General features: G+C 47.2%; 2 protein-coding genes and 1 non-coding gene across 3 annotated transcripts; 1 reads left to right on the forward strand and 2 right to left on the reverse strand.

The window, feature by feature from the left end:
* Window positions 1-1110: 1110 nt before the first annotated feature.
* On the forward strand, window positions 1111-1212 carry LOC138381042 (U6 spliceosomal RNA). Its single transcript, XR_011232993.1, has one exon. It is a non-coding gene; the product is annotated as a U6 spliceosomal RNA (small nuclear RNA).
* A 3057-nt stretch (window positions 1213-4269) lies between these two features.
* Window positions 4270-41345, reverse strand: TEP1 (telomerase associated protein 1). Its single transcript, XM_069484865.1, has 55 exons — window positions 41276-41345; window positions 37031-37561; window positions 35716-35895; window positions 35322-35456; window positions 34472-34633; window positions 33848-34046; window positions 33531-33574; window positions 32000-32124; window positions 31627-31784; window positions 30875-30984; window positions 29885-29975; window positions 29478-29664; window positions 26053-26221; window positions 25396-25554; window positions 25142-25219; window positions 23880-24010; window positions 23507-23566; window positions 22486-22644; window positions 21651-21827; window positions 21270-21390; window positions 20262-20386; window positions 19890-20003; window positions 19680-19797; window positions 19341-19535; window positions 19049-19224; window positions 18798-18954; window positions 18492-18671; window positions 17947-18039; window positions 17566-17698; window positions 17268-17418; window positions 16513-16646; window positions 16230-16318; window positions 15858-15972; window positions 15183-15426; window positions 14873-14996; window positions 13934-14058; window positions 13706-13805; window positions 13252-13407; window positions 12893-13105; window positions 12472-12625; window positions 12154-12366; window positions 10954-11114; window positions 10614-10727; window positions 9552-9659; window positions 9057-9189; window positions 8887-8963; window positions 8651-8783; window positions 8375-8511; window positions 8092-8216; window positions 6898-7041; window positions 6638-6734; window positions 5278-5383; window positions 4954-5171; window positions 4719-4823; window positions 4270-4450 (listed from the first exon to the last, which is right to left on the reverse strand). The coding sequence occupies exons 2-55, from the start codon at window positions 37535-37537 to the stop codon at window positions 4328-4330; spliced, it is 7842 nt and encodes a 2613-aa protein (XP_069340966.1). The 5' UTR covers window positions 37538-37561; window positions 41276-41345; the 3' UTR covers window positions 4270-4327.
* Window positions 41346-56791: 15446 nt separating this feature from the next.
* KLHL33 (kelch like family member 33) lies at window positions 56792-64168 on the reverse strand. The gene is made up of 4 exons (XM_069462775.1): window positions 63418-64168; window positions 58052-58976; window positions 57758-57925; window positions 56792-57344 (listed from the first exon to the last, which is right to left on the reverse strand). The coding sequence occupies exons 1-4, from the start codon at window positions 64166-64168 to the stop codon at window positions 56792-56794; spliced, it is 2397 nt and encodes a 798-aa protein (XP_069318876.1).
* Between the last annotated feature and the right edge of the window lie 6066 nt (window positions 64169-70234).

Below are 70234 nucleotides of genomic sequence, written 5' to 3' on the forward strand. Positions count from 1 at the left end.
AGGACAACTTGGATATCCACATGCAAAGTAATGAATCTGGACCACTAACACAGTATATGCAAAAATTAAATGTATCAAAGACCTAAATGTAAGAGTTAAAACCATAAAACTCTTAGAAAACATAGGGGAGGCTGGGCATGGTGGCTCAGCCCTGTAACCCTAGCACTTTGGGAGGCCAAGGTTGGAGGAACACTTGAGACCAGGATTTCGAGACCAGCCTGAGTACAAGCGAGTCCCTGTCTCTATAAAAACTAGAAAAATTAGCCAGGCATGGGGGTGTGCACCTATAGTCCCAGCTACTTGGGAGGCTGAGGCAGGAGGATTGCTTGAGCCCAGGAGTTTGAAGTTGCAGTGAGCTATGATGATGTCACTACACTCCAGCCCAGGCAACCAAGTGAGACCCTGTCTCAAAAAATTAAATAAATAAATAAATAAATAAATAAAAATAAAAAGACAACCCAATAAAAACAAGCAAAGGATTTGAATAGACATTTACCCAAAGAAGAAATACAAATGGCCAATAAGCACATGAAAAGATGCTCCACATCATTGGACATCAAGGAAACACAAATCAAAACTACAGTGAGATACCACTTCATACCCACTAGCATGACTAGAAGCAAAAAGACCAACAAGTGTTGGCAAACGTGGACAAATTAGAACATTCACACATTGCTGGTGATAATGTAAAGTGGTGCAGGTGCTTTGGAGAACAGTTTGGCAGTTCCTCAAATAGTTAAACAGTTATGAACTTAGCAATTCTCCTAAGAGAACGGAAAAAAAAGTTCACACAAAAGCTTGTAACATGAATGTTAACAGCAACAATATTTATAATAGCCAAGAATTAGAAACAACCCAAGTATCCATCAACTGATAAATGGATAAACAAAATGTGGTATATATGCATGATGGACATGTTCACTATCTTGATTATGGTGATAATTTTATTGGTGTATACATAGGTCAAACTTTATCAAATTGTGTATTTTAAATAAGTACAGTTTACTGCATGTCAATTATACCTCAAGCTGTAAAAACAACAAGAAACAAAAAAATGTGATATATGCATACAATGGAACATTATTCAGCCATAAAATGGAATGAAGGTCCTTGCTTCAGCAGCACAAATACTAAAATTAGAACAAAACAGAAAAGATTAGCATGGCCCCTGCACAAGGATGACGTGCAATTTGTGAAGCGTTTCACTTTTTTTACAAAGAAAACAGATCAAAAAGAGCATAAAAATGAAGTACTGATACATGCTATAACATGGATGAACCTTGAAAATGTTATTGTAAGTGAAAGAAGCCACACAAAAAGTCACATATTATATAATTCCATTTATTTGAAATGTCCAGAATAGGCAAATCCGTAGAGAGAGAAAGTAGATTAGTGGTTGACAGTGGCTGGAGGGAGAGGAGAGACAGGTGTCATTGCTAATGGGTTCCAGGTTTCCTGCCGGGGTGATGAAAATGTTCTCGAATTAGTGTTAATGGTTGCACAACCTTGTGACTATACTAAAACCACTGAACTATACACTTTAAAAGGGTAAAAATGAACTGTATCTCAATAAAATTACCAAGTTTTGTGATGTAAGTATATATTTTTCCTATATAAATATTGGCTAAAAAAGGTTGCATTGAAGTATACATACTATGAGGTTTGAGTACTAAAAGTCAAGAGGCTCCCTAAGAGTAAATAAACGAGTCTATACTGATAAACGTAAATGATTTAATAAATAAGAAGGAATAAAATTTATTTCAGAAGAATTTCTATTAATAAATGTTGAAGGGCTGAGGGAAATAGAAAATCACGACTAGAAAACCAGCCATCATTGCTGCAGTTAAGGTCATGGACAAATGCTAAAATTAGTTAGTAAAACAGGATACTTGCATAGCCTCAAAAAACATACCTTAAAATGTATTAATTACTGTGGTGATTTTAACATGTGATCACAAATTCTTTGATGCCTCTCTCTTCTGGAGGTTTAATTCCCTTCCCCTGAGTATGGGCTGGACTTAGTGACTTGGCTTCTAACAGAGTATGGAAAAGGTACAATAAAAAGTAAAACCTGGCAAATATCACATTACTCTTAAAAGTAATCAAGTAACATTAATTAACATCACCAGTAATAAGTCATGTTGATGACGACACATTCCCCCAATAGGATGCAACAAGAAGAGCACATCATCTCTTGCATTCTTCCCTTAAATCCACAGTTTTAGTCTATTCATGAAAAAACAGCAGACAAAACCAAATTGAGGAACATTCTATAAAACACCTGACCAGTACTCTTTAAAAGTGTCAAGGTTATAGAAAGATGGGAAAACTGTCACAGTTGGAAAAGACTGAGGACACTGAAGAGGTGGCAGTATTAGACCGGGCAGCAGGAGGGGACTGGGCTACTTTTCCCTGTTCACACAGGGATGGCCCCAGGCCACCCCTATGGTTTCCCTTCCACCCCACTTTCTCGAAGAACTGACTGGGTAGTGTGACCAGAGAAAGGTGGATGTTAAATAAATGGAGCAATTTCTTCATTGGCTGTGGGCTCGACATATGATGACTAAATGCAATATGGGATCCTGAACTGGATCCTGGAACAAAATAAGGACATTAGTGGGAAAACTGGGAAAATCAAAATCATGTCTGTACTTTCGTTAATAATATTGTACAAACGTTAATTTCCTAGTTTTGATAAATGTAGCATGGTTATGTAAGGTGTTAACGTTATAGGAAGCTGGGTGAAGCGTATCTAGGAAAACTCTGTACTATCTTTGCAACTCTTCTGTAAATCTCAAAGGATTTTTTTTTTAAAAAGGACTAAGAGGCATTCTAGTGAAAAAGCACTAACACAGGTAAGTTTTCTGAGGATATATCTGCGTATTTGGTTCCTGGTTCTCCTTCCAGATACATAGTAAGATTATCTTTCCCTCTCCTCTCCCTTGACATTAGGTGTGGCCATATGACTTGCTTTGCTCATATTTATGAAATAGGAGTGGAAGCAATGTGTTTTACTTCTAGGTGGAAGATTTAAGAGCCAGCAGTTACTTACCCCACAAAGCACAGATCTTTAAGTGTGTGTAAAGTAGAACAAAGCCTCCTCACTGACCCTCACTGGGCAGGTGGCATGAGTAAGAAATAAATCTTTGCTATTTTAAGATGTTGAGATTTTGAGGTTGTTGCCATAGCATAACTTCAATATCCTAACCAATAAAGAAACACACCAATTGTCTTGGATTGAAAGATTAGGTATTTGAAAGAATATCAGTTTCACATGTATTTTTTTTTTTTGAAAACTGAAAAATTGAGTCCAGATTTTATCTGACTAATGAAATATATACTAATAAAGAGAAAAAGTAATGAAGTGATACTTGTACTGTTGGAAAACAAAAATAATCAAGTTAGCACTTATTGAACACTTACCATGTGTCAACTACTCTTCTAAGTGAACCCCTGGCTACTGAAGACATTTCCTTCTTCCTTAATCCTTACAAAGAAAGGGCCCGAGGGAATTTTTCTCCCATAGAATTCTAGAAAAATAAGAAAGTTCTAGAACTTTTAAGAGGATCAGAGTCCATGGATACGGTATGATTGTTCCACCTTTCAACTACTGTTAGTCTTTGTAAATTTCAATCTGAGAGCGATACACTTTTGTGATCTCTTCCACGAATGCCAATTATGATATTGACTAATGCTGACAAGTCGAGTGGCTGCTGCCGCCCTGTCAGAGGTTGGGAGAACCAGAAGACCCATTTCGCTTTCAGGGCCTTGGCCTCTCACCTCCCATCTGGGCAGGTCCTTCTGAGAAGGTGGCTGTTTCTGTGAGAGGAAGCTAGGATTGTCCTAGTTCTCTCCCAGTTCCTTCTAAATGCCCTGATGCATGATTGACTCATTCTTCCTTCCCTTATTCTTTCTTGGCCAATTGAAAAGTCTTTAGCTCTCTATTCAAACAAGTGCTGGCCAACATCACTCTCGTTCCTCCTCCTGTCTGGAATGGTATCCAAGGGTCCGAGGGCCAGCAAGTAACACAAGAATTTGAAAGCCTAGTTTCAAAGACTAGCTACTAAAGATCTGGTTCACTTTCTCGCAGTTCTAGTAAGGAATAATGTTAAATTAGAAAAGAGACATATTAGAATATTCATATTCTTCCCTCTTGGTCCAAATCTACATGAGAACACAGGCAAGCCTGCACTTGAGATTTTCTGACACTTTATTTTTATAATTATTAGGAAAGTAAAAAAAAAAAAAAAAAAAAGTAGCTACTTGTATCTTTGGGCTTTGCATCTCTAGAGCAAGTGGTATCACCTTTCCCCTGAGTAGTGTATCTTCATTCCCAGGACAGAAAGTATACATTGCCCTGCACGTCTCCCACGGCGAGCTGCAGGGCAGAGTTAGGAGCCAGCCAAGGTTCCAGGCAGCTCACTGCCCCTTCGCATCGGAACAGGCCCAGCTACAATGGGAACAAAAATGGGGGAGGTGAGGGTTACAAGCCTCAAGCCTCCTTAATAACTTATTTTTCTCTCACATTAATGCCTTTTACTTAAAAACAGTTAGTCATAGGTTATTGCCAAGAGGGATTAAAGAAAACAGAATTTTGATCCTTTATCCTCTCTTACTGTAAATTTGCTCTCTTGTCACATCCGTTTGGTCCCTCTTGTGCACACATGTGCATGTAAACACACATACACACACACACACACACACACACACACACTTACCAGCTGCATGTTAGGTCTCTCCCACAGTTTAACATCTCTGTCCTTTGAAGCTGTCACCAGCAACTCAGGCAGCACATGGAGGGCTGTGACAGAGCCCGAGTGAATCTCAAAGAGGAAGGGGAGAGAAGTATGGTGAGTTCCCGGAGGACCCTCCTCAATTAAGGAATCATCAAAGTCTGCTGTGTCTGACCTAGAACCTCTTCCCCTGTATTTGTGACCCTTCCCTCAAACTCACCTTCCTACGCTGCCGTGTCTTTAGTTGTGGGGTTGGTATGCAGCTATCCATGCTGGAATCTGACTCCAAGCATTTTGATGGGTCTTTCTCTGGAGACTGGGTTTTAGGAATTTTTACTTTTTCCTGCCAGATGTTACCTGTGGTCCATTCTCCTTCCAGGTTGCATTCGGCCAGTTTCCATAGCATCCCATCAGAACTGGCACACAAAAATGAGGACTCTGCCATTTTAAGGACAGAATTAGAGCCAAGTTTCAGGACTCAAAGGATCCACCACCCTCCCCTAGGCCATTTCCAGGCTCCTCGGGTCTTCCCATTACCACTCACCAGATTCAGGTTTGGCCTGAGTTATCGATATTAGGGTCCCACTAGGATTCTCTAAATTCAGATCAAACTCCAGGCTCTCTTCAAACTCTCCTGATTGTTTTTGCCTCTGCGAAAGGATAGGTAATTTTGTTTAGCCTACCCATATTACTCAATCCTGCCAGATAAAGCAATAGTTTTCTGCTCTGGGCTGGGCAGGACTTTTTTTAAAAACAAAACAAAACTATAACTTAGATACAGCAAAGTGCACAAATCTTAAATGTATACCTTGATGAATTTTACACATGCATACACCCACACAATCACCTCCAGATCAAGATGTAGACTATTTTTATCACCCCAGAAAGCTGCTCTCCAGACCCTTTCCAGTCAATACCAGACCGCCACTCCCAGAGTTAACCACATTTTGACTTCTATCACCATAAATTAGTTTTGTTTGTTCTTAAACTTCATTTAAGTGAAATCATATCATATGTACTCCTTTGTGTCTGGCTTCTTTTGCTGAGCATATTATCTATGAGATATGTCTGTATTGTTCCATTCATCAGCATTCAGTATCATGTTTGGTGGTTTTTTTTTTTTTTTTTTTTTTTTGGCCACGTAGCATTCCCTTTATAAATATACCACAAATTATTAATCCCAAACAATATTTGGGTTGTTTTAGATATGATGAATAAAGCTGCTATGAACATTCTTTTTTTTTTTTTCTTAAAAGCCAGTCAAATTTAGCAGTGTGGGGTTGTGTACCAACTTTAGAGACACTAATGTAAATAAGTTCTGATAAAACACTACCATCAGACCAGTCGAACATTCTTGTACCTGTCTCTTGGAGAACATATGCACTCATTTCTCTTGGGAATGGAATAGTCATGAAAAGGCATTAGTAGGTAGCAGGTCAGGATTTAATAACCTTTCCAGAGACAAGGGGCTCCCAGGAACTTATATTTGAAGTGAACAGCTAGCTCTGGCATACCTAACCCAGTACTTGTCGCCTGTCTGTTAGGTAATTGCTAAGTATGATGACAGAGACAAGATACAGTCCTTGCCTTTAAGATGCTAATCTCACAGTGACAAGACAAGAGGGACTTGGAAAAAGTACAATTGAGAAAACTCCTAGGTTTATGGTTTCCTGTGACTTTTTAAAATAATAGAATCCTTTTTTTGTACCAAGGAAATCTTACCTGGGAACCTAATATATAATGCCCTAAAGTAGAGCTGTTCCAGCTGAAGGAGGATGAGAGAATTTGGAGCCAACTGCCTTTCTCTTCCCCCTATCCTCCATCATGGGCCCCAAGGACAAAAAAAAAACACTGATCCTAGACAAATGTTTGTTTTGTTTAACACACACCCAAACAGGACTTACCAAGAAAAAAAGAACTTCAGGAGCCCTAGGCTGCAGGACAAATACACCATACTCCTTGTGAGTAGACATCATCACATGATGTTCTGCATAGCTCTTCCTGGTTTATAAGAAAGGAGGAGTCTGAGCCCAGGACTTAAAGAAAGGAACACCTCTCTTTAAGACTCCAATGTTTTCTTCTAAGTTAGAGTCAACCTCAGGGTAGCCACTAACCCACATTTCCGCTTTCTCCGGCTCAGGAGGAAACAGCAATTTGATCTTACCAGATTATGGATGGAGCATCCCCTGGCTTCATGTGCAGTAATTCCAAGTCCGCTTTGGCTAAGATGAGAGCGTGACCATCAGGGGCCAGGCCCAGACCTGTCAGCACCCCTAAGTCCTCCTGCAGGATTCGGTTCAGGTGGAGACTGTAGCTCAAAAAAGTACATGAACAGAGAAAGATCCGACTTTAGTCAACCTCTCTCAGGCTCCTCAGTCCCCCTTGAATTCCTCAGGAGTGAAGTATAAAGCAAAATGTGTCACCTTCCCTGCAAATCCTGTTCCTCTTTCTGTTTTTCTTTCATTAGTATTCATCGTCACCATCCAGTTACTTGCTCAAACTAGAAATCTCTAACATTCTTATCTTTTCCTTCCCTCTCTACCTCCAACTGATCAATAAGCCCTGTGGATTCAACCTGCAACACAGACCCAAGTCTGTGTCTCTCCTTCTCATCTCTACCTCCCAGGTCAGGGCCCCCCTTACACATTTCCTGGGCTACAACAGCAGCTATGAAAGTAGTCTCCTTCCTTTTAGTACCTCTTGACTACTATTCATCCTCCATACTGCCACCAGAGTTCTCTCTCTAAAATTCAGATCATTATTCCACTCAAAATTCTTAGCACTGTGTCCTCTACAGCCTGGCCCCAATTTACCTTTTCAATCCAATCCCCTCTCCTACCAGGAATCCAACATCTGGCCTATGAATACACCACACACTTTCATGCCTCCATGCCTTCTGTAAACGCTCCTTCCTCTTCCTGAAACACCTCCCTTCTCTTACTGGTCCACAAATCTACTCACTCCTTAAGCCCAACCTCACATATCAACTCTTTCCTACAATTTCTCAAATTTTGAAGCTCTACGAATATGTATGTGTGTCTTCATTATAGCACTAATCATTCCGAATACTGTTGATAGTTTAATTAAATGCACATTCCTCTAACTGTGAACTTCCTTAATTAAAGAATAAATTTCATTTATATCTGGTTCACACTGCCTGGCCCAGAGCTTGCCATCAAGTAGGCATTTGAGTATTCATTGAAATTGACATGGCCAGAAGCAGAAAGTATAATAATTTCCTACTCAATAACCAGCAACCTATTGACTCAGTTCAGAAGCAGAAGTGGAGTGATTTGAGTAAAATCCCAGGGATAGGAGACTACCATTCCTATCACATTAACCAGATGCCTTGCTTCACCTGAAATTTCTGGGTGATGAACACCTCTGCAGTTCCACTTGCCACTCGCTGATTTTTTCATCAGCGCTGAGAGCAAAGAAGGTGCGTGCCGAGTACCAGATCAGAGCACTGATGCGGCCTGGAGCCTGGTGTATGCAACAGGTTCAGTTTAGCATTTCTGAATAGCCAGGATTAACCTTCTCTCCCCTCTCAGGCATATATGCAACCTCCAACCCAGGCATGTACCAGTAAATACCTAGCCAGGGCAGAATTCACCTGAAGAACTGAGGTTGCCCTGACTCACCTGTGCTGTGGCCACGGCCTTAGCTTCCTGCCACAAGACTAGTTCCCCAGCTTGATTTCCAGATACCACCATGGAACCATCCGGTGCCCAGGCCACAGCAGTGATGGCTGCAGAACTCCTCGGTTTATATGTGTCATCTGGAGAAGAAAGAAAGTGATTCACTGGGAGCTGGGCTACCACTGAGATATAAGAAGAGATATCAGGCTTCCCTCGACACTCTTTGTTGCAGTAACACAACCCTCTTTCATACCTGGCCTCTCTCCATGCCTCACTCACCTGCTTCCTTAGGGACCTGCCAGAGCCGTACAGAGCCATCCTCTGAGGTGGTCAGCAGGAGACCTGAGGTTTCTGAAACAGCAGCTGCGTTGACTGAGCCACTGTGCCCCAGGAGGGTGTGTGTTTGGTACACCTAGGAGGAAGGGATAAGGATGGCCTGTGGGGGTGGACACGGCAGAAGGTTGTCCCACATGCCTTCCCCTTCCCCTGCATCCCAGTCCTCACAGGGAACTCACCAAGAGTGGATGCCACAACCGTGTGGCCCCATCCAGTCCAGCAGTCACCACCAGAAGCTCTGACCCAGCCTGTCCAGCTGATAAGACACAGAGACTGAGTTGGAAAAAGGGAAGAAGCCAGGGAGAAGGGGAGAGGCAGTGGGGAAGGGGAGGTGGCCAATATTCACTACCTGCACGGGGCTCCAGGGCCGCTGCACAGTGGCTGACCGGTCCTGAGTGAGCAGGGATGCTGGTCAGCTCCACACCCTGATGGTCCCACACTTTCAAGGTCCCATCACGGCCCACAGACACTACGTGCTCCTCCTGTCCCCAGAGCACAGGATGAGAGCAGGGTCATACCCATTAGGACACAGGAAGTAGGACTCCCTCCACAGAGGTGTGGGCTGGGTGTCAGAGGCTTGGAAGGTGTCAAAGAGTGACAAGAACTCAGGAACAGTGGGGCTGGGTGGCTCAGGACTGCAGTCTTGCCTTGGAGTCCTGATACTGTTTTCATGTTCCCCTCTTTCTCCCTACACCAACCCTCAGCCTTAAAACCATAATCCAAGCCCAAATGTTTCATTCTTTATACTCCTTTTGCCTTTGGGGTTAGATACCCAGTGCATCTGGTCTCCCAAAGGCCCCTCGCTCTCCCAGAGAGCCCGGTGAGCTCTCCATTGCCTTCTCACCACGGCCGCCACAGCGCTCACAGCACTCTGATGACCCAGGAACTGACCAAGCCGCTGTCCTGACTGTGGGTCCCAGAGCCCCAGAGAACCATCACTGGAGCAGGAGATCTGCAGAGCCAGAAGTTAGAGGAGTGGGATTATCAGCATCCCTCCAGCATTTTTGTACGTTCACAATGTGGGGTAGAGGGCAGTAAGCCTTGTGAATAACAGCATGGGCTCTGCTAGGCTCAAATCCTAGCTGCACCATTCCTTACTTTGTGATCTGGAGCAAGTATCTCCCCCTGAGCCTTAGGTTTGTCAACTATTTAATGAAGATAATGACAGTGTACCTATCTGATATTGTTGCGGTGGGGCTCACTGCATCTATATGAAGGACTTACCATGCTGCCTGGCACACAGTGAGCATGTAACAAATAGTAGCTCTTATCCTTGTTATTAACATAATATCAGTCAACAAATCCAGATAAAGGTAAAAATTCTGCAGTGCCAAGGAAAGATCTGGCTGCCTAGAAGGCAGGGGTAGCATAGACTATGACAAATCTATTCAACTGATATTCACTCCTTTCTCCTCTCTTTCTGAAAATGTGGGGACTCTGCATTGGGAAACTAGGCTCCATCAACCCTGAGTGCATAACTTGAGACTCACTGTGTGCCTTAGGACCAAAGATATCACAGCAATATTTTCTACCTGCAGGGCCAGGGCACCTCAAGCCCTAGCGAGGCAGTACTGTGTTCTTGTAAAGAGCATCGGCTTTCTTATCAGAAAGTCCACTTGCTCAGCTTTATCACTGACATGACCTTGGAAATGTCCTTGTTCTATCTGAGCTCAATTGCCTTGTCTGTGAAATAGAAATAAAAGTAGTATCTACTTTACAGGGTGTTGTAAAGATTGAGAGGCAATTTATGCAAAGAGCTCAGTTCAATGCCTGGCACATATTAAGTGCTCAATAAATGTTAGCTATTACTATTACTAATGGGTGCCAGAAAAAGGATGAGATGGGGAGTGTTGTCTTCCTCCAGGAACCCTGCTGGGCTCTGTGCCACCCCTACCTCTTCACTCACCAGAAGGTTGTCTTTGGTCCAGGCACAGCCAGTGACCCAGTCACGATGACAGGAAGGGAAGGAGCGAATCAAAACAGGGGCTTTGGGTGTCCTCACGTCCCAGCAGAGGAGACTCTGGATGGGCCAAGGAGAGGGAGCAGTCAGGACCATGGGAAGGAGAAGGGAACACCAGGGCCATTTCAGGCAAGAAGTTTCAAGGAAAGAGGGAGTGTAAGGAAGCACAGGTAGACAGAGCCACAGGAGATGTGGCAAAGCAAAAAGCAGGAAGAAGCAATGGGAAATGGGAGTCTAGGAACCAGCGGGGCTGTGGGCCCCGGCGTTGCACCCTTCTGCAGCTCACCCGATCCCTGCCCCCAGTGGCCAGCCTTTCTCCATCAGGGCTGAAGCTGCAGCAGCTCACAGGGCCCTCATGGCCCCGGAGCTCAGTACCACGGGGAAAGTCTTCGGCCTTGTGTGACAGCATCAGCAACTGCTTCGGCCACAGCTGTACCGTGAAGTCCTCTGCATTGCAAAGAAAGGGAAAGGAAGGAAAGCTTCCCGAAAGAGGAATCCAGACAGGCTGGGTAGGATGCCAAAGACAAAGGCAATCCTGGGGGCTGAGGGTGACATCTGAGGGCACAGCCCCAAGGGAAGGAGGGAGGGATGAGATGAGTCACAGGCCATGGAGAGGCCCGGGACAAGGGTCAGTCATCATGTGAGCACACAGGACAGGAGCACCCAGCACTCCCAGCTCCGGCCCCACAGCTGTCTCTGTCTGTCTACTGCACTTCCCATGGTGGCTGCTCCAGATCCCTCCTCTTCTCAAGTGCCCAGTGTCACTTTGACCTCACTTCCTGCAAGGACCAAGCCTCCTCCCTAAGGAGAGCCAAGGCTATTCTGCATTTTCAACTCAACATCTCTCTCTCTCTCCTTCTAAGGGAAACCCATCCCTTTACACAGGAAATCTCCCACTGGGCAGAAACTCAAAGGTTACTGGGATGTCTAGAAAGAGGGTTAGGGGATGACAAGAAACAGTCTGGACTGATGACGTAAGACAAATACATTCAGAAGCACTTTGAGGCCGGGCGCGGTGGCTCACGCCTGTAATCCTAGCACTCTGGGAGGCCAAGGCGGGTGGATCGCTCAAGGTCAGGAGTTCGAGACCAGCCTGAGCAAGAGCGAGACCCCGTCTCTACTAAAAAAAATAGAAAGAAATTATCTGGCCAACTAAAATATATATATAGAAAAAATTAGCCGGGCATGGTGGCGCATGCCTGTAGTCCCAGCTACTCGGGAGGCTGAGGCGGTAGGATCGCTTAAGCCCAGGAGTTTGAGGTTGCTGTGAGCTAGGCTGACGCCATGGCACTCACTCTAGCCCGGGCAACAAAGCGAGACTCTGTCTCAAAAAAAAAAAAAAAAAAAAAAAAAAGAAGCACTTTGAAAGCTATAAGACAAAACCGCACCTGTGTATATTTTCATATACACATATCCATATAAATTTAAGGAAGGTATATTTAAAAGGAACGATAATGCAGTAATCATGCCCACTGCTAAGCAGTACCTGAGACAGACGCCAAGAGCTCCTGGGAGGTGGCCAGTCCCAGGACAGGCTTCTGGTTCCTGGACAGGAGCCAGAGAGACTGAAGGGAGCGTTGCTTGAGCGCCCAGCCCTGCAGGGACCCATCTTCTGCACCACTCACTAACACCCTGGGGCTTAGCCAGGCCAGGGCAGACACTGCCACATCCAGCGCTTGACAATGAGCCTCTTGGGGACCTAGAGAATGAGAGAGAACAAGGAAGTAAGAGACTTGGAAAGGGGGTGATGGGTAAGGGGTACCCTCCTTCCAAAGGGTCAAAAACCCATCCATTCCCCCGGTACCTGAAGAGATTTTGTAGATTCTAATGCCATCTGCTCGGTACCCAATGGCCACCTGATCACCATCTGGGCTAAGAGCCACAGAGAGGGCAGGAGAGAAAGAAGGGGAACCCAGGCACCCACGGGGCCGACCCAGAGATCCTGACCACACCTGAACCTGGGGGCCAAGAAAAGGTCTTAGAGATCCCTCACCTCCACCACCTGGTCCTCTCCCAACCCCAGAACTACGGCTACCCCATTAAAGTCCTTCTGTGGACTCTTCTCATGGGAGCTGTCCCTCACACACCCGCACCCCTCTCCCTGTGGCTCCCACCACCCAAGCTCCTGCATGGTCTTCTCAACAGAAGCCCCCACCTTTGCCCAAACACCCCCTGCCTTTGCCACTCCCTCCTCTAACCCACTGCTAGCCCTCAGGTAAGCTGACCTTGCCGTCCTCTCCAGCCGTCAGTAACTGGCCCCCCTCATGCTGGAAAAGTGCAGCAGTGACAAAGCCATGGTGGGCAGGGAAGGCAGCCAGTCGTGCCCCCTCTTGCCAGGCCCACAGCTCCACCATCCCGTCCAGCCGGCCTACAGCCACAACCCGCCCAGGCACACTGAAGGCCAAGGTACGGACAGAGGCTCCTGTGGCCCCGAGTTCCTACACAGGGAGGTAGAATTGGAGATGTCAGGCCCTGCTCTCAGCACAGGCCCGAAGTTAGCCAGAATGCTGACGTCCGTCACTCCCCACCTCCCACTCCTGTCCTCCTGTGCTTCCTCCCCCAGAGCTACACAGGACCTTCTTACCTTGGTGACTTTGAGCCCATCCACCTGGAAGAAGCTGAAGCTGCCATTCCAGCTGCCTGTAGCTACTACCTGCCCTTCTGGGTGGAAGGCAACACAGTTCAGGGACTTGGGACAGGTGTACTGGAAGGCCAGCTGCCCACGGACTGTGTCCCACAGCTGGAGGGGAGAGAGGAAGAATTGGGGTGCTGAACACAGATGCCTGAAGTTCTCCAGAGGCCACCTTGTCCAGTCCCCTGCCCTCAGCAGGGAGGGCCTCCCCTGGGCAAGCAGTCAGCAGCCTCTGCCATGCTGAGAGAACAACCTCACGGGGCTGACTCATAGTTTAGGGCCACTTTTACCACTGCAGCCACCTCCAGGGGTGGGGAACCTGCAGCCTTGGGGCCACATGGATCCCTGAGTGTGGCCTTTTGACTGAAACCAAATTTTACAGAACAAACCCTTTTAATAGTCTTACCTTTAGGCATCCACCCAGGCACACAGTGGCCAGCAGCCGGTGGTCTGGGCTGAGGCAGCAGCCAGTGATTTGGTACTGGTGAGCCTTGGTCTGGAGCACCCTAACCCAGGAAGACGACGTCAGGCCGTAGGGCCCCTGGCCACAGGCTCCCTCCTCGTTCCCTTCCTCCCCAGGCTTCCAAGAAACAGGGAAGCCTTCACTCTGAGACGTGGGGGAGGGACGCCTTACCGACAACCGTGCTGCAGGTCCCAGAGCTCTAGGAGCCCATCAAAGGCAGCAAGAAAGAGCGAGTTGTCTGAGAGGAATGAACAGGCGGAGATTCCATCACAGCCACTCACCACAGACTTCTCCTCCTGTAAAAGCAAGTAGGGAAGCACGGCTCAGGCCACTCCTTTGCCCCTCCATGTGTCACCTTCCCAGGCCCCAACCAAAAAGGAGGCCAAGGCAAAGGGGCATTGGGCCCTTGGCTCTCTGCATGCTCAGCCTGGCACAGGTTCAAGTGGGGCCTTCTGACCCAAGTAGGGCCACATCTGCTACCGCCCTCCAAACCCCACACCTATTCCCCAAGTCACCGAAGATTTTGATGGGTCTAAGAAAATGGATGCACACATATGGGGTGGGGGATATGGGTGGGAAGGGGAGAGAGAGGGGCTGTGGCTCTAGAACTCACCTCTCAAGCGTCATCTGCTGTTACCCGCCCATCAGCACCTCTGCTGCGATACTTCCCAGCAATTTACAGGGAGCATTCTCCCCCTGTGTCTTTGGTCAGGCTCCTTGCTCAACCCACAATGCCTGCCCTTCTCCATCCCATGTCCTTCCATAACTACACAACTCACTCAGCTCTTAACTGTGACACATGGCTATGTTTAGGTTCTTTTTTTTACCTTGCATGTCTTATCTCCCAACAAAATTAACCACTTGGGGGACAATGACAATGACCTAAGCCCTGTTCCTTGCAGTACTCAGCACAGTGCCTTAAATGGAAGGTGTGCAGCAAACATCTGCTGTGTCACTGATTTTTTGACCAATCCCTTTGATCTGATGTGAGGGGAGCAAAGTGGCTGAATCATTTGGGGCAATAATGGGTGGGTTTGGGTTGTGCAGGGCTCCAGGGCAGTCTTTAAGGGTTATCTGAAGATAAATTCGGCCCTACTTTGGTTGTCATACCTGCCAAGTTCTTAGGTCCAACAAGTAAACTGTCCCACTGGCAGTGCCCACAGCTGCTCTTTGCCCATTGCGGGAGAAGGCCACGGCGGTGGGGAGTGAGGAAATTGCCAGAGACAGGCTGGAGCTAGAGAAAGAGTAGGAAGAAAGGGAGGAAATTAGGGGGAGAAAGGAAACAGGAATCTATTTCTGCATTACTATGCCAGAATCCCCTCTCCATGGTGACTTTGGTCTGTCCTTATTCTCTAGTTTCAGACAGGGCTACAGCTTGCTCTCTGGTGGGTTTACCAGGGTTTGGGGTCAAGGGTCTTACCTTTGCTGATCCCCCATGGTCTGGGGTTTATTAACCCATCGTAGTGTGCGCTGGAGGTGCCACTGCTGGGAGAGCAGGGGGGCCTGGCAGCAGAGAGGCAAGTCCAGGGGCTGGTTGGCTGCCTGCTGAAGCAGGAGGAGGGGGTACTGGCTGAGGATTGAAGCCTGCTGCCTCAGGAAGGTACGAAACACAGCGACATCAGCCCCAGGGAGCTCTTGTTCTTTTTCTTTGGGTACTGAAGAAGCTATAAAAGAGAGGCAGAGTGTTACTGCGGAGCAGGCCTGGACCCCATTAACCCTGGCACCAAATAAAACCATATGGTGCATCTAAAATAGTAAGTCTCAAAGTGTGGCCCTCTGGCCCCAAATCAGGAACACCTGTTAAAAGTACAAAGCTTTGGGCCCCTCTCTAGATCTAGGGAACCAGAATCTGGGGACCCAAGGACCTGCAATATGAACAAATTTCCCAGATAATTTTATGCTTACTAAATAAAGTTTCAGACCCTCCAGTTAAAGAGATCTAGGCAAAAGGTCTCCTGAGAATCACTTGCTCACCCTCTTAGCATGTTCAACTTGAAATGGAAATGTGACTGTTTTTGTCCATTACACCTCCGCCCATGAGCACACCTCAGAGTCCTGCATCTCAGGGAAGAAACCACCCAGTGACCCATCTCACCATAGAGGGCATGGGCCTCCAAGAGCCGAGAGACCAGACCCAATTCCAGGTGCGCGGCCACCACGTGGAGATTGGTGAGGAACTTCGAAAGAAGGCCAAAGTTCCCACTCTGGAGCTGGGAAGGTCAGATTGGGTTCGTTAAGGATGTGAAGAGGCTGGTGAGGACAGATACTCTGCCTGTGCAGCCAGGACGTTGACCCAGGGGACAAAGGACCTCAAGAAGGAGGGCAGGAAAACAGAAGGGAGAGAGGGAGAGGGAGTTTGGGAGGGGGGTAATGGCAGTGGTTGGCGGGGGTGGTAAAGGGGAGAGGAGTCTCAGAATAGCCAAAGCAATTGCTTGGGAAAAGGTGTCCATGGGGTCTAGGGACGAACCAGGTGGTAAGGCAGGTCTCCCAGAGCCTCAGGAGGGCAACTTCGGAAGGTGCCTGAGGCATCAGGGTCACATGTCTTCCAGAGCTGAGCTGTAAGAACAGATATTAACAAGGGCTCAGCCTAGCAGCATCCCCAAGATCCTACCACTGAAGCCATGGGAAGAGTCATCACACACTGGGGTGGCAGGTGAGGCAGCCAGCAGATGGGGAGCCCCAGTGGGGGGTCCTGGCCTCCAGGCCCAGCCCCCACACTCAGTGCCCAGGCTGACTTGGGCTGCAATCACCTGCGATAAGGATGTGTGCTGTGTCCTCCAACCCCAGCCTCTTCCCATAGCGACGTTTAGCTGCTGTTCTCAAGGGCCCATCAGGAAGGCAGAGCCGGGAACCAGGGCGCTCCAGAGGGCCCTCCCCTAGCAAACTGTCCACACATGAGGAAGGAAGAGGAAAGAGGGAAGAGAGAGAGGAAGCCTGTCAGTGAGCATCCTGGCCAACGGTGGGCTCCCATTCCCACCTTCATAGTGGTAATTGGAGTAGCGGCCCATTCGGGGTCTGGAAGACAGGCATTGGGGCTATACATGGGGTTTGGAAGACAGGTGTTGGAGCTATACATGGGGTCTGGAAGACAGGCGTTGGGGCTATACATGGGGTCTGGAAGACAGGCGTTGGGGCTATACATGGGGTCTGGAAGAGAGGCGTTGGGGCTATACATGGGGTCTGGAAGAGAGGCGTTGGGGCTATACATGGGGTCTGGAAGACAGGCGTTGGGGCTATACATGGGGTCTGGAAGAGAGGCGTTGGGGCTATACATGGGGTCTGGAAGACAGGCGTTGGGGCTATACATGGGGTCTGGAAGACAGGCCTTGGGGCTATACATGGGGTCTGGAAGACAGGCGTTGGGGCTATACATGGGGTCTGGAAGACAGGCGTTGGGGCTATACATGGGGTCTGGAAGACAGCGTTGGGGCTATACATGGGGCCCTGGCTCAAAGAAGGGAAGGCACAGTGAGGTTGGTGGAAGCTCAGCCAGGGGCACCTGTACCTGCGCAGACTCTGGACGAGGTAGGCAAACGGGCCCATGGGGTAGGGGTCCCCACTGTTACCAGCAGCCACTGCTTCTTCCCAGACCTTAGTTCCCCTGGGCAGTGTCCGCCATGCACTCAGCACTCCATGCAGCTGGTCCACAGTCAGACCTGAAAACCAAGCTCTCTGAGGCCCTTACCTAGCCACACAGTTCACCCCTCCCCACAGCACCGGTCCCCCTTTGCACTGCTTGCTGAGACTCCAGTGGAACCACAGTCATCCGACCCTCAGGCTCCCAACCCGGCCCAACCACTGACCACTGCGTGTGACCTCAAGGGCGGCCAGGGCATGGGGAAGGACGTCGGTCCCATGCTCTTGCTCCAGGGTGCTCAGGATGTGCTGCAGCAGCAGGGGCACCGTGGCAGGCAGGGTCCGGAGTCTCTCAGACACCTTGGGGGGACGGGGCTTCAGTCAGCGGTGGGAGGAGCAGCTTTGGTTGCAGAGTAGGAAGGGGCAGCAGGAAGCACAGTGGGAAGGGATGAAGTGAAGAGCAGGGGTGGCAGAGAAATGGGGGCAGGGTGAGGTGGGGCTGGGGGAGGGGTGATGGCAAGATAGTGAGGACAAGGGATGGGGGTGAGACCAAGAAGCTGAACGAATGGGCAGTGGGATTAGGACTTGGAAGATGAGGAGCAACAGACCTGCTCGTACAGCGTGAAGAGGCGCAGGTGATCGGTGACCAGGCGCAGGTAGAGCGGCAGGCCGGAGCCCCGCTTAACCAGCAGCAGCTGCAACTGATGAGACCCGGAGGACTCAGTGTGGGCACCAGGGAGCCTATCCACAGCCAGCCCCTGCCCAAGCACCAGGCCCACTGTGAGGCAGCACCCCCTGCCTCGAGTCCCCGTAGGGGACAGACCCATGGCATCACCTCAGGACACAACCCTCCCTCCCCCACACCGCTCTGCCCAGCCAGCCCCTGCCGGGGAACCCCTGTGGCCCAGCCTACCCCACTGACAACCATCACTTCACTCGTCCCCTCACCCCAACAGGCCCCAACAGGGCCAATTCACCGGGGGGAAAGGCGGGGTGATATTATCGGGAATCACAGTTATCTTATTAACAACTTCCCCTGGCACAGAGTTCCTGAGAAAACACAGGAGCAGGTCTGTGCAAGGCGGCTGGCAGTCTCAGCATCCCAGCTCCCAAACTCGCCCCACACACCCGCCGGCCCTGGCGGAGACCCAACCTGGTTGTTAAAAGGTGTCTCCTCCAGCCGCTTCCCGTACAGAGCCAGCTCCTCTCTCACCAGCCGGGCCCGGGCAGATGGCTCCAGAGGTCCCAGGGCCACCACCTGGGCACCCTGGCTCTGCTCAAGGTTCTCTCCCAGGCCCGAGTCACTAGACACACTCAGCACCAGCTGTACCCACTGTGATATTCGGGCAAAGGGGCAGGAAGGTAGAAAGAAAATCATTAGAGAGGCCCCTGTCCTCCCTGCCACATGCCCTCCTTCTCCTCAACCTGCCTCCCACACCCACCTCGTTCTCACACTCACCCGGGGAATGTTCTTTGGGATCCAGTCTGAGATCAGCTGCCCATTCTGGTCCACCAACCTGTCGGCCCCATCGACGATCAGGACCAGGGTCTGCCCAGGTTGCAGGCACTGTGCAGACTTGGGCAGCAGCCTCTGCTGCAGCTCCCACACCAGGCCTCTGCACGGGGAGGGGAAGTCGGGGTCAGTGGGAGAGAGACGCAGGGGCGGTACCGTGGGACCCCAGCAAGGCCGGGCTACTTGTAGGTACACACCGGTAGGTGTTGGGGAGGGCGCTCAGCTCTTTCAGTTGCCGATGCAGGTAGGTACAGAGGCGTCTGAGCAAGGTGAGGGCAAGACTCTGGTCAGGGCGGGCCCCTGAAAAGTGGAAGAAGACTGAGGGGGCCACCTTGGCCCCATCAGGAGCCTGCAGAGCTGATACAAGGGACGTCTGCAGGAGGAAGCAGCAGAAAACAAGGTTACATTTTACATGCAAGAGCTCCCTGTGCCACCCTCCTTAGCCCACACAGCCTTCCCTCCCTCCTGCCTGAGCCCCTGAGACTGTACCAGGAAAGCTGTCTTGCCCTGTCCCGACTGCCCAGTCACTAGGCTCAGCCTCCCGTGGGGTAGCATCAGCTGCTGTACTGTGTCCTGGAGAAGGCGTGGTCGGGCAGGACTTGGTGGCTTCTGTAGCTGCTGGAACGTGGCTTGGACCAAGTCATCATCTGGGAGGGACACTGGCTGCTCCAGCTGGGCCCCGGGCTGAGAGCACATGGGACAGTGACTATTCATGTCGCCATGCTCCTCATGACCCCCAGGCCTAAAACTCACAGAGCCCCCACCCAGTTACTTCCTACCCAGGATACCCAGACCACCCTCCCCCCACCCTCCTCAGCTCCTGCTGACCTGTAGGTAAAGCTTCTGGATCATATCCCACACATCCTGGAGAACCAACTGCCCAAACTCCTCCAGCCCCCCAACATAGGGCCGGCCAGCTGCTACACCCCCCCACTCACAGGGGTATCTATGGGCAAAGCAAGCACAAGTAGAGTCAGAGCAGGCCTGACCACAGGCCACATCTCTCTGTACAGGTGCTCTCTATCTCCCCCAGCTCACCTGCGGCAGGTAATCCCTTTCTGTCTGCTCAGGTAGCTCTTCAGTTCTGAGACCCGATGTGCAGCCTCTTCAGACTCAGAAACAAAGTCAGATTTCCAGGCATCTGGCACAGAGCTGAACACCAAAGACCCCAAAAGGGGGCCTAGACTCAGACCCCAGCCTCTCTCCACCAACCCTCAGACATGGCCGTGGGCACATGGAGTGATCTCCTGACTTCAGCTCCAAGGCTGATTTGGGGCTGCAGAAGCACGCTGTCTGAGTCCTACTGCCTGCAGCGCTCCCCTCCTATACTCTCAATGCCAGGGAGAGAAGACTGAGCCTGCCTGGTTTTTGGGGGCAGGGAAACCTGACCCCGGCGGCCACAGAAAGTACCTGAGGAAGCTGGAATCCCGGAAGTAGATGAGACCTGGGGCAGAAGGCTGCAGGCGCTGGTCCCGATTCAGGAACTGCATCACCTCCATCTCTGTCACAGAGCGCCCTGAAGGGTACTGCTGGGCCTGCGGTAAGGGCAGAGACCAGAGGGTTCAGTCCTAGGTCACACTAACCCCTCCTCCAGACCTGCCGTGGCCCCAGGGCTCCTTCATCTCAGCTATGTTCCTCCCTCCCTTGCTCCCTCCAGACACAAGCAATAAAATATAGCTAATAGCTAACATTTTTTTTTTTTTTGAGACAGAGTCCCACTCTGTCACCCCAGCTACAGTACAGTGGCATCATCACAGCTCACTGCAACCTCAAACTCCTGGGCTCAAGCGATCCTCCTGCCTCAGCCTCCAGAGTAGCTGGGACTACAGGCACAAGCCAAGATGCCTGGCTAATTTTTCTATTTTTAATAGAGACTGGGTCTCACTCTTGCTCAGGCTAGTCTTGAACTGACCTCAAGCAATCCTTTCACCTCGGCCTCCCAGAGTGCTAGGATTACAGGCGTGAGCCACCATGCCCAGCCAATAGTTAACATTATTGAATGCCTGTCATGTATTAAGCATTCTTTTACAGATTTTCAATTCTCATAATAACCCCGCAGTATAGATGTCATTGCTTCTCTTTAATATGAGGGGAAATTGAGGCTAAGTTAGATTAAGCTGCTTCCCACAAAGCCACATGACCTGTAGATGACAGAAGGGAGAGAACCCACATCTGTTTGATGGCAACACCTAATCAGACCCACCTGCTAACCCCAGAGGGACATCTCAGAGGAATTTCCTCACCTAGGACTTGGCCACACACAGTATCTTCTGCCTGTGTTTCACTTCAGGTCTCAAGGACCTGCCTGTACATAGTCCCAGTGTTCCTGACAAACTGTGGCTTCTCCTCACCCCTGCCCCAATTTTTGTTCCCCCCCCCGCCCCCCCCCCCACCCTCCTCCAAGCCCGGCTGCCTTACCCAGCGGAAGTGCGGGTGGTCAGGGAGGTTGTAGCTGGGCGGAACGTAGCCGTACCGGGAACCCAGAATCCCCACAAACAGCTGCGCGTTCTCCACCTCCCCGAGGCACACTTCCAGCTGTCTGCAGGCATGGTTACGGGGACACACGGGAGTCACTGGGAGCATGGTGTCGGGGAATGCAGGAATACAGGCACAAACGGGGAGACAGGGCCCGGGCTCACAACTGAGCGAAGTGAAGGCAGGCTGCTCCTGTCAGCACCCGCGGGGCAACTCCCAGCCCTCGCCCGCACCCATTCCCGCAGCCCCGACCCTGCCCACCTCAGTTCCAGCACGCAAGCCCCTGGTCCCCGACCCAGGCCCTCTTCTCTGTGGCCCCCAAACCTGTTCCTACGGGTCTCCTCCTCAGTGACGCCCCAGCGCAGGTCAATGCCGTGAAGGCTGATGCGGTGCGGGGCCGCCCGCGCCTGCAGTGCTGGCAGCACGGACCGCAGCAGCAGGTCCCGCTCCCCGTGCATGTCTCGGAAGGTGGATGAAATGAAAAGCCGGATGCTGCGCCACCTGGAGGTAAGCAGAGGGCTGGGCTCAGTCTGGGGATCAGCCACACGACCCAATTCACGGTCACTGCTGTGGTCACCCTTCAGTGCTGAGAACGAGCCAGGTAGGACAGACGGCGGAGGGGTGTCCAGCAGGCCTCCAGGGAATAACTTGCACGGAGTCTCAACAGCAGGGCCCTGGAATTTAAACCCCACTTGCTATTTCACGTGCACCCTTCTTCTTTCAGCTAATCATTATTATGAACTTACTGTTGATGACAGCACTGTGAGGTACACATTACCATTATCTCCACTTTACCAATCAAGAAACTATAGCTCTAAGAAAGTAAGCAACTAGCCCAAGAATCAACATACTATTTGGCAAGACCAGGATGAAAAAGCAAGAACCTGTGCTCCTACCTTCTCTGCTTAAGCCCTGGCTATCTGGCCAGGATGTTTGCTACCCTCCCTGCATTCTACCCTCCTTTCCCTAGTAAAGAAAGGAGCTTGTTCCCGATCTGACAACTTCCTTTGCTAGAGAAACCCCTGCCTGGGAAAGAGGAAGCATATCTTAGTGAAGAGAACAAGCAGCATCTCAACAGCCAGAATTTCAGTCCCAGAGCTTCTCCAGGTTTTGACCGCAGCCCCTCCCAATTCACACAGGCATAGAAACACCGACTGACCCTTGCTGGGAAACAGGAGCCAAGGGGCTTGGAGTATCCTCTTCCAGTGGCCGGAGAGACTTGCCCCCCGTCTTTCCTGGTGGTGGTGGAATCTTGAATATCTTGTCCATTTGATCAACATGTTCCAGAAGACGGGAGGCTCCACGCTCTGCAATGAACCTGACATAAATGGCAACAAAATAAATGACAGTAGAATACCAAAGGTCAGAATCAAGAAGGTCTTCCAAGAGGGGCAGGGGGACAAAGACATGGCCAGGTTAGGTCACCAGTTAACTGGAGCTCCTTAAGAAAGTGACTATAAGCAGACTTCAAATAAACAAGGCTGCAGAACCACAGGAATAAAGGGAAAGAGAAGAAGTCCAGCCCTAGCCCCTCCTGCTGTGCATGGTGGTCATCAGCTTGGGCCACGGGCATTTGGGCGAGACTAAGGTGTAAAGACGAAAGCCATCCCCTTCTGGGACTGATCGGCTCTCTACCAGCCATGAAAGTTCCCTGGAGGAGAAATGTGCACAGGGCTTCCTAGTAGGAGTTGAGAAAAACAGGTAACATCCAAAGGAAAAGGCATGAGAGAAAAAAAGTAAATGAGAAGGCTAAGGGTGGAGAGAAAGACAAAGTAAAAAGATTTCTGTAATTCAGCATAAACATATGGGATTTTCTCTGGATCAAGAATTGAAAAAAAGCCACATGATATGACCAACTCTTGAGCTGTTCCCTTAAAAGTAAACAGTGCAATCTCTCATGTCCCTTTTCCTCTTTCTTACTGGATAGAATACAAACTTGACTGGACAGCCATCTGGAACCATGAGGTAGAAGCTGAGTATTTGAGGATGATGGCGTGATCAGACAGAAGGTGCTTGAGTCCCTGTGGCACTGTGTTGCTGCTATGCCTGGACAGCTGTAAAAGAGGAATAAACTTCTATCTTGCTTAAAAAAAGATGTGAACAAAGTAGAGGCCACAGATAATCTCTTAAAGATGTTCTAACAAAGTCCCCAACCCCTTCAGTGTCCATCTTGTACTCACTTCAGTATCCCGTCAGTACAGCCTGAGAGTGTCACATCGCTGGGATTTGAATCTGGTGATCTGGCAACGGGAAGAAGCAGTCACTAACCATCAGAAACAATGCCTGGAACACAGAGTCACTGCCCCCTAACACCTTAAGATGGACAAACCCACCTCTGCACCTTTAATAGGGTTATGTGCTAGGCTAGGGCTGGGGTAGACCCTCACAAAGGGGTACTGAGCTAGGCTGAAGGCTTCAGAGAAGCTTCCAGCATCTGAAGTGCAACAGACATAAGAAGGCAGAGTTGGGGAAGTGCCTGGCGAATGGGAGTGTCCACGCTTTGGCAGGAGTAGAAAGGAACTGACAGTGGGCAGGGAGTGTAAGCATCCTTACATGTATATGTTCTTTCTTAGGAGGACACCAACAAAGAGGCACTTGGAATTCACATGCTGCCAGAAAATCTGTTTGGCCACATTTATCATTTTCTCATGCATTCTTTGGCCAAAGAGGATGACCCTGTCCACCTGTAAGATGAAAGGGGAGGTACACAGACCAAAAACAAAAGGATAGGAGAGATGCTAAAAAGCTCAGGACATCAAGAGATGAGATCTCTGAGGACTGGGGAATTAGGAGAACTCTGAGAGGAGTGGGAAACTGCCTCTTCTGAGAACACTTAAAATGAGGGAAGCCACTACACCCTGATGGGGGCGAGGGTGGCAAATCAAAGTTGAGGTAGGGGTTGGGGCAGTGGTAGGTGGTTCATTCAGGCACACAAGAACTGATTGTTAAGTTAGGAATTTTGTGAGCAGTTATTAAACATGGCCATGAAATTATCTGAACTTAAAATTAAATAAGTTATATATTAAAAAAGGTAATAAATACTTACAACTCATCACTTCCTAATTATTTTATTACATTTTACTATTATCCACTCTTTTTTTTTTTTTTTTTTTTGAGACAGAGTCTCACTCTGTTGCCCAGGCTAGAGTGCCATGGCGTCAGCCTAGCTCACAGCAATCTCAAACTCCTGGGCTCAAGCAATCCTCCTGCCTCAGCCTCCCAAGTAGCTGGGACTACAGGCATGCGCCACCATGCCTGGCTAACATTTTCTATGTATTTTTAGTTGTCCGGCTAATTTCTTTCTATTTTTAGTAGAGACAGGTTCTTGCTCTTGCTCAGGCTGGTGTCGAACTCCTGAGCTCAAACGATCCACCTGCCTCGGCCTCCCAGAGTGCTAGGATTACAGGTGTGAGCCACCACACCCCGCCTCTATCATCCACTCTTGAGCTCATTTACATCTACTGCATCAGTGTTGCGGAAATACTGTACAGTGGTGTGCTACTGAGCCCCTCTTCCCAACTCTGTGTTCAGTGACACCATGTTGGTAGCCTGAAATCAGCCACAGTAAGACTGTTTACACCATGGAAATAAGCAAATGCTATTAGCCAAGACTTATTTTTCCAGACAGGTGGTTGTTAAACATTTACCAGCACACCTCTGGGGGTTGAGGGGGAGGCTGTATACAGTAGGGAGCTAATCTGAGTATTATCCATGGTTTGAAAGGTCCGCTTTGAGAGGTCAAGAAATGAGATATATCAGTTGTAGAGAAAAGTGTGGGGAAGGAGAGAGTTTCTCAAGGACTGGGCAGTACTCACAGGAACCCTTTGGACAGCGAGAGACAGCAGGTATTTCCCAAAATTATCCAGGAGCCATTCATCCTCTTCAACCAAATCCTGAAGGAAAAGTCCTCACATTACCTGGTTGCACAAGAGATCAATAAGCAACAAACACCACAGTTTGCTTGGGAAATCTTCCGAAGTGCATATATCCATGCCTTTACTAAATATTCGGGTTTTTCCCAGGCCTGTGTCCTTTATATATTTTTGGATGGTAGGGGTGGGTGTCTGACCTGAACTTGGGCCTGGAGCTCGACGGCAGTCTTCAGGATACCTTCTTCTGCCTTAAGCACCACAGTCTTCGGGGTGCCACTTCCGCACAGCAAGAGATCCGCCTGCTCCGCCCTCGCGACCATCATTCCAATCAACAGCAGCACATAGTTCAGCGGGGGCTGATTGGACATGCATCGGGCTGAAATGAAGCTCCCCTATTTTGGAATTCACCCTTGCCCACCCAGCCCTGGAGGCCAAACACTTCCATCAGTTTGGAAGAAGGGCAAAGGGGACAAATCCCCAGTTAGGAGGGGTCAGCTTCAGCAGCCTCGGGAAGAGCTGATGGGGCAGGGAGGGTAGAGAAAAGCCAGGATTCCAGCCCCCAAGTTCAACACTGGGATGTAGCGCAGTGACAGTAAGACGTATTTTGGCAAAGGAAATTTAAAGAGGACTAAGTACCAGCCAAATGTGAAATGTTAGTGTTATAATCCATACACAGGGTTGAAACCACATCCTAGGAATTGTCCCTAGGAACTGAGGACTGATACTTGGAAGCAAAGTCATGTCATTTATTTCAGTCTGAGTCCTTGGCTGGGAGAACCAGGTCTGGGAACAGATACCTCTCAGGATCACCAGCATCCAACCAACCCCTTAGAGAACGCTTTTCATCTGCCTACCCCTTGTGCGTTGCTCTTGGGACAGAGCTTGTCTGCACAGGCATCTGTCAGATAGACCAAGAGGGTGCGGCCTGGCAGCGGGGGCAGGCTGTGCTTCACAGAGAGGTTCACAGCTGTCTCCAAGGCCTGTCGATACCGGTTCAGCATCTCACTGTCATATTTCCACTGTCTGCAGGCAGGAAAGACACAGACACAGGGGCTTAACTGTCTGCCACTTTGAGGCAGATGGGGAGATGAGAACTTGCCACTCAAGTATTGAGTCCTCGCCCACCCTCCACAAGCACTACCACCACCTTCCACAGCCACCTCCACTGCTGGTATAGGAGACTAGGGCAGAGCTTCCCTTTGCCCCCATTCCCCAGGACTCTTCCAATCCATTCTCATGGCAGGAGAGGGTAAGTCACCCGGAGACCCACTCTCTGCAATCACCTGCTACACTTAACACATTAATCCACACTTATTTCATGAGGCAAGATTTAACTGCTACATATTTTTAAATGGTATTTTTTTATTTTATTTTATTTATTTATTTATTTATTTTTTTTTTGGAGACAGAATCTAGCTCTGTTGCCCGGGCTAGAGTGAGTGCCGTGGCATCAGCCTAGCTCACAGCAACCTCAAACTCCTGGGCTTAAGCAATCCTTCTGCCTCAGCCTCCCGAGTAGCTGGGACTACAGGCATGTGCCACCATGCCCAGCTAATTTTTTTCTATATATATTTTTAGTTGTCCAGCTAACTTATTTCTATTTTTAGTAGAGATGGGGTCTCGCTCTTGCTCAGGCTGGTCTCGAACTCCTGACCTTGAGCGATCCTCCCACCTCGGCCCCCCAGAGTGCTAGGATTACAGGCGTGAGCCACCTCGGCCAGCTTTTAAATGGTATTTTAAAGAGCAAATACTAAATTCTTATGCCACTGATTAGCTATGGAAACCAGGCAATTAAAGAAGGAAGAATTGAACACTCATCCCACCTTTCCCATACAATCTATTTCAGAGTGAGCTTTAGTTGATAAGGGAGGCTCTTTTTAGAATTCTAGTTAATAAATATGGGGGAACGATGAAAAACCTCCATTCTGCAACTGCCAATGAAACAACTGGTTCAGCAAAGATCATCAATGGATGAGCCATTAACTACATAGTGAGATTGGTCTATCACTATCTAAAAGCACTCATCAATCTTACCATCACTTTGAGTGGGACCACCAGACTTTTGTGCTTCCTGATCTTATATTCTATCAGGAGGCAAAAAAATTCTAACGGTCTCACTCAAATAGTGTACATAGGGTCACCTATGAAATTCTTGCAAAAAAAAAAAAACAAAAAACACCAACAACAAAATCTCTGAATCTATTAAAGTCTTTAGAGTTAATGCCCAGTGTACAAGAAATAGAAAAACAAGGTAGATGACACCATAAGCAAGTAGGTAAATCCAGAATGTGGGACGTTCTATGGGGCACCTGAACCTGGTTTCCACAGCAATTCAATGGCATAAAATTTAAGAGACCTAAATATCAAATGCAATGTATAGGCCAGGCGTGGTGGCTCACGCCTATAATCCTAGCACTCTGGGAGGCCAAGGCAGGGGGATCACTTGAGCTCAGGAGTTTAAGACGAGCCTGAGTAAGAGCAAGACCCCGTCTCTACCAAAAATAGAAAAAATTAGCTGGGCATGGTAGTGGGTGACTGTAGTCCCAGCTACTTGGGAGGCCAAAGCAGGAGGATTGTTTAAGCTCAGGAGTTGGAGGTTGCAGTGAGCTATGATGACGCCACTACACTCTACCAGGGGTGAGAGAGCAAGACTCTGTCTCACAAAAAAAAAAAAAAAAAAAAAAAATGCAATGTGTAGACCTTGTTTAGAATCAAACCCAGCAGGGTGGCAGTCCAAATAGTATTCCTGTTTTTAATAAAACTGTGAAACGATATTTTTAGACAATTAGCAAATTTGAATATGGACTAGATAATAGATAATACCAAGGAATTATTTTTCAGTTTCATTAGGTATATTAATAACCATTCTGATTACATAAGATAATGTCCATTTTTAAAGACAGACACATTACATATGGTCAGGTAAAATAAAATGTATCATATTATTTGGCATTTGTTTTAAAAGCATCTTCAAAAGAAGAAAAAGAAAAAGAAAAATGATCAGTAAAGGAAATGTGATACAATCTAAATAATCGTTGAATCTGGCTAACAGTTTTACGGGAGTCTATTATCCTATTCTCATTACTTGTGTGCCTATTTAAAAATTTTCATGTTAATTTTTTTAATCTAGAAAATTCAGTAATCTTACCAGTGCTCTCAAACAGAATTAAATTACAATTAATTTAATTTAAATTATACACATAATTTATATTTTCTAATAGCCACACTTAAAAAGGTAAAAAGAAACTGGTGAAAGTAATTTAATATTACATTTTTTTAACCTAACATATAAAATATTTTCATGTCAGCATGTAACTAATACAAAAATTATGAATGAGATATTTTACATTCTTTTTTTAGACTGCCTTCAAAATCCAGCATGTCTCAACTCAGATTAGCCACATTTCAAGTCCTAATTAGCCACATGTGACTAGTGGCTACCACACTGGTCAGTGTAGGAATACTGTTTGGACTGGCACCCTGAGTTTGATTCTTAAACCGTCCTATGCTCAGACATTGATTCAGGAGATTCCTGGTTACTGAGTCTGACTTGAAGCTTAGATGAGCGCTGCATTTGTTTTGAGTGAAAACTAATGTATGACACTGTTGAAGCACTTAAAAGGACAAAGAGCTGCGACTCAAGCCTATAGAACAAGTTGTATGTCTGCCTTTGAGCCAGCATGATGATAACTATCTTTGTGTATGTGTTTAGGAGGAGGAGGAAAGAAGAGGAGGAAGGAGAAAGGAAGAGGAGAAGAAAGGAGGAAGGAGGAGAGGAAAGAAGGAAGGAGAAGAAGAAAAAATGAAGGAAGGAAGGAAGGAAGGAAGGAAGGAAGGAAGGGGAAGTGGAAGGGAAAGAAAGAAACACGAAGGAAGAAAGAAGATGAATGAATTAAAAAATACACAGAGAGAGTGAGAAACAAAAACAAAAACAAACAGATGTCACAGAGAAGAAAATCGTGAACCAGAGCAGAAGCGGAGAAGACACCAGCATGCACTAAAAGAAATGGAGATGCTACACAGACTCACAGAATCCACAATAACCAATAAAACAGTAGCAGATAATAGAGTGGAGGCCCAGGAATAGATTTTGTTTCATGATCTCTCTATAGGACAATGTGAAAGGCAAGCTTTGCTGTGTAAGAGATGATTGGAACCAGGCAAGTTCAAGCCACTGGGATACGGACAAGCATGTCTTTAAAGAAAAACAGATGACTTCCAACTCATGCCAGGGTGCCTCCTATTGCCCACGCTTGGCGCCTGGACAGCACACACATACCTGGCCTTGTGTATTTTCAACTTCTCCCACTTCAGCTGCTCATACATCACAGGTATCCTCATTGCTATCCGAAGATCCCGACGACTGAAGTTGTGAAGTGTCCTCGGAACAGAACGCCTCCTGCTATTTCTTAAGTTTCTAGTTATTATCTTCCTCATCAGTTGTGTATTAGAAGGAAAGGACAACGCTGTGTGGTGACAAATAAATATCTAAGCCAGGCAGCTTCTATTCCCTCAACTTGTCCTCAGCAATGCATCCTAAGCCCCAAACCCTGGGGCTGGCAAGGGTCTGACCTCTGCCCACCCTACACCCTGAGACTATAAGGCAAGAGGCTGAAGATGTCAGTGCTGCTGCCTCACTTATTGTCAGAGAGAAGCAAACAGGAGGTGGAGGAAGGGAGATAATACCGTTTTTTCTGAGCTGAGCCTCAAGGTTATTGATGGAATCATGGGCATTAAGGAACCTGAATGGAAACTGCCGACTGTGGATCACCGACTTCTGGAAAGCAAGGGAGAGGTCATGAGCAGACAACCAGGGAATATGGGGGCTTCGGGGACCTCAGGGACCAGGACAATGAGGTAACCACTCTATTAGCTTTGTGGGAAGGTGAAGGACAAAATGAATTTAAAAAAGAGATAGGCCGGGCACGGTGGCTCACGCCTGTAATCCTAGCACTCTGGGAGGCCGAGGTGGGCAGATCGTTTGAGCTCAGGAGTTCGACACCAGCCTGAGCAAGAGCGAGACCCCCATCTCTACTAAAAATAGAAAGAAATTATATGGACAGCTAAAAATATATGTAGAAAATATTAGCCGGGCATGGTGGCACATGCCTGTAGTCCCAGCTACTCGGGAGGCTGAGGCAGGAGGATCGCTTGAGCCCAGGAGTTTGAGGTTGCTGTGAGCTAGGCTGACGCCATGGCACTCATTCTAGCCTGGGCAACAGAGTGAGACTCTGTCTCAAAAAAAAAAAAAAAAAAAAAGAGATAGAAAAGGGGGAATAAGAAGAAAGAGAAAGAAAAGTTGTCATTTTAAGAGTATGAGAAAAGGTAAAGAAGACGGAAGTAGAAAGAAAAGGAAATAACAGAAGGGGCCCTGTTACTTTTCAGACTCCCTCTTAAGTTAGATTACAGAATTGCCTCTTCCCGGTAAGTCACTGAGCTCAGAAAATAAAAATGAAAGTTCTTATACTCTACTGATTTCTCAAAGGATTGCCTGAACTTCCAAACATGTCTCCCCAACCTATCTGTATTTCCATACCTATTTACAGCCCACATGGAAACAGCTTGGTGCCTGTGACCTTCCTCGGCCACCTGGAAAACCTGGCCTCCAGAACAGTAGTGGCATCTCCACACCCGCACCTAGTTGCCACCCCATGGCTACCTGCCCCACACACGTACCGCGTGCTGGAGTCTCTGGAGAATGAGCTCATGGTGGCGGGCACTGATTCCAACTCGAAGCAGGTTGCACAGGTTCCGAAGCATGGCCATGAAGGGAAGCTTCCCATTTTCTGTGGAAGGTGGGGCATAGGGTGAGAAAAGCAAATGAGGAATAATGAGACAGAGGTCGGGGACCAGAGCAAGAAGTTCAGAGGCAATGTAGAAAGTTCCAGATGGATGAAGTGAGGAACTGACATATGATATAGAAAGAGCTTTTTGTTAAAAAATAACAAAAAGCAGAGAGAAAGAGAAGATTGATGGTAACTTGGTTATTCCCCAATTTGAATTTTTTTCCTTTATCAGGACAGGCAAATTTCTTAAAATTTCTATGTCCTAAATGTAAGTTTCTGTAGGGATTCCAATATGCCATATTCTGGTCCTACCTTGTTTGGAATGAGGTACACAGATATTGATACAAGTGCAGTCAGAGAGAAGGTACCACTTGTGTCATATGTTCATAAATACTTGTGCATCACCTAACCACATCTGGAATGATAATCTATGATGCCAACATTACTCAAAGCAGGTACCACTGTGCACTTTGGAGTGGTCAATGACAGACCTTCTAAATCCAATGGTTTTCAGAGATACAACTATCAGGCAAAAGAGTAACTGCATCATGCCATAGAAGTCTTCTAGTCGGGGTCTAAAATGTAGAGGCATAAATAGGGAGTGAAGAGTAGAAGGGAATGTGATGGTCAAGGCCACTCTACCAATGAGTTCCTCCCAGACAGAAGCTTTGTTCCCACGCAGGCTCAGCTCCCGCTCCCAGGTCTCTGGCCTAGGAAGCTTCATCCTCTTCCCAGCTCTGCTGGAATCCCATGGCCCGGGGAGGCGACTTCGGGAAAAAAGCTGTAGGTTGGAGGGGTATCTGGGACAGAGAAGAAAGACTCTATCAAAGCTGGCAACAAAATAACTCGGAAAAAGAAAGGTGAGTCTGTCTAAGCCACTCAGTCATGTTTCCAGGCCACATCTGCCCCAAGTCTTTGCTGGGGTTGAGAACTACCAGGATTGGGGTCATGGACATTGAAAAGTCAAAGGGTTACCTAAATGGAATGCATGCTCGGGGTATATGTAGTTTCTCACCTGTAGCCCAAAAGGGCTTGGACATGCTGGGCAGGCTCCCGGATATGCAATCGTTGTACCAACTTCTTCAGTGTGAACCTTGGCTGATTCTTTTTCTCTGCTACTGCATGGTAGGCATTCTCGAACTGTGGAAACATCCCCAAGTCCCACAGGCAACTTCATCCATGACCATGGACACTTTCCTTAGCAAGCAGAGCCTAAGACTACCCTACATCTATGAGGTAATTGCTTCCTTCAAAATAGACTTGGGCAAGGAGTAGGAACAGAAGGTACACGTCTCCAGCAACAACAGTGCCCACGTGAGCAGGAGGAAGCTGCTCGTAGGGGTCACTGTTTCATTCACGCAAGTCTGAACTATCAGTGGTTACTGTGGGATGGCTGGGCTGTGAAAAACAAGATGGAGGCAGAATGAACAGAGAACATCTTTGTTCTCAGAGGGATGGAAAAGGAAAAGCAGCTCTTATCTAAATCACTGAGACTCTAAACAGGGAAATGGAAGCATCAGCATGATGCAAGCCGTGAGGAGTTAAAAAACAAAAAAAATTTGGCTTTCAGAATCTTCTATGGTAAAACAGCTAAGTTTAGGATACATTTATAGGAAGAAGAGAAAAGACCAGTTGACCAACTGAGAATGTGGTTTTTCTTGTAATGCTAATATATAATTTCCTAATAATCTGTTTTAATAATGATTATGGGCTGGGCACAATGGCTCATGCCACTGTGTAATCCCAGCACTTTGGGAGGCCAAGGTGGGAGAATCACTTGAGGCTGGGAGTTTGAGGTTGCAGTGAGCTATGAGTGCGCCACTGCACTACAGCCTGGGCAACAGAGCAAGACCCTGTCTCTAAAAAATAAAGAAATAAAGAAAATAATGATTATGTTGATGATAGCTAACACTTATTTAGTGCCAGGTATTGTTAGAAATACTTTACATATAGTAACTGATTTAATCTTCACAACAACCCAATAATGTACGTTCTGCTATCATCCCCATTTTATAAAAGAGGAAACTGAGGCAAGAGAAGTTACGTCATTTGACCAAGGTCTTATGGCCAGCAAGGGGTAGAGATGAGACTCAAACCCAGGTGATCTGAATCCAGATTCTATGCCCTTAATTACTAACTATAATGCCTCCTCCCTCTCTGACAGACCTTGGCTGAAGGAAGCTCTGTCAGAGAGAGAGGAGAGGCATTATAAACAGTAAACAGATTTTGTTTGGTTTATTTTTAAAACTTCCTATGGAAGGTAGACATTTCATAATGTTTTTAACTCTCTTACCCAGCTGGACATGTCACCTGTCAGTAAAGTACAACACTAAGGAGACTGAAATGCAGGGGAGGAAACCACGAGCTTTTCCAGTGCTCTCAGAACCTGACCCCCTAATCATGGCTGAAAAACCCCAGGCAGGAAATTAGCATGTGCCTACCACACTCACTATTAGTATTTCTAAATCTAAGGGAATTTTGTTTCTAAATATTAGTCCAGAAAAGATTGTACATGCACATATACAACCCCAGAAAAAAAGACTCACCTTTATCTGTTGATCTTGAAGAAACCAAAGGTGCTTTGGAAAATCTGTCTTAGAAAATTGATATCCCCCCGTCTTCTGCAGGGACAAGAGAAGCAGTTTTGAAAAGGCAAATGGAGGTTGTCCCTGGTTAGACCCATTCTAATAGCCCCCAAGGTCCATCTAAAAGGAAGCCAGCTAGGAAAGAGGCCTGCCCTGCTCTCTCTGTCCCCAGCTCTACCCAGCTCCTCTGGATTATTTTGACTCCTTTTGTCCCTGGTGTAGGACCCCCCCAGGGTCAGCATGTTCCTTTGTCCTTCCCTTTCCAGAGAAAAGGGGACCGAGTTGTGAATGACTAGGACTGAGGGAGGGACTGACTGGAGGGCGGGGGGGCCGGCGGGGGCGTCTCTTGGCCCGGTGCTTCCGAGGGTTGTACTTAGCCAGCTGGTACTCATCAAACTGGGCAAATTTGTCAGTCATAGCAGCACGGAGGCAGGCCGGCAGGGACACCGTCTTGTTCTCGTCTCCTTCAGCCAGGCTCTGTCAGAGAGAGAGGAGACCATCAGAAGGGAGACCCAAGTAAATCCTCCAGAACAAAACAACTTCATGATGTTACAGAAGAGCATAGGATAGGGATCAAGGTCCCAGCCCCAGCTCTAAAATGACAAGTTCTGCGCTACTGGGCAAGTCAGCAGACTTCTCTGATTCTTGTTTTCTTCATTAGAAACAGGAATTCCAGAGTTATGTCATTTTTTTTTTTTCAAACTGTGGTCCAGCCCTCCTAAATCGTGTTGTCCATGTTGGGCAACCCAGCCTGGTACAGGAAGAAGCTGTCCTGCATGGGTACCAACATTGAGGAAAGCTGAGGGGAGGCCAAACTGTCTGAGAATTTTCTCCAGGGATGCAGTGAGCGCAGGAGAAGGAACCAAGAGCAGACCAAAGCACAGGAAAAACAAGTGCCATACCTGGTAGAACTCAGCTACCTGGATCCAATCAGAAGGCAGCTGGACAATGGCACAGAAGTACCGTCGCAGGTGGGGGCGGCAGACTGGCAAGAAGGCAGCAATGGCCAAGACTTTGTTGGCCACATCTCGGACGTTCAGCTGCTGCCTGGCGTACAAAGATGCCTGGGGCATAGGGTGGAGAGAGTTGGCATATCAGCCACTTCCCCCACAGCTTTATGCCCTAAACTAACTCACTGACTGGATCTGCCTGCATAAAACTTTTCCTGCACCCTCCCTCCATATTGCCTGCAAAATATAAAGCCCAAGCCTCTTGGCTTGGCATTCCAAGTCCTCTATACTCTAGCCCTCATCTGCCGTTTCAGCATGTCTTCTACTGAGTCTGCCGACTGCCTTCCGAGTCAACCAGGCCCTTCCCTCTTTGAAAGACCTGCATCAACATCCATCAGAAATTTACCCAGGGTTCAAATCATTGATTAAACCTGCCATCTTCCAAAATCTCATAGAAAACATTTTATTCCTCTTCTCTGTTTCAGAAACATTCACTATCTACTACTCTAGTTTATATTTATATGATATCTGAGAAAGTATTTTGCTTCCCTAATAATACTACACACTCCTTAAAAAATAGATCCAAATTTCATTACATCTAAATGACCCTTGAGCCCTAGCGTTGAGTACTTACCCTGGGTATTTACCAAACAAACCAATCCTAGTATACGCTTTCCCCACTCTTCACAGAACCCCAGGAACTAGGCTTCAGACTCACCTAAAGATCCTTCCTAAGTGAAGCTCCTCCCACCCCCTCAGCTCCCAGCAGCCCACTCCCATCCCCTCCTTCACACCACAATACCTTGAGGATAAACTCAGGCTCCAAGGGGGCAAGTTCACTGCAGACTTCAAGGATGGAAGCCCCGGTGGGGTCAGTTTCATCTTTCATGTTTACATCTGAGGCCAGAGTAGAGCACAGCAAGCTCATTAGAGCCATCTGGGAATTGAGAAAGAGGAAACAGGTAATAAAGGATGAAGTTAAACATCCACGCAGACTACCTCAAAATCAAGGGCAGAAAGAATGGATCCCAGATTTAGGGTCCAACTGAAAGGTCAGAGAAGGAGATTAGGAAGTAAGGAATAAGACCCAGGTTATGTTCCCTCCTGCCCCTTCCAGCTGGGGAGGGGACCTTGTTCCCCCACCCCTACCCTCTTCCCCAACTCCATCAACCTTTTCCCAACTCTGGAACTTTCACCTTCTTTTCCTGAAGGATGTGGTCAGCAGGCACAGGACAAGATTCAGAGACTCCAGATGTGAGCTTCAGGGCCTGCTCCTCTACCTTCTCCTCCTCTCTCAAGCTCAGATTATAAAAAGGCATGGGGGCCCCTTCCTTGTCTTCTGGTTTTTTCTCTTTTTCTGAATAGGACTGACGACCCTGGGGATAGCAGCAGTTATGAATCACAGTATTTATCCACAGCCCCTCAAACAGAGACAGATCTGAAAGAGGCTCCTGGGGATAGGAAGAGTCCACATCTCTATCTAGCACCTATAAATCCCTCTCCCTTCACAGCCCAGCATTGATCTGTCCCATCCCTGACTCCATGCGCTCACACATCACCTTTCTCTACCCAACCTTCTGAGCCTTTGTCCAGCTACTCCGTGACCTTCCCCTGACTTTCACCTCCTTATTGAGCCTGGGAGCATAGGGCCCCTCATACACCTCTTAGGATACTATTAAGATGTTTTGGGGGTCAGAAGAAAAAGTGCCAAGTCCAAATCAATCCCCCAGCAGCCTTAGGCTGTTTAACCTCTCTTAACCTCAGTTTCCTCATTCACTACCACCTACCTGATAGGGCCATTGGAAAACTAAACAGAATAACATTATTTATGACTCTTTGCAAATTGCAAAGCCCTAAATCAACGTAAGATGGCAGTAGTTGTAATCCTGACAACTTTGTGAATTAGATTTTCACTGACTTCATTTTAAAGGTGAGGAAATTAAGGCTCTATAGGGTTAATAGGTTGCCCAAGGTTACATAGTTTGAAATTGGCAAAGATAGTATGGGGTTCAGATTAGCCTTTTCCCTCAGCCCAAACCACAAGTATACATAGAAGCAATGTGCATTTGTCTACTGATTCTGAACTATATACTAACGTGCTTATGTAGATGCGTACAAGTGGATGTCTGTTCGCACATGCACACATGGGGAAGTGGGCCCTGGTATAGGCCCTGATAGGGCCATTGGAAAATTACTTAGCAGATGCATCTCAGGCCTGATCTGAAAAGCACCCGATTGACTCTGCTATCACAATATCATGCTGGCTCTCCCAAGCAGAGGCTTTCTAAGAACAGGGACTGATTTTGATCTATTGTCCAGAATCTCCAAACTAGATATGCAGAAAGAGTAATGATGCTGATGAAGATGGCCCTGGGGTAATAGAGCACCTCAGAAAAGGCTCTGAGGAGTGAGGGTATCCAGACACAAAACAGCATAAAGGGAAACTGAGCATAGTAACAAGAGCATACAATAGACGTGGCCAGAGTGAAGATGAGTCCCTGGAGCTATTACCGAAGCTGCTGCCTGAACTGTCCCTGTGGCCAGCCTCCAAGTTGGAGGCTCAGAGAGCTGGCAATTGCTGGTGTTCAGGCTGTACAAATCAGCTTGCATCACGTGAGATATCTGGAGACAGTGGAGCAAGGGGCTGGCAGACACAGTGCTCTTTAGACTGGGGAGGGTGGCCAGGCACAGGTTCTCCAAGGAGAGGATGTCTGGGTGGGCAGATACATGTCCATGTGGTTTCTCTGTGGTCTTCAGATCAGGAAGCATGGCCAGGCACCGGTTCTCCAAGGAGAGGATGTTTGGGTGGGCAGATACATGTCCATGTGGTTTCTCCATGGTCTTCAGATCAGGAAGCATGGCCAGGCACCGGTTCTCCAAGGAGAGGATGTTTGGGTGGGCAGATACATGTCCATGTGGTTTCTCCATGGTCTTTGGATCAGGAAGCATGGCCAGGCACCGGTTCTCCAAGGAGAGGATGTCTGGGTAGGGAGACACATGCCCGAGGAGTTTCTCCATGGCTGAAACTCAACTAGTATATACCTAAAAAGAGACATAGACAGCAATGGGCACCTGGCTGCACTGCGAGTATATTTGCACTGGGAACATATCTTCCCCATAGCCTTCCTGGCAATGCCAGTGATCTGCAGATAGAAAACCACCAATATTGTTTTTCACAGGACTGGCTTCATCCAGGGAGTATTCTAAGGGAGAGGGGTAGGGAAAAGGTAAGGCAGAGGCTTAAGATCAGGGAAATTAAATTTAAAAAAAGGAATGGCTAGAGAGGAAGGGATGTGTCTTTTCATAGAGGGACCCCCCAGCACTATCAGTGTGATCCCTACTTAGTAGAGGGGCCTCACATATAATCTGGACTCTGGATTCTCAGCTCCAGGAAAACAAACATTTTGATCAAGTTGTCTATACTTACCACCTCAACTTCCTTGCCTCCTACTCACTCTTCAACCAACTAAATGGGATTCTGTCCCCACCAGTCCACACCACTATCTGGCACCTATAAATTCCTCTCCCTTCACAACTCAGCATTGTGAACAACCTAACTTCCTGTTAATACCATGAATAGACCCATCTTGGCCCTTATCTTATTTCACCCCTTAAGTAGAATATGACATTGTTGATTACTCTCTCACTGAAGCACTCTTTTTCTTTGGCTTCCATGATGCAACTGTCCTGATTTTCTTTTCTTTTCCTTTTTTTTTTTTTTTTTTTTTTGAGACAGAGTCTCGCTCTGTCACCTAGGCTAGAGTGCCATGGTGTCAGCCTAGCTCACAGCAACCTCAAACTCCTGGGCTCAAGCGATCCTGCTGCCTCAGCCTCCTGGGTAGCTGGGACTACAGGCATGTGCCACCATGCCTGGCTAATTTTTTTTTCTATTTTAGCTGCCCAGCTAATTTCTTTCTATTTGTATTAGAGACGGTCTCTTACTCAGGCTGGTCTCAAAATCATGACCTCAAGCGATCCTCCCGCCTTGGCCTCCCTGAATGCTAGAATTAGAGGCATGAGCCACCATGTCCAGCCTATCCTGATTTTTTTTTCTTTCTTTTTTTAGCCTCCAAGAAACACTGAAGAATGTCCTGATTTTCTTATAACTATTCTGGCTACATCTTCTTGAGGATTCCTTCTCTGCCATTTCTTAAAATTGATGTTCCTTGCCATTCTATTCTAATCTTCTTATATACTTTCCTGGGGTGGTCTCTCCCACTTTGTGGCTCCAAATGACACTTCCATGTTAGCAACTCACAAATCTATTCCTTGACCTAGATCTCTCTTCTGAGCTTTATACTCACTTGTCCATTTGCCTGTTGGACATCTCCACTTGGATGTCTCAAAGATTCACCACATTCCACAGATCCCAAATGTATCATCTTTCTCCTGCTGACACCTCTGCCCCAATCTATTCCCTATCCTCTGCCCGCTTTGCCCACAGGGGTTTGGAGTGAGTTTGAATCCTAGCTCCTCCACCTTGGGATCTTGAGCAAGTTACTTAAATTCTCTGTGGCTCCATGGTTTTCTCATCTACAAAATTAGGAAAAATGCCTACCTTACAGAGTTGTTATAGGAATAAATTAGAAAAAATTATATTACGCACTTGGAGTACTGCCTGGCATTTAGTAAGTATTCAATAAATAGAAGCTATTCCGTGAAGTGAGAAGTACGTGGAAAAAAAACAAATAGAAGCTATTGTTACTTGTTATTATCCAATAAATTCCCAAATCCTATGGATTCTACTCCCTCAATGTCTCTCAAATCAATCCAATTCTCCCCATTCCCTCTGCCATCACCTTTGTTGAAATCATCTAATCCATGTGGTGACACACTGTGTGTAGGTCTAAGGAGCTATATACCCTGCCATCTATCACAGACACCATTTATTACATCACCCTGTTTATTATCTTTTTTTTTTTTTTTGAGACAGAATCTCACTGTTGCCCAGGCTAGAGTGCTTTGGCATCAGCCTAGCTCACAGCAACCTCAAACTTCTGGGCTCAGGCGATCCTCCTGCCTCAGCCTCCTGAGTAGCTGGGACTACAGGCATGCGCCACCATGCTCGGCTAATTTTTTTTCTATTTCTAGTAGAAACAGGGTCTCACTCTTGCTCAGGCTGGTCTCAAACTCCTGACCTCAAGCAATTCTCTCGCCTCGGCCTCCTAGAGTGCCAGGGTTACAGGCATGAGCCACCGTGCCCAGCCAACCATACAAATTCTTTCCAGCCTATGAATTGTCGAGGTATCTCTTCACTCTGGACCTTTGCACAGGCAGATCCCTGGGAGACTCCTCCTTCGACTAACACCACCCCTCCCCCAACCCCTCCTTTACAAGGCCAAGCTCTACTTTCCTCTCACTCTGAGGCCTCAGTTTCATAGTTAATTCCTCCAAGGAGCCTTTGCTGACACCCAGCCCCTAGTCTGGTTTAGGTGATCTTCTCCTTGTTCTTACAGCACCCATATTTCCCCTATCACACATAGAATACATCACCTGTTTGTCTTTGTCCCACTAGACTGTAAGTTCCTGAGGACAAAGACCCTTTTAGACTTGTTCACCATTGTTTCTACAATTCCTAGTTAGTGGGGTTCAGAGGCTTTTGAGAATCTGGTAAAAGCTATGGAGCTTTTCCACACACACAAAAAAATCCCATAAATATATACTGTTTTACACTCAATTTTCAGAGAGTCCATGGAGCCCACTCATGGATCTCCCAAGATCTCCATAAACTGCAAATTAAGAACCTCCACCTGACAGAATGCTTGAATTATACCATTAGGAAGGCATTTACTTATTTATTTGGACAAAGGCTTATATCCCTTTCACATTTAAATATTTCAGGAACAATCTTGGTAAACCAACCACTTTAAACCTTAGTGCGAATGAGCTTATGGACAGGAATGTAGAAGACTTCCAAGAAGACTTGAATGGACTAACCATCCAGGACCAGAAAAGACAACAGTATCTCCATGGATGTCAGTGGGGACAAACACATCAAGACTGATGTGCCCTGTACACTTTCCTCATGTCTGCACTATATAAGCCCCCAATAACAGGAGTGGGAATCTCAGAATTGATTCAAGATTGAAAAAAAAAAAAAAAGAGGTCTCAAAATTTTTTGAAGGTAACAGAAAAATAAGGACAGTTAATTTTCTTTGCCCTTCTCTAGAGATAACCATTGCTAACAGTTTTATACTAAGTTTCAGACACTTTCTATGCATATACGAATACATATATACCTCCTCCTCCACCACCACTTTCGCTTTACACAAACAGGATCATACTGCAGAAGCTATTGTGCACTGAGAATATCTTGGAGACCTTGCCGTGTTAGCACATTAACATCCACCTCCCTTTTAAGTGGCTGTATGATAGTCCCGCATAGCTAAGCACACCCCGGGTCTGTTATTAGGAACGCTGCTCATACTACCGTTTGCTGGTGGCAGCTACTCTCCCCTTCCAACCAGCGCCTAGGGCAGGGAAGTAAGAGGGACTGATTCTCACTAGGTATCTCTTCCTCCCTTCTCTTCCTGTGTCCCTCTATCCCCTGTCCCTCCCTTTCCCTCAGCCTTCTTATCCTCCTTTCTCACCTTCCTTTTCCCACGCGGCTGCCCTCCCAGAGCGACCTGGAGGAGCGGGGCAGATGCACCCCAACCCAGACTCACGCTCCACCCGAGTCTCGGCTGCTTCCTACCTGGCCCGCCGGGCCCTTCCCACCCGGCTCTCAGCTTCCCCCGGGGCCAGGGCAAGTTCTACCTGCGCTCGGACCCCGCCCGGGGCGACTGGGGGCTGCTAGACGTGGGGCATCCGAATTCTCGGAGCAGGAAGTAGAAGCCGGCTCTGGGCTGGGCCCGGGGTCAGTGTGGAAGCCGGAGGAGGAGCCGGAGCAGCGGGGAGGAGACAGCGCGCCGACGGAGGCGCCCTGGCCCGGGCGGGGCGCGGCAGCTGCGGGGCTGGCTGGCAGCCGAGGGCCAGGCGGGGCCGTGGAAATGTGAGACGCCAGGCCGGCCGTGCGAATGCATCAGCAGCCTTTTCTGGTGCCTGAGTTGAATTTGTTGCTGTTTTTCTTTTCCTTTTTCCCTCCTTGGTTCTCTTTTCTTCAGTCCTTCAGGCTTCACACTCTACCAAATTCTTCTCTTTTGCTAATTTTCGTCTTCTACTGTATCTTCAGACACGATTTTCTTTCTTTCTTTCGTTCTTTATCTCTTTTTGTTGTTGTTGTTGTTGTTGTTGGAAACAGAGTCTCACTCTGTCGTCTGGACTATAGTGCCCGTGGCATCAGCCTAGCTCACAGCAACCTCAAACTCCTGGGCTCCAGCAATCCTCCTGCCTCAGCCTCCCGAGTAGCTGGGACTACAGGCATGTGCTACCACGCCCGGCTAATTTTTTCTGTTTTAGATAGAGATGGGGGTCTCGCTCTTGCTCAGGCTGGTCTCGAACGCCTGAGCTCAAACAATCCTCCCGCCTCAGCCTTGCAGAGTGCTAGGATTTCGGGTGGCTCCCAGCCCAGACACCGTTTCTTGAAAAAGATTTTGGCATGTTCCCAGCCTATCTGTACACCTTTTTCCTGGTGTCAGAGACAGCTGGACTCTTATTTCATCTTAAAGTTCCTTTGGGAATATAGAATTAAAAGGAGGCTGAAAATCCAAAGCAATGGCCTGTAACCAAGTGCAGACATCAAACAATTAAAGCCAGGTGAATTTAGAGCAAGCCCCTCCCCTCCTATTGATCCAAAGAGAGATCCATGGATCACAAAGAATCTACCTGAAGCCATCCTGAATAGCTAATGCAAAACCTTTTCTGGAAAGATAGAACCAGGCTCAGGAAATTGACCCTTACAATGATAATGCTAGTGCCATTTCATAAACAGCAGGACCAGACAGACAGTATCAGGAGAAATAATGCTTTCCTTATGTAAAACAGATTAGCTGTCTTCTAGAAATATTATTACTTTCCTTAGGGAGGTACCCTGGAGTCTCAGGTAACAACTGAGCTTCAGCTCAGAATTGAGGGCATCCTGTCTTCTCTATTAACTGAGCCACATCCCACCTTCCTTCCTTAGAAGCCTCCATTACCACACACCCCATCAGTCGCACCACTTCTTACAATGGACTTTACGTTTGTGCCCACTCCAAAATTTAAATATCGAAACCCTAATCCCCATGTGCTGGTATTTGGAGATGGGATCCTTGGGAGGTAATAAGGTTACGAGGGTGGAGTCCTGATAAATGGGATTAGTGGCCTTGTGAGGAGAGACAGAAGAGCTAGCTACTCTTTCTCCACCATGTAAGGGCACAGCAAGAAATTAGCCACCTGCAACCCAAAAGAGGGCACTCATCAGAACCAGACCATGCTGGCACCCTGATCTTGGATTTCTAGCCTCTAGAACTGTAGAAATAAATGTTGTTTAAGCCACCTAGTTTATGGTAATTTGTTATAGCAACCTGAACTAAAATGCTCCTTTTTTATAACAAATATTTTAATGTTATCTTTATTATCCTGATATATAATTCACAAATAATGTAATTTACCTCCACACAATTTAAAAATTAATAAAATGTTCTTAAGAGATATAAAGGAATAGTATTATAGAAAGAAGGTGATTTATATTTAAATGCTATGTGTTTATAGATATGTAAATACTTGGGCATAACATCCAAGAAGACACAATGTGGTATTCAGATGTTTTCATCGCGATATAATCACCTTGAATGGAACAGCTACAAATGCAGAATGATACAGGCATGTTATAATGGTAATTCAAATACCACAAATAGAGTTACTTATGTGGCATGATTTTCCAAAATGATAAATAACTTTTGGCAGATTTTTGAATAAAACAAGCTATGGTCACCCCATGATTTTCAGGGGAGTTGCATTCCTGGAAAGTTCAGTGTGTATTAAAACTCTACATAAAACACCTTGTGTTTATATGATCCAAATTACAATGGATTTTCAGCTACATGAATGACTGGCAAGTCATTCAAAGTCAAAGATGCAGGAAAGTCCCTCATTGTATGTGAGGGAGTACCCTGAACAGTTGCTGAATGTCTAACTGGCCTGAGCCCTACCACTTAAATGCCTAAAATAATCCTAATTATTGTGAAACCCAAAAACAAACAACAAAACCCCACATACAGGGGGCAGTACAACCCACATTAAAAACCACTATTGAAGGTCTGTCTCTAGGGAAAAGAGAGGAATTTGGTGAAGAAATACAAGAGCTAGGAAATCTGAAAGAAAAGGCTATACAAGGTGATAAGAGTGGAGCATACTGAAGAGAAGGAGATGGGAGAAGTTGACATACGGCCATCCTTCTGAAGGCTAAGTCTATAAGGCCTCCTCCCCTTGGAATATACCTTAGGTAACTGCCCCAACCTCAGAGCCTAAGTCTCTGTAGCTCTCTGTGGGAAACACCTGCCCCACCAGTAAAAGAACATCATATGCAAACACTTCCATCATAGTCCAATAAGCACTGAAGTATCTGATCTGAGAAGACTGGTGATACAGGAAGGATGTGTAAAAAAATTAAAATCTCAGGACCACCCCCCAATTTCTTATGCAAAAGAGAAGGTAAATGCCTCAGGCACCTGTGAAGAACTGGCCTCACAGATCATTCATTAAGGGAATTCCTTGCTGGCCTCCCATAAGCAAGGACATGCAAATTGTAGCTTAAGGTCTTCAGGCTACATCTAGCTCCTAAAACTAGTCTGTTTCATTTCACACTAATAATGAATTATAAGTTTATCTTCACAGGTGCAGAACAGAGACAGGATAGACATTCTTTCACCTACCCAGGAACGTCTACATAATTGATGCTTCTTTCACTACTTTTTTCTCTTCCAACATTCACCTAATCTTATGTAAAATGTAGATTTTCCTAGGGCTCAAAAGAATGTAACCTTTTGTCTCCTGCCCACCGCCCCCCTCCCCTTTTTCTGTATGCCTTTAAATACTGACACTTCCAAATTCCCCTTCAGAAAAGCAGCCACAGCTTTGTCTACAGTTTCTGTTTTTCCTGGGTGTGTCCTCAACTTTGGCTTACTAAACCTCCATTGATTAAGATTTTTGCCTCAGTCACTTATTTTAGCCTGACAGATGTTAACTGGTGATGGCTTTCTGATTGACTATGAAGGTCTAGAGTTTACTTTCTGGTTACCTTCAGCAGCAAAGAAATTCAAGGCCAGCAAGCTCTGCACATTGGAACCACCTGGAGACCTTAAAAAATTCCAAAGCCCAGGCCACACCCTAGACCAATTAAATTACAATCACCCAGAGTAGGACCCAGACATCAGTAGTTTTGAAGTTTCTCAGTCGCTATGGTCTGAATGTGTTCCCTATGGACTGAGGAAGTGACAAGGTTCATAAATTTGGAAAGGGAGCTTTATTTCTCCTAAAGGGTTGCAGCCTATAGATGGCGATTCTGACAGGCTGGGAAGCAGAGCCTCCAGCCAAGCTGGAAACACATACTTTGAGGGAATGGTACAGGGAACAAAAATTTATGCTGAGCAGGGTGGCCAAATATACATATTTAACAAACCACAGGAAGGATCATGAATATTTATGAAAGAAGAAATATGCACAGGCACAATTGAGCCTTATGCCCCTTTGCAGGGGTTGGGGGGTGCCCGTGTTCAGAAAATGGCAACCTTAGCATGATCCAAGGGTAATGGATCTAATCTAATGGATCCAATGGATCCATTAGAGATCCATTGGCTCTCTAATGTCAAAAAGTGAAGCATAAAACATGAAATCCCTGACTGTGTATACTTCATGGACTGGTTAGAACCACTCCATGGTTGGTGGTCTCTTATCAAGAAAGAATACTGGCCAGTTGTAGTGACAAAACCACAAAGAGGGAAGAGTGGATCATGAGATTGGTTTCTATTTAGCCCTTAGGGAAGAAAGCCCTGGCTGTTAGTAAGGGAGGGGGTATAATGAGGCATGTCTGACCTCCCATCCTGTCATAGCTGAGAACTAAATTTTAAGGTTTCTCTGGGGTCCTTTTAGCCAAGAGGGGGTCTGTTCAGTTAGCGGGGAGCTTAGGATTTTATTTTAGTTCATGCCCCCAAATTTAAATGTTAAAACAATCTATAATGTGATAGTATTAAGAGGAGACCCCTCATGAATGGGATCAGTGACCTTATAAAAGGACTGAAAGGAACCAGCTATTGCCCCTTTTTTCCTCTTCCACCTTCTGTCATGTGAGGAAGTGGCAGGAAGGCCCTCACCAGTTGCCAAATGCCAGCACCTTGATGTTCACCTTGACCTCGGACTTCCCAGGCTCCAGAGAAATAAATTTCTATTATTTATTTATTTATTTATTATTTATAAATTACCCTGTCTTGGGTATTCTGTTACAGCAGCACAAACTGAATAAGACATCAGGTGATACTAACATGCAGCCAAGTTTGGGACCCTGTGTCCCAGGGTCTTGCTAATCAGCATCACCTTGTTAGAAATGCAGAATCTCAGGCCCTGCCCCAGACTTACTAAATCAGAATCTTTAATTATATTAATATCCCCAGATTATTCCCACTCATCACATTAAAGTTCAAGAAGCACTAATCTAGACAGGTGGGGAAGGGCTTAAGTGTCTGCATTTCAAACACTGGGGTTGGGGCCCAGCAATCTGTGTTTTAACAAGTTCTCCAGGTGATTTTGATATATGCTTAAGTTTAAGAACCCATGGCCGGGCGCGGTGGCTCACGCCTGCAATCCTAGCACTCTGGGAGGCTGAGGCAGGTGGATCGTTTGAGCTCAGGAGTTCGAGACCAGCCTGAGCAAGAGTGAGACACCCCCCCCCACCCCCCGGTCTCTACTAAAAATAGAAAGAAATTAGCTGGACAACTAAAAATATATAGAAAATATTAGCTGGGCACGATGGTGCATGCCTGTAGTCCCAGCTACTCGGGAGGCTGAGGCAAGAGGATTGCTTGAGCCCAGGAGTTTGAGGTTGCTGTGACCTAGGCTGATGCCACGGCACTCTAGCCCAGGCAACAGAGTGAGACTCTGTCTCAAGAAAAAAAAAAAAAAAAGAACCCATGATTAAAACTAAGACTATTGCTCATCTCCCTTGAAAATTTCTAGTTTAGTGGTCTTGGATGGGACCCAAGAATCTGCATTTCCAGCAAGTTCTCAACTAATGGTGACTCTGATCTCTGACTTGATGACCATGTTTTGGAAACCATTGATCTAGAATGATTCCCTTAACATCAGAGACTGTTACTACCTACCATATTGCAGTTCATTAAGGAATACACCTGCTACACCTGAATTGCATATATATAAATTTAAAATTCGGCCAAATTCTGAGGTTCTTGTCCAACCAGATGGCTACTGAATGATCCTTAAAGGATATTCCAGCTGGGTTTGGGAAGAGCCAGATAAACTATCTTTACCTCACAAAAGAGAAAACCCTTCAACTGGAAAGATGTTCACAAAGTCCAAATTCAGCTTTTCAATCCTGTGGACAGTGCTAAATGCACGTTGCCAATATTTGCTTTTTGAGTTCTGCTTTGCTAGTTGGCCACTCCCTCGAGTTGACATAAGCTTTCTTCAGAGTACTATCATTTGATTAAATCAGGAGTTTTGCCATTCAAATAACTATACCAGAGCTGAGGAGACATTGTGCCATTCCCCACTGGACTGAACTCATTTAACTCTGACAGAACTATCTTATTTTCCTTATTTATGAGTTATTAGAGGACCATTCACTTTCTCCTCTATGTACAGCCTGCACCCCTAATTGTTGATCAGTGGCATTGAGCTGCGATAACCAACTGATGGATGTAGTATCCACACTGATGTGTCTCTGGGACAAAGGAGTGCCATCCCCTCAGTCTTTGGAAGGAAGCCCTTTTGGGAAGGGCCCTACCACCTATAAAAATTGCTCACTTCGGGTCAGTCCTAGTGCACACTCATTGTCCTTATCCCCTTTGATTCAACAAACATCTGCTAGGCACCTATTAAGTGCAAAGGATAGTGCTAGTACCTGGGTAGAGTGTACAAAACATGCCTTCTGGCCGGGCGCGGTGGCTCACGCCTGTAATCCTAGCACTCTGGGAGGCTGAGGCGTGTGGATCGCTCCAGGTCAGGAGTTCGAGACCAGCGTGAGCAAAAGTGAGACCCCCGTCTCTACTAAAAAAATAGAAAGAAATGATCTGGACAACCAAAAATATATAGAGAAAATTAGCCGGGCATGGTGGCACATGCCTGTAGTCCCAGCTACTCGGGAGGCTGAGGCAGGATTGCTTGAGCCCAGGAGTTTAAGGTTGCTGTGAGCTAGGCTGACACCACAGCACTCTAGTCCAGGCAACAGAGCAAGACTTTGTCTCAAAAAAAAACCATGCCTTCTTCTCAAGGCTTCATGGTCTCATAGGTACAGAAACATGCAGAAGTCACAAAGACTAAGGTTATATGGATGGGGACATGGATCTCAAGCAACTTCCTGGAGGAGCTGGACTTTGAACTGGGAAGGGCAGGCCTCTGATAAGAAGCTGGGAGAGGAGTGAGCCAGCGGGGAGTGGAAAGGTCTTTGGTTTTACCTGATTTTTTTCTCCTTTGTGAATAATTACCTTTAGATTCACAGTATGAAAGACTATACTTTCAGGGATCATGTCTGTAGTTCGTTACTAGATTCACAGTATGTGTTTCTGTTTAATTTAACCACCACTAACTTGAAAGCATCACACAAATTGTGAGATATGGACAAGCATGTACTTACCGGGTAGAGCTTGGTACCCTAGACAAGCCCTTCTGGATTATCTGAACTCAGCAGAAGCCAATCAGCACTTTACAAGAACCTTGGTGCCTTCTTCTTTCTGACGACTCTGACTCAGAACAACCCTGCATTTTGTCTCATCTGTTGACATTTACCAACATCTTTCTTCATTTTTCTTCATGGGACATTCCCCACTGACTAGTCTCCCTTATCAGGTATGGTAGATAAAAGTAGGTCACAAATCCATTACTTCTCCTCCTATACAGAAGAGGAGTCTGATTCCTCACTTCTTGAATCTGGACTGACCGAGTGACTTGCTTGACCAATATGATGTGGCAGAAGTTCTGGGACTTCTGAGGCTGGGTCAACGGAACCTTGCACCTTCTACCCGGGATTCTGAATACTTCCTTGGGAAGCCCTGAGCTGCCAAATGAGTCCAACTACCCTGGGACTGCCACGCTGAAGAGGCCACATATAGGACTTGCAATTAACAGTCTCAGCTCAGCCTTCCAGCCATCCCCACCAGGCCACCAGACGTGAAAGAAGCTGTCTTCATCCCTCCAGACCAGCCCATCTACTACTTGAGTATCACCAAGTAACTTCCATCAATGACACATGGAACAGAAGAATCATCTAGCTGAACCCTGCCTGAGTTTAGTGAAACCAATGACACATAAAATTGTGAGATATAATAAAATAGTTGTTTTAAGTAATTAAGTTTTAGGCAGCAGTAGATAAGTAGTACACTAGGCCTGCAAAGTTTTAGGCAAGTTTAGAGCAGGATACTTTGTGGTCATCACACTCCTCTTAAACCTTTTAAATCACCTAATCCCTAACACACTGGCACTAGTTCCATTTGGTGGAATTTAGTGGAATTATTCATCTTGGGAAGTAGGCTAGCTGAGGTGGATGCTGACCTATGTGGTAAGCAACTCTACCTGGAAAAGGAGACTCTTATTCATGGAGCTAGTTATACTCCTCATCATTCATTCAACAAATATTTATTAATTGATATTGTCAAATTAATCAACATCCAAATCAACCCCTGGGAGGTATGCGCTGATGTCATGTTTCCCTAATAGCTGTACAGCCCCAGAGTTAGGGTCAAGAAATCCAAAGAAACATTGTGGTGATTTATGAGGTCCAGCACTTCTTACCATCCTTATGCTGTAGTATCTGGTCTTTATAACCAGGGAAATACTCCTGTTTCTCAGCCTACAGAGTATTGGGAAGAGGTCTAAATATAAAATAATCAACAGATTTAGTATATTATTTCCATATATTCTTCTGTCTTTCGTATAAAAATTTAATGTTGATTTCCATGTCTCCTTGGGCCACTTGTTAAAGGGTATTTGCACTAAATAACTCCTGTTGTTTAAAACTCATTTGGTGAGTAACTTCAGTACTTGCCCCTTGCATGTTAACAAACACGTGTTTGAATAGACTAAGAGGTCAGAGGCTATTTTAAGTGGCAATATTCTAGATTTGCAGTCACAATGCAAAGTTCCCCAAATTAATTACAGAAATTACTATGGCCAGGCACTCTAGCCAACCTCATTATCAGAGGACTAGCCCCTGAGTTCCCCTTCTTAAGCACATTCTGGAGGCTGCCGCAAGACCTGCTGGAACTGTGCAGCCATTTATGTAATGAGGGATTGGCATTGTGACTTTAGCTGTTGGCAAATCCACAAGGAAAGAAAGTGAAACCACTTGGTTTATCAGGCAGGGACTAGAACACATATTATAATCAGATAATCCCTTAGCACTGCCCTTTGGGAGGACCTGAGGCGTTCCATGTTGCTGACTAGCAATCCTAGAGGCTCTGAACAAAGCTCAAACAATCCACTCATAGCTTGCTAGTCACATTTTAGCAGTTGGAGCCAAACACTCATTGGACGGGTGGTCCAAAGGGTGCAAATGACTTGCCCAAGGTCAAGCAGCCTGTTAGAGACAAAGCTGGGACTAGAACACAAGTCTCCTGATTCCTAGTCCAGTGCTCGGCCATAGCAGAACCTGCTCCCTTTGGCATCTCTTTAGCATTATTGTCTAGAGAAGGCCACTGTTACTCTGGAGGCCTTTTTCATGAACACATTAAAAGAATGTGTCAGCAGTCTGTGAGTGTTGGAAGATGAGTCTGTACACCTGCCTGAGGTATACAGACTCAGATTAAAAGAATAATCACATTAAAAACAAAATCAGGGCCTGGTGCAGTGGTTCATACCTGTAATCCCAGCACTTTGAAAAGCCAAGGTGAGAGGATCACTTAAGGCCAGGAGTTTGAGACCAGCCTGGACAACATAGTGAGACCCCATCTCTAAAAAAAAAAAAAAAAAAAATTTAGCCAGGCATGGCGACATGCACCTGTATTCCCAGCTACTCAGGAGACTGAGGCAGGAGGATCACTTGAGCCCAGGAGTTCAAGGTTGCAGTGAGCTATGATCACACCACTGCACTCTAGCCTGGATGACAGAGCGAGAACTTGTCTCAAAAAAACAAAACAAAACAAAACAAAACAAAACAAAATCAGGACACCCGATTTCAAATAGGATTTGAGTGCTGCTTTTTGGTGGGGTAGGGGGAATTTGGGAAGTAAAATTTGAATGTCAGAATAATGGACTTGGAATATTTTAATGCCTTATAGGAAGAATGAAACAAAATATGAGAATTGGGATAATCAGGGGAGAACTGGAATATTTGGCCATAATCCAAGATGTGGGTAGAAATAAAGTATAGTCTATATTAAACATGGTTATTTAAACATGCACTCCAGAGTCCAGCTGTTTTTATTTTATTTTATTTTTTAAATTTTTTTTTGAGACAGGATCTTGCAATGCATGCCTCTTCACCTGGCCCAACAGATTTGTGTTTAAGTAGTGTGACCTAGGCTACGGAAGAAAATAAACTTAATAATCTCCTAGCCCCTGAATGGGGCCAGAGACTGGTCCTTGAGTCTGCAATAAGATCAGATGATGCTGATGTGGTCAAAAGATTAAACAAGGTTCTCCATTTGAAAAGTCTCACACCGTGTGTCATTCTCCAAACAATCCCTGGCTCAACATCCTAATAAATGAAACAAACTGTTGGAAGGAAGAACGCACTACCCCTTGCTCTAGCTGAGCTGCTGTGAAATTCATAGCTAGTGCATGTTATAGAAATTGGATGTTAGATTCCTCAAGATCATGTCTCTAAGCCTCCAGTGGCACTTTTATCTACTAATTGCTCTCACATGTACAGTCCAAGTATGAGTTTCATGGATAAAGCCTGCCACTCAGTGGAGATGAATCTATTACTATATTAGGGAAGTGGCATAATAGGGAAAGTAGGCTCTGAAATACTGGTACAATTATCTAAACTTTCACCAGTTTAAATACATGCTCCACATTCACACACTGTATGACTTTGGGTGAGTTACCTAACTCCTCTCAGCTTCAGTTTTCTCATCTATAAAATGAGAATAATAATAGCACTCACTTTTCATGGATTGTATTGGCATTCAAATAATATAATGTACATAAAGCACTTAGCATACTGCCTGGCACATAGCAAGCACAAACAATGTTAGCTATAATCTAAAACAAGCAGTTCTTACTCTGGCAAGAGAATTGGCTTTTGTCAGTGACAATTTGCTTGAAAAGTATGCATTAAGGCTCAGATTGCCTATCTGATAATGAGTCAAGCTGCTATGTCATTAGAGGACTTCTGGCGCCCTAGATGTCTGGGCCTCAGTTGGAGTCCTGATGAACCCGCATCCCTCTCTCAGGAGCAACATTAGGCTGGAGTAGCTTGTAACCCTCTGTATGGTGTTCACGGTCTCAGGGACCTGTCACTACAGTACTCTGGCCTCCTTGTTTGGCATCATTTAGCTCTCTAATCTAAAAGGCTATGGCCTCAGAACTTGATTTACAGACTACCAAGGCACACTTTTCCAAACGTGCCTAGAGGTCCTTAGGACTACCCCAAGCTCTGGGGCTCATGAACCATAATAACACTGTGGCATTTACAGTACAGTTATTATGCTTATTTCATGGGAGAAGACACAGGAATTCAAGCTGATTAAGGGACTTACCTACCAAGGTAGCAGTTGAATTGAGACTTGAACTCAAGTTACTGATTCTAACTCAGGATGCTTTCAAGGCTATATTTTTATTCATTATTCTAATATAGATTATTATATTCTAAATCACCTATTGTAATAATAGCATGAACATCCATCTCTCAGAGGAAAAAAAGACTAATGTCACCACTAATGATATATATGTATGCATATATGAATATGTGTATATATACACATAATCTTTTTGGTAGTCATTTTACCAGGAGCTGTGATAAATTCACACTTTTTCACCTAAGACTCCTTGATCCCAGGGGTTAGCCAGGATTTAGAATATAGTCTGTGATCCTGAAAGAGTAATTATGACTGTCCTGTCTATAGACCTACTCTGTAATGTTTGTCCTAACCAGCCTTTTGGTCCTGCTGTATGAGAGACTACTCTCATGAAAAGCCTTCCACTTCATTATCTAGACTGTGTACCACATACCTTTATTTCCTACCCTGTGTAAAGAGGGGTGTGAATTACATAACCTCTAAAATCTCTTCACTCCATAATTCTATTAAACAATCTGTGCAGTTTCTCTTTTTTTTTTTTTTTTAATTTTTGACATGGGGTCTCACTATGTTGCCCAGGGTGGACTCAAACTCCTGGGCTCAAACAATCTTCCCATCTCAACTTCCTGAGTAGCTGGGTCTACAGGAATGCACCACCATGCCTAGCAGTTTCTCATTCTTGTGTTTGGACATTGTTGCTGCTACAGCCTGGAGTGTCTGTCTCCATAAGCAATGATTCTTGCTTTTGCAGCTAGTAGGATTTTCATGTGACTTTTGCCCTTCTATTTTTTTTTAACCATCTTGCTATCAATCCAGGTGTCTAGGGCATAATACGTATAGCATATTCAACAGAGAAAAGATTGGGAGAAGAGACTAATTCCATTTTTATTTCAGTAAATAAAATTACATGATGAGTCAAGTGAAGTAAAAAGATAAGGAATAATAAGCTCAAGATTATTCCAAAGCTTCAAGTTTAGGAAATAAGGAAAATAATAGTGCCAACAAAGCGTGATGCATCCGAACTAATGATGGTGGTACCTCTAAATGGAGGTGAAGGCCACTGAAAACAATCAGACTAGAACCCAGGTGAATCATCAAGGTTGCAGATAGAGGAGGTGAGCTCTCTGACAGGGAGCATAAAGCAAAGTAAAGAAGAACATGTGCAACCTGGAATCAGGCATAGGAGACAAAGGATGGGCAGAGTCCCACACACTTACTGGTACTACACATTAACCTGCATGTCCAGTCCTACCCAGTACCTGAGTCAATCTTGAAGAGATGAGAGAGATAGTAGAAATTCCACCCTCATCAACAAAGGAGGTTGAGGGAAGGGGAGGGAGCAGGCAGAGAGCAGCTAAAAGGCCTTGGCTCATTATCTGATTTCCCAAAGATAAGAATTCTGGGCCTCTAAGTAGTCCTCAAAGTAGCCTTTCCAGGTCCCCAGCATGGCTGTGCAGTCTGTATGAATGGTTTCTGTCTTGATCCCTGATTCTCCCTCCACTTCCCTTCTGGGGTTAGAATACTATCCTGAACCTCAGTCTGCTTGGCGAGAAGCCCAAGCTGTTACCTTGTCTATATCTAGTCCCCTCTCATTGAAGAATGGACTATTGACTGGGGTCCTGCTTCAAATCAGAAATCTCCTCCTCCTCTCTCCTCACCCTACCCTCAATTTTAAAACTAAATAATGAAAATCAGAAACTTCTGCAACGAACCACCTCCATCCACATATCTGTGGGTCCTTGCTTATCAGCTCCACATGGGATGGAGCCACACCCCCTTGGACACTATGATCTGGTTTACAGCCACCCCTGTGGATTGCAGAAATAAGCGAAGGCCCATCCAGGAGAGTGTGCTACCTCTGGAGCCAGGAGAGGAGAAACTTTTAGGGTAAGACCCAGTTTTCAAGCCAGTCAATTCCTGCAGAAAGATGAAACAGAATGAAGATGGCCACAGATTGTTAGATTTGGTAAGAAGTAGGTCATGGTAACAATGGAAGGAGATCATTTCAGCAGTGTGGTGGAGAAAAAGCCAGATTACAGGGAATTTTATTTATTTATTTATTTATTTATTTATTTTGAGACAGAGTCTCACTCTGGTGCCCAAGCTAGAGTGCCGTGGTGTCAGCCTAGCTCACAGCAACCTCAAACTCCTGGGCTCAAGCAATCCTTCTGCCTCAGCCTCCCGAGTAGCTGGGACTACAGGCATGCACCACCATGCCCAGCTAATTTTTTTCTATATATATTTTTAGTTGTCCAGCTAATTTCTTTCTATTTTCAGTAGAGACAGGGTCTCGCTCTTGCTCAGGCTGGTCTTGAACTCCTGACCTTGAGCGATCCTCCCACCTCGGCTCCCCAGAGTGCTAGGATTACAGGCGTGAGCCACCGCGCCTGGCCAGGGAATTTTATTTTAAATGCTTTTTTTTAGTAGAGAAACTCAGATAAGAATGATTTAATCACTGTGAAACCTTTATTTAAGCCTGTCTTTAGGTACAAATCACAAAGAAAATGTTGACATAAGTTCACCCAAGCTTTATAGTTTCTCATCTCCTATAATTTCCTTCTTCTCTTTCTTCTTCATTCTTCCTTCTCTTTTCTCTTATATATCCTACTTACCCCTCCTCATTTTCAACTATATTCCTAGTCTAACTTAAACAGAGATATAGAAAAAACCTTAGTAAAATAATGAAATCTCAAAAAATAAATAAATAGTCACAAGTCAAGTACTTCTGGGACCAGAATGAAGAAAGGTGCAAGGGAGGCTCCATCATCTCCCTTAGGAGCATGAAAATCTTAAGAGACAGTGGTAATGGACAATTGACCTGCACAAAGAACCGACCCTTCTTTTCCCTGAGCTGCCCAGGGGGCAGAAATGGAAATACCAGACAGTAAAGATTTAGGGGAGCAATGGCGTGAGGGACTATACAATTGTTAAATGAAAGCCATTATCTTCAGAAAGGCTCCAGAAAAGAAGGTAGGTGGCAAGAGCAGCAGAATTCTCTGGAGAACCTCTGGAATACTGACTTCCCCTTTGCTGTGGAGAAACAGGGCACAGCACGTCCCACTCACTTCTTTTTTCCATCTGGAATGCATTCCCCCTTCTCTGACAGGTGAGTTTCTGGGCAGCCTTCAAGATCCAGTTCCAAGCACACCCACCTGATGACACCTTCCCAACAGAAGCTGTCCCGGGCAGAGTTCACTCCTCCATCCTCTGGGCTCTCAGATGACTTTGTCCATACCTACAAGTTCACTGTAAAATTCGAATTTGTTTCCAAGTCTGGCTGCTGATCAAGAGCTCAATGGCCTTTGTATCCTGGGTGTCTCCTGCAGTGCCTGGCACACAATAGGTAACTAATGACTGTATGAGGGAGAAAGGAGAAGAGAAACAAGAGGGACAGGGAACAGGGAAGCAGGATGGAGGAAGGGAGAAAGAGGAAGCATCTGACAACCTTCCCTGGCCAAGAAAAAGGGAAATTGATTTTAAAAAAACTCTGGGGGAAAGGGACCAAAAGGGAGAAATGACTTTTCTGGGTCTTCTCTGCCTCTTGCTCTTCTCTCTGCCACTTCCTCTCACGACTTGGGACCTCACGCCACAACTGTCCTGTTTCCACTTCTGATCTCTCAGTTTGCCCAAAGGGAAGGAAAGAAGCCAGACAGCCATCTGACTTCTTCCGCCCCATCCCCTCAAACCTCATTTCATCTGTTTTCCACTGTGGGCCTCTCTCTCCTTGGCCTCTGCCGTCCTCATCTTCCCCCACACAACACTCCACCTCCTTGCCCTGGAGGGCCTGCAGGCCCGGTGCTATTCAGGTCCAGATGGGAACTTCTGTCTCAGAAGGAAACCAAGAAGCTCTCAGGGGAAGCCTGTGGTGCCTGGGCTGGGGAAATGCTAGACTGGGCCTACAAAGTTACCCGAGGGGAAATACTGTTAAGAGAGTTTAGATATTCCAGGGTTTGGGGAGTAGAAAGGAGCAGGTGCTGGGAAAGGGAAGGGCTGAACAATTTTCAGTCCTTCTTCCCACACTCCTCAAACTCTTTCATGGATGGTCTTTCCACATTTTTTCCTTGATCCATGGGTCAGGATCATTTTTCTGACTGTTCTCTCATGGCCTCCACACCCTGGCTACTGGAGCGTCTTGACTGTCTTCCCAACCAGATGCACTTTCCCCGCCAAGACTCCCCAGACCTGTGGAGTTGCTCCTGGGGCTCCTCTGCTTACCCAGGTATTCAGCTGCCTCCCCTTCCCCAGTGCCCTTTCCCCAAGAGTTCTGGAACTACCTTTTCCTCAGTGGAGATCATATATACAAAAGCAGCTTATAAGCTATAAAGTACTGTCTGAGAATAAAATACTATCAAGATGAAGCCTTCTTTCCCTCCTCCCGTAATCTCTGTCCCTCTCTCATGATATTGCTCATCCCTTCCTCCCCCGCTACACTGCTGCTCCCCCTTCACCCAGCAGGTTTGGTTTGGTGCACGGTGGGAACCAAAGCGATGTGCTGCACAGTGGGCAGCGTCAGGATGCAGGCAGGCATCTCAGCCCGAGGCTTCGGCAGAGTTCCCAGGCAGAGCCATCGGCCCAGGCCAGGACAGTAGGCATGGACAAGGTGGGAGAGGGCGTAAGTACGGTGACTGTAGCCCCCCAGCACCAGGAGCTCCCCCTGCAGCACAGCACCTGCAGCCCCCACATGGGGGGAGGGCAGGGGTGCCAGCTGAGTCCAGCTATCAGTCTTTGGTTCATAGGCCTCAAAGCTCAGCAGGTCCCCAGTCTCACCTAGCCCACCTGCCACATACAACCGCCCACCAAGGGCAGCCATGACATGGCCAGCCCGAGGTATCCCCATAGGGCTCAGAAGTGTCCCTGGCTTCTCAACTTTGGGGTCATAGTGTAGCAATGAGGCCAGGTATTGGCCAGTTCCACTACAGCCACCGCTCACGTACAACCGGCCCTCCAAAATGGCAGCTGCATGGGCATAGCATGGTGCTGGAAGTGCAGGTGCTGGCCTAAAGGAGAACAGGACACAAGATCAGGCAACTGGCATCTTCAACTCTCTCTCTCCCATTTTTTTTTTTTTTAGAGACAGGGTCTCACTCTGTTGCCCAGGCAGGAGTGCAGTGGCATCATCATAGCTCACTGTTGCAACCTCAAACTCCCAGGCTCAAGTGATGCTCCCGCCTCAGCCTTCCCATAGCTGGGACAGGAGTGTGCCATCATACCAGCTAATATTTAAATTTTTTGTAGAAACAACGTCTCACTATGGTGCCCAGGCTGGTCTCAGACTCCTGGCCTCAAGTGATCCTCCTGCCTTGGCCTCCCAAAGTGGTGGGATTACAGGCATGAACCACCACACCTGGCCTCAACTCGCCTTCTATTCCAAGTCCCTTACTCTCTCCCTGATGCCGCCTTGCCTGCTCACCTCCAAACATTGAGTTCAGGGTTATAGGTCTCCACAGAGTTGAGGGCAACACCATTGTCTCTTCCACCCAGGGCATAAAGCTGTCCATCCAGAGCCACCAGGGGGAAAAAGCTCCGAGCCTGGCACAAAGGTGCCATCTCCTCCCAGTCCTCTTGAGTTGGCTCCCACCTGGACACAGTAGGACAAAAGATGGGAAGAGTGTCTCTGAGGGTCTGTGGTTAGCTGGGTCAGCAATTTCTCTCACCTGCCCACCTTGGGGCCTACCACACCCTGTCTACTCTTAGAGGCTCATACCTGAGAGTTGAAGCCAGGGTGTTGGAGTGGCCATAAAAATCCTGTCCCCCACACACATAGAGTTCACTTCCTGCCAGGCTTGCAGCCCCATGCCGGAAGCGCCCTGGGGCAGGCAGGGCAGGCAGCCACCCCCACTCCACGGTTCGTACCAGTCCCATGCCACAGCGGAAGGCCCGGGCCCACCACACTCTTCCAGATGGCTGTCTTAGGGCCATGTCCGATCTGAGTTCATCCCCGCCAATCACCACCAGTGCCTGGTCAGGCTCCCTCCGCCTCTCTTGGCCTGGAACATCAGCCTCTACCAACAGCTGGTGCAGCAGGTCTGCAGACAGGGATGGGGGTAGCCCGGCTGCCCGCACCCTCCGCAACTCCCTGGTGGACATTCGGCCAAAACGGACACATCGCAGCAGGGCCTTGGCATCTGACTCTTGAGTCTCAGGGTTGGCAGCTAGCCAACTCCGCGCAGCCACGAAGGCCTCAAACTCCTCCTGGACGTGGAGCTCATCGCTATCCAGCAGCTCAGCCAGGCAGGCAGCTGGTAAAGAAGGGAAAGTGGGGCACAAAGCCACAGCAGGCAGGTGAGTCAGGAGGTAGTGACGCGCTTTGTTCCAGAGCCTCTCCAATCCGGGGGCTTCAGCCATGGGGAAGAGGGCCAGGCAACGGGCCGGGCTGAGGCCCCGTGCCAAGGCTTTCTGACACAAATCCAGGCAGGAAGAGCTCTGGTACTGCAGAGCAGCCTGGGCAGCTCTCAGCAGTCCTGGCCACCTTGCACGCACAACCCCAGAGTAGGCAAAAGAGACGAGGAGTCGTAGGTCCTGGGTAGAGATGGTTCGTAGAGACACCTCCGTGCCCTGGGATTCCCTCATCCCGCTCAGGAGCATGGCCCCAAAGAACTCACTGCCACAGGCCAGGGCTGCTCGGTGCACTGCAGGAGGAAGGTAAAAGCAGAGGAGGACCCAAAGTGTTACAAGACTGCTGGGTACTATCCCGACTTGGTAACCCCAACTTTGGCCCTCCAAACCACCCAAGGCTACAGGTCAAACCATGGTGTGCATTGAAATTCTATGGGTTACTTGTTAAAATGCTGGTTTCAGAGGCCCACCCCCAAAGATTCGGATTCAGTAGCTCTAGACAGAGACCCTAGGAATGCGTATTTTAACATTTTCAGGCACCCTGTGTGATCCTCATGTTAGTGACCTGAAGACACTTTCATAAACATTACTTTAGTCTCTTTGGCCAGGTCAGTTAGAAAAAAGAGTCTTGATGGATTCAGTTGAGAAGACTGAATTTTCTAAGAGGGGTGCAAAATAAACTGCAAAGACCAGCGTGCAACTTATATAGGTCTCTCTAAATTGTACACAGAATAAAGTTCTTTTTAATTGCGAGAGCCACTGCCATCAGCCATTCTGTTAGTCAGATTTTGCTGGGAAGGTGGTACTACTCAGGAATGACCATAATCCAACCTCATCTGCTTGCCATCTCCTCTTGCCTAAAATTTAGTGCTTAAGATTTCTCATGTGTCCCGGCTTACCTCTGCATAACCCTCTCTCCATCTCGGTATAGTTCATAAAATCATGACATTTGAAACGTGAGACTTTCAAAATCATCTAATTCAATTATTTTCGTGCAGTGACTGTCTGGGCAGATCATTCCTGTCCACTGTTAGTGACATCAGGCCGCAATATACATGCTAGTGTACCAATACCTTGGTTATCTGCAGGGCCCTCGTGACAATGAAACTGTCCTATTAACAAATGCTGTTAAACAATTAGACCTTATACTCAGTGTCATCTACGAAGTCTTCTGGCCAAAATATTTAACCTAAATCTATTCAAGCCTTTGTATCTGAAGTCAAGTTTATAGGAAGTTGAGAGGCTAAAGGAATAAGTTAAAGCCCTGAGGGGGAAAAAGTTCATATAAATCTAGGAAATAGAGCATTCTATAGGATAACTAATCTTTCTTTCTTTTTTTTTTTTTTTTGAGACAGAGTCTCACTCTGTTGCCCAGGCTAGAGTGCTATGGCATCAGTCTAGCTCACAGCAACCTCAAACTCCTGGGCTCAAGCAATCCTTCTGCTTCAGCCTCCCGAGTAGCTGGAACTACAGGCATGTGCCACCATGCCTGGCTAATTTTTTCTATGTAGATTTTTTAGCTGTCCAAATCATTTCGTTCTATTTTTAGTAGAGACAGGGCCTCACTCTTGCTCAGGCTGGTCTCGAACTCCTGACCTCTAGCGATCCTCCCGCCTCAGCCTCCCAGAGTGCTAGGATTACGGGCATGAGCCACTGCGCCCGGCCAGGATAACTAATCTTGTTTCTTCAAGACAAGTCATAAAAACAGGGATGGAAGACTGTACTAGATTAAAAGAAGTTTAAGAGACATATAACTGAGTATAAAATAGTCCTTGATTGATTCCTGGGTTGAAAAAATCAGCTCTAAAAGACACTTTTTGGACAAGTTGGAAAATATAAATGTGGACTAGGTGATATTAAGAAATTATTAATTTTGTTGGGCATGATAAAGGTATTGTGGTTATGAGAAAATGTCCTCTTTTTTTTTTTCTTTTTATTTTTTTTTTTATTTTTTATTTTTATTTTTTTTTCAATTTAATTTTACAGAATCAAAGAGTCTAACAGTATATCTTGTTAGATACAGTATGTCCTCATAATGTATACATTATTTCTTGTACAATGATATGAAATAATATGGGAAATATTCATGATAAATTATTAAGTGAACAGTGCAAGTTAAAAACAATAGTTTCATGTTTTTTTCCCCACCCCCCCTTTCCCGAGTCAGCACCTTCAAGTGTTACCACTCCCCAAACGGTGTGCAATGCACTCATTGTGTAGGCATACCCCCATCCCCTCCCCCACCCCCACCTCAGTCTGATGTCCAATTGGTGTCGTTTCCAGATTTGTATTTAGGTGATAGAAAATGTCCTCTTTTAAAGAGACACATACCCAAGTATTTATAAATGAAATGTCCACTGGGTATGGTAGCTCACACCTGTAATCCTAGCACTCTGGAAGACCAAGGCAGGAGGATCCCTTGAGGTCAGTAGTTCAAGACCAGCCTGAGCAAGATCAAGACCCCCATCTCTACCAAAAATAGAAAAAATTAGCTGGGTGTGGTGGTGTGTGCCTGTAGTCCCGGCTACTTGGGAAGCTGAGGCGGGAGGATCTCTTGAGTTGGAGGTTGCAGTGAGCTATGATGGCACCATTGCACTCTAGTTGGGGTGACAGAGTGAGACTCTGTCTCAAAAAAAAAGAAATAAAAAAGAAAAGAAAAAATATATAAATAAAATATAAATGAAACGTCATGGAATTTAAACTTTAGCAAAAAATAAATAAAATAAAGAGATGAAAAAATACAGTGAAATCTTAATTAACTCTGGGTGATGTGATAGCATGTTCATCTTAATGTTCTCTTTACTTAGTTATGTGAAATGCTTCTTAGAAAAAGGGAGAAAACGCACTGTGGTAGCTCAAGCCTATAATCCTAGCACTTTGGGAGGCGAGAGGATTGCCTGATGGCAGGAATTCGAGACCATCCTGGGCGATATGAAGACCCTGTTTCTATAAAAAATAAAAAAGTAGCCAGGCTTAGTGGCATGTAGCCAGCTACTGGCATGTAGCCAGAGAGAGACCCTGTCTCAAAGAGGAAAGAAAAGAAAGAAAGAGAGAAAGAGAGGAAAGAAAGAAAGAAAGAAAGAAAGACAGACGGAAGGAAAGAAAGAGAGAGAAAGAAAAAGGAAGGAAGGAAGGGAGGGAGGGAGGTAGGATGGAAGGAGAGAGAAAGAGCTCGGGTTGGGGGAAAGAGAATGCTGCTAGAAGTCCCTTCAGGCAGGTCAGAGAGGGGCCAAGCTCCCAGGGAGGTGAATGAACTCCATGCTGCTTTGATCAGATGTGGCATGTTTGCCTCTCCCAAAGGGCAAGTGATGTTAATATGGCTTTTCAATGTCATATCCAAGTAGCAAGTAATGACATAGTGCTTGCCAAGTAGTAAATATCAGCGACAGCTTTCAAATATATATCGTCTGAGAAAATTCTACATTCCTACAATCCTACAATTCCTATAATCCTACATTCCTCAAAACAAGCTAAGCCATTTCAGCTTCCATATCATCAGTCAATCTATAGCTCAGAGTCAACTGTGAAAGGGCTCACAATCACTTGTATTCACTTCTTACTCATCACTGTCCCCTAGGATTTTAAAGTTTCCAAACATTAAGTTGGAATGTTTTTTAGGGAAATAAAGGCAGTGATATGAATATGTTTAAATTCCAAACCCTAGTGCGAATTTTATAAGTATGAAAATTTAAATCCTCCCTTCATCTAGTACTATCAGAAATGAAAATAAAGACTTTTGGAGTCGTTTTCCTTCCAGGAGTCCCAGAAGCACTGTGGGTCCCATCACTTCTCTAATGGGCAGTAGCCACGTGACTTTGGACATGTCTTAGAGTCTGATTTCTTCATCAGTAATTGTAAGAGCTGAACTAGATAATCTCTAAACTATTCCCTCGTAACTTTAAACTTTTATGTGTTCACATTCCAACTCCATTTTCCAGGTCCTGTGGTGTCGTGGTATAACGGCACAGAAAGCAGACCGGACCAGTGGATGTGGGCTTGTATCCTGGTTCTCACTAGACAACATCTCTGAATTTAATGTTCCTTATTTGCACTTAGAGATAATGATATTGACTTCACCAGCTTTCAGTGAGAATTAAAAGAGATGTCATATGTAAAAATTCCTGGCACCCAGTATCTTAGTGAGATGTTAGTAGATTTAGTGAATGTTAGTAGAATCTGAATAATACTCAACTTATTTAACCCTACTTAGCTTTACTTAGCTCATCTGACAATGAGCAGAGTTAACTTCAAAGTGTCATGGCCTGGTAGTCTTGAGATTCTGGCAAAAGAGTACCAGCCCTTGCTCATTAGCCACAGGACGCTTAGGTCAAAGGACACACTGAGTTTTCCACCATATTCCTCTGGCTTTTCCTGTGTCCTGAATAGGATCCCAAGAAGGGCCTTTGGTTAAACCCTGTTTGAGTCAATCACATTCTGTTTGCTCCACTGTTACTTAGTTCTAGCCAGCTGGCTGGGAATTCCTTGTTACCGGACACAGGAAAAGCCAGAGCCTGGAGGCTCATTTCAAATCTGTCAGTGCGCCTAGGAAAATAACTCAACTGCGCATGCCCAGATTCCAGCGGGGCAGAAGAGGCACCAAAGGCCACTCCAGGGAAATTCTGACTGCAGCAGGGATCAAAACCACTATGATGGGGATCAAACCACCTGCTGCTTGCACACATCATTCCGGTAGCATGTGCACCTGCAGTAATTTAATGCCACACAGGCCCTCACCCCGCAGCTGGCAGCCGCCTGCTTCCAGCTTCAGATCACAGCCGACGCCTTCTCGGTATAGGAGCTCAATGCCGCGCAGGTTCTCCCTTAGCTCCTCTGCCTGGCTGGGCTTCTTTTCATCTTGCCCAGCGTTCCCAGCCTCCTCGCATCTCCGCAGGGCAGCGGCCTTCACCCGGGGCGCTCCTAGCACCTCGGCTGCGGCCAGCACATCCGCCTGCGGGGCGGGGCGCAGCACCCCCTCATAGGCAAAGGTCAGCACGGCCTCCCAGCCCCCCGGGGCCACATCGAGGCTGAAGGGGGTCCGCGAACCTCCGCAGCCCAGCAGCCTGCCTCGGAAGAGGCTGCTGACTGCCGCCAGGATCACGCGATGCACCCCGTATACCCGCCCGGCGACGGACACCTCTTCGTCTAGCAACAACTTCTGCTCCCGCAGCCGCTGTGCCTCCGCGAAAAACTGGCTCGGATGCTCCTCGCTGCGCAGCCCCTCGGGCTCCGCCAGGTCTTCACCGTCCTCATCCTCTTCCTCCTCTTCTTCCTCTAGGGACAAGGCTGGAAATGGAAGGTCTCCTGGGACCAGGGGCTTGGGGCCAGGCTCTTCCCGAGGAAAGGAAGGCAAACTGGGATCCTCGTGCGGGGAGGGAGGCCAGGAGGAGGTTCTCGGAGCCGGCAAAGGGAGTCCAAGGCAGTCCTGGGCCTGAGACGAGACACTCTCCAGGTCCAAGGGATAATGTGCAGTGTCGGTGACGCTCATGGCCGGGGTTTGCTGGATAGCTGTAGGTGAGCAGAGGCAAGAGAGCAGGGCGTCAGAGCTGGACCCAGAGAGGCCAGAGGAACCATGTCTCCAGCTTGTCTAATGTCACTCCCTCCCCTGTTCCAGACCTCTCCCCGATCCCTCAGCCAGGTCCAAGACTGGAGTATCTGGGCTATACAGTGCAACTATGGGGTTCATGCAGTGCAGCAAAGCGTGCAAGAAGCATGTGCAAAGATCCAGTAACCGGGACGGTACTCCTCCCGTCTTGCCCCCGTCCTTTTAGTCACCCTCAGGAGACCACAGCGTTCTGCCTGCCCTCTCACTTGAGGCTTGCTCTTGCCCTCTCACTTGGGGAGACGTGGCAGAAGGAACTTGCCCCTCATCCGGGTCTGCTAATTATAGCCAGCGCTGGCTAGGTGCTGGGCTCATGGTGTCGGAACTCTGATACCCAATCCCCTAGGCCCCGGCCGGGATTGATGCCCCCACCCTTCCATCTGTAGGTCACCCAGGGATGCTGAGCTAGGCAAATTCAGAAGCCAAGGAGGAAGAGGGGATTGGGTGGGGTGAGCCAGGCCAGAAGGGCTGTGCTCACCAGAGCTGGCTGGAGGGGGCAGGTGAGGAAAGTCTGGACTGCCAGGGCCAGCAAGAACACTGGGCCAGAAGAGAGAAGGGGTGTGTGTGTGTGTGTGTGTGTGTGTATCCTGGGCTTCGGCTGTTGACTTTTCTGTGCATGATAAAGCCAGGATCCCGGAGTGAACAATACTGATGTGAAGTGCAAACATAGCCCAGCCCTGCCCGTGGAGGGCAAAGAAGTGGGGAAGATGAAGGGGCGGGGGTCAGAGCTACAGACCTAGGTGACTCACCCCCAGTCCTCTCTCTCCAGAGGTGGGGTCGGTAGTGAGATCCCGAGATCCAACCCTGTGCCTTCAGAAGAGTCCAGAGGAGTCTAACTCTCACCTTCGCACTAGGATAAGGACCAGGCAGTGGAACATGTGGTTGATCTGCACTGCTGTGTGGACCAGAGTCCTGGACTAGATGGGCTGGGGGCTTGCAGGTATTCTGTTTGAGGCAGGACAACAGCCACTCCCGCTGCTCTGGACAACACCTTTCTCATCCTGAAACCAGTGCTTGGCTGAAGCCCCTAAAACTGGGCAATCATTTTGTGCTGCAGTTTCAGGTGTCATCTTGGGGAAGGGATTTAGTTGAGGGGGCAGTAGTGTTGCACCTGCCCTCCCTGCTCTGGGGGAGGTAGGACAGGCCAAGGGCTCCTAGGGGCATTCTCGCTGGCCTATAACATGTCTGCCCAGGCTGGATAGGTTAACCCAACAAGCAGACTTAATATGGGAATGAGGCAAGATTGTCCCTTACAATTCAGCTGAGAGGGCTTGCATGGAGGGTGGGAAGGTGGGTTGACTCACAAAGCACTCCTTCCAGCTTCTAAAGCTATCTCCGTTTCCCCATGTGTGGCCTGGGTACCCTGGGGAACTCAGAGTAGCTAGCATTCCCTGGGTGAGCCTAGCCAGCAGGCTGCATGCCCCAAAATGGTTAGACAGAGGCAGCTCACGATTGTCCTGGCCAGCGAAAAGGGAGACAGTGCTCAGCCTTTGCACCCCCTTCCCCCATTCAAACATTTTGGACTCCTCTCATGGCCTTCCTGCTGCAAGACAATGTGACCAGCATCTTGAGCTCCCACCAGGAGGTGAAGGAACCACAATCTGATGAAGACACACCTAGGGCCAGCCTCTGTTCACCAGCTCACCACAAGGACAAGGACGTTGGACCCCACTATGAGTTCTATGCCAATTCCATAGACTCTGGACTGCTCTGCTGCAACCACTCATCTCTGGAGGCTCTGTGGGGCTCCACCTCGGTGAGACCCATGCCCCAAAGCGAACTCCTGAAGGTAGGATAAAATCTGCTGTCTGGGCCACCACCCACCCTCCATTAAAACCCTGGGACTGCCCTCCGGGCCCATCAGCTGTCTTCCTGGTTGTAGATGCGCTGGTTAGGGAGAGGTCTTGGCATCTCAGTCATGTCTGTGCTATCTCAGCCAGGGGACAGTGTGACTTCCACCTCTGGAGAGGAGCCTTGGGCCTGGCCACAATCCCAAGATGATCCAGAGAATTCCAGGGCCAAACCTGACAAGGCCCCAGTGCGCTTCAGCCGGGTCATGGGAGATATGGTAATGGACTGGAGCTCAGGGCTCCCAAAATTTGGGGATCTAGGTGGGTAACAGAGAACTTTGCTCCAGAGGAGTTCTTGCAGGGTACCTCTGAGGAAGAAGGGAGCAGGGGGTGGAGTTGGCACTGGAGACCTCGGCTTCTCCCTCACCACCTTGCTCCCCAGATCCACTGTATGCTCAACTTCTGGGGTGTCATCGTCTACCTGCGGCTGCCTTGGATCACTGCTCAGGCGGGCATAGGTATGAGCTCAGAGCTGTCCTGGGCAGTGGACAGGGATGTGAGGGTGCAGCATGAATGAGTGGATTCCCTCCCCACCCCAGGGCTCACATGGCTCATTGTCCTGCTCTCGGCCTCCGTCACTACTACCACTGGCTTGTCTATCTCAGCCATCGCCACCAATGGCAAAATCAAGGCTGGTGAGTCTGTGGTGACCTTGTTAACCCTAGGGGCCCCCAATCCTATTAGGAATTGCCGAGACCACAGACAAGCTCCTCTTTTCTCTCCTCTCAGGTGGCACAAATTTCCTCATCTCACGTAGCCTGGGTCCAGAGCTTGGCATTTCCATTGGGATCACGTTCGCCTTTGCCAATGCCGTAGCTGTGGCTATGCACACGGTGGGCTTTGCGGAGACCCTCTTGGACCTTCTCCAGGTAATGCCTATCCCTTTCCTTTTTGTGTTCCTCTCTTAAGTCTGTTGACCCTGGAAAGTCTAACCCTGGAAGGTCTAATCCTGCAGCCCAGCCAAATCATTTAAAAAATCACATGGAACCATCAAATCAGCCAATAAATACTTGTGACCTCTGTGTTCTGCCCTTCCAGGAGCATGGGGTGCAGCTGCCAAACATGGATCCCCAACATGATTTGCAAGTGGTGGGCGTGGCCACCGTGACTATCCTTCTGAGTGTGGCGCTGGCTGGCATGGAGTGGGAGTCTAAGGTAGGTGCTGGGGAATCTAGGTGGCGGTGAGGAGGCTGAAGGGGTGGCAGTGAGAACTGGGCGGAGCCAGGCAGGGCCAGGTGGTGATGGGAGGAGAGGTGGGATTATGTGTGTGTGGGTAAAAGCAGCTGCTGCCTGAGAAGACCAGGCTAAATATGGAGGAAGGAGCTGGTGGAGCAGATTCCCAGGGAGGGAGACCTGAAATTAGACAGTTTTGCTGGAAGAGACTTCACACCCTCGTTCTTCAAGGGGAAGAAAAGAGGATTTATTCTGAGGATCTGTTGGGATGAGCACCAGACAAGACTAGTGGGGGAGACACCAGATGAGAAATGCTATGTATTGCTCCTAGATATTTGCAATTTTGAGATCTACCTCTGTGGCACGGGGAGGGATGCTTCGCAGTTTGAGGCAAGAAGGAAAAGGACACCCATTTGGCCAGAACTCCTTTATGGAAGAGGCTAGTGGAAAAAGGAACTAGAGGGTCAGGAGAAGCATTAAGATGGGACAAGGAGGAATGGGGCATGGTGGCATGCACCTGTAGTCTCAGCTACCAGGAAGGCTGAGGGGGGAGGATCATTTGAACCGAGGAGTCAAGGCTGCTATGAGCTATGATTGGGCCACTGCACTCCAACCTGGGCAACAGAGTGAGACCCTGTCTCTTAAAAAAAAAAAAAAAAAAAAAAAAAGATGTGACAAGGAGAGTGAGGAGATGGAGCAGTAGTTACTCCTCCCCCTCAACTCACATCTCTCCTTGCTTTTGTCACCCATGGTATTTCAGGCCCAAATCGTTGTCTTTTTCCTGACCTTCCTGTCTTTTATCAACTACCTGCTGGGGACACTACTCCCCACAAACCCCAGCCGACAAGCCACTGGCTTCTTTGGGTACCAAGGTGAGAGCAAGAAGCTTTCTGAGAGATGCATTAAAGGGAATGAATGCCTCAGAATGTCACCTGCCCTAGGAGCACAGGACCTCATTAGCCCAAACCTCCTCAGAAAACAGTCCTTGACTTCTGATTCTGTATGTCATTTGCAAGTTGACCACCAGACCAGAGTCCTGTAGGTCCCTGGGCTGGCTAGTTTACAAAATTCCCGTATTCTTTCCAGCCTAACCCAACTCACAAGCACAAAACTGGGTAGGGGTAATAATGATTCTGGCTGAATGAAGGGAAGCCAGGGGGTACTCCTCAAAACCTCTTTTTTTTTCTCCATTCTTTTACATAGGAAGCATTTTCTGGGAAAATATAGTCCCACAGTGGCATGTCCAGAGGGCAGTTTCTTTGGCATGTTTTCCATATTCTTCCCTTCAGCCACTGGGGTCCTGGCTGGGGCCACTATCTCTGGGAACCTCAAGGTGAAAAGAGTGTCCAGGCATGAGGCACACTCTCTGCCAGCCCTCTCCTCTTTCCACTAATGGTCCAGCTTTTGTCCCCAGGACCCTGCTACAGCTATCCCCAAAGGAACCCTCCTTGCCATCGTGTGAACCACGCTCTCCTCCCTGGGCATCTCTGCCACCATTGGTAAGGCCTTCCACTCCTGCCTTCTCTACAGAATGATCTGGAGCCCCAGTTTCTGCCTCCCCAGGGGACTAGGGTATAAGTGGTAAAATGAACAAGAGGTATTCATCAGTCACATTAAAAACAGTTTAATGCCAGGCACAGCTACTCAGGAGGCTGAGGCAGGAGGATTGCTTGAGCCCAGAAGTTTGAGTCCAGCCTGGGCAACATAGCAAGACTGTTTCTAAAAAAACAGCAAAACAAAACAGATAGTTTACATGCAGGTAGCTCCTTTCACCATTCCTCCCCATTCCTCATATCTATTGATGAATTGTATGGTGTTCTTTGATTATCAAATTTGGTCTACCCAACCTCCCCATACACACACATTTCCATTTCCCCTTTTAGTACTGGTGGTACCTAGACAGCCCTACTGCTTTGGGATGGGGTTTTCTTCTCCCAAAGAAGTGTCTACCCTCAATCTCATTTCCAGGCTCCTGTGTGGTTCGTGATGCTTCAGGAAATAGAACTGGCGTGGGTGTGCAGAACGGGAGCTGCCTGGGCCCAGAGTGCCAGCGTGGCTGGGATTTCAGCAGTTGCCGAGAGCAAAGGTCCTGACGTTACAGGATCTCTAATCGCTACCAGGTGAGTGAACCAGAGGGTAAGATTAGAGAGAGAAACCTTACTAGCCCATTGCCTGGCACAGAGTACATGCTCAAGTGGATTCATGAGGATGGGGTAAATCCTTCGAAGATGTGGATAAAATTTAATAAGCCCTGCAACTTCTGGGAAAGCTAGGTGAAAATATGGGTGAAATGCATTGCTCCAGGAGTGAACTGATTTCTGCCTTTGTCTGCGTTTCTCCTCAGGCCATGAGCATGGTGTCTGCCTTCAATCCCCTGACGTCTGCTGCAATCTTCAGTCTCACTCTGTTCTCTGGCCTTTCCTGCTTTGTTTTAGCCCCCAAAGTCTTCCAGGTTAGTTGATATCTTAGCAAGAGGGTTGAGGGAAAAAAAGGAGAGAATTTAAGTAGACAGGGCCAGTCTAAAAATATAATTTTTGAGGAGAAAGGGCAAAAGAGGGCTTAGTTCTCAGCAACCAGGAATTAGGTGGTGACATAGGAAGATGGAGATGACTGTGGCTGGCTGGCGTTTAAGAGATGATTCAAGCTCACATAGCAAAAGCCAAAGTCTGCCTGTAAATCCAGGCAAAGTATGGGGAGGGTGTCACTCTTCTATCTGCCTCCCCACTCTCAGTTTTTCCCATCCCACATTCTCAGGGATCTTAACACACCCTACTCCTATCCTTTCTTCCTGCTGAGACCGCTGAGCTCCCTCAACTCTTCCCTCTGTGTTCCCCACTGTCCTGCCTCTGTAGAGGAGTAGGGGCTCTTATTCTCCCTTTCCCTGGACCACTCCCCTGTTGATTGCCATGACTTTTTACAGTGGCTGAGC

Source organism: Eulemur rufifrons, chromosome 2 (genome assembly GCF_041146395.1).
Source record: "Eulemur rufifrons isolate Redbay chromosome 2, OSU_ERuf_1, whole genome shotgun sequence".
In the NCBI taxonomy this organism is placed as follows: Eukaryota; Metazoa; Chordata; class Mammalia; order Primates; family Lemuridae; genus Eulemur; species Eulemur rufifrons.

Coding starts and splice junctions, on each gene's coding strand:
- KLHL33 (XM_069462775.1), bottom strand. CDS start 64,168: ATGAGCGTCACCGACACTGCACATTATCCCTTGGACCTGGAGAGTGTC. Junction 58,977..63,417: donor AGGCGGCTGCCAGCTGCGGG/GTGAGGGCCTGT, acceptor TTCCTCCTGCAG/TGCACCGAGCAGCCCTGGCC. Junction 57,345..57,757: donor CCTGAACTCAATGTTTGGAG/GTGAGCAGGCAA, acceptor GTTCTCCTTTAG/GCCAGCACCTGCACTTCCAG.
- TEP1 (XM_069484865.1), bottom strand. CDS start 37,537: ATGGAGAAACTCCTCGGGCATGTGTCTCCCTACCCAGACATCCTCTCC. Junction 26,222..29,477: donor TTGAAAATACACAAGGCCAG/GTATGTGTGTGC, acceptor TCCTGCCTGCAG/ACAGTGGAAATATGACAGTG. Junction 23,567..23,879: donor CTAAGAAAGAACATATACAT/GTAAGGATGCTT, acceptor TCCCGTTGCCAG/ATCACCAGATTCAAATCCCA.